Genomic DNA, 72,089 nt, shown 5'->3' with positions numbered 1-72,089 from the left:
GCTGCTCTGAAAGGTGGGCACTAAAACTGCAGCAGCATGGCCGACAGGCATGGAGGATGCTGCTGCTCCAGTCACTTTTCACAGGAGGTCCTGCCCAGCTCCGCAGGCAAGCACACCATGCCACTCTGGACCCTGACAGAAGGCAAGCACACCATGCTACTCTGGACCCTGACAGAAGGCAAGCACACCATGCTACTCTGGATGCTGACAGGCAAGCACACCATGCTACTCTGGACCCTGACAGAAGGCAAGCACACCATGCCACTCTGGACACTGACAGGCAAGCACACCATGCTACTCTGGACACTGACAGAAGGCAAGCACACCATGCTACTCTGGACCCTGACAGAAGGCAAGCACACCATGCTACTCTGGACCCTGACAGAAGGCAAGCACACCATGCTACTCTGGACCCTGACAGGCAAGCATACCATGCCACTCTGGACCCTGACAGAAGGCAAGCACGCCATGCCACTCTGGACCCTGACAGAAGGCAAGCACGCCATGCCACTCTGGACCCTGACAGGCAAGCACACCATGCCACTCTGGACCCTGACAGGCAAGCACACCATGCCACTCTGGACCCTGACAGGCAAGCACACCATGCTACTCTGGATGCTGACAAGCAAAGCACACCATGCTACTCTGGACCCTGACAGGCAAGCACACCATGCTACTCTGGATGCTGACAGGTAAGCACACCATGCCACTCTGGACCCTGACAGAAGGCAAGCACACCATGCCACTCTGGATGCTGACAGGCAAGCACACCATGCTACTCTGGACCCTGACAGAAGGCAAGCACACCATGCTACTCTGGACCCCGACAGAAGTGATGTTGTCAGGCAGAGAAGTGTTTTGGAACCAGACTCTCCCCAAGGGAAGGCAAATCAGCAGAGGAAAAAATTACACGAAAGGAAAACAAACCATAATAAAAGGCATAAAAGCCCACAAACATAGGATTGATCAGACAATTACAACCCATCTGGCTTGTTAAACTCAATCTGCTATCGCACATGAGCCGACAGTGTGGTTTCTGCGGTCGGTGGTATTGATGCACACACAGATGCAGAGGACTGTTCCCAGACCTGGTGAGAAATCAAGATTCAGTGGGAACAACCTGGAGTCAAAGTTCTAATCGAAACACAAACTGGGGCGTCTGGGTAATGTAGAGGTAAAAGCACTCACCTACCACCGCAGAGAGCTGGGTTCACTTCCCACCAGTGGTACTTCTGGTTTGGTCAGACGTTCCTACAGACACAATTGGCTGTGCCTGTGGGTGGGAAGCCAGTGGGGTCCTGGTCGCTGCACTAGCGCCTCCTCTGGTCGGTCGGGGGTGCCTGTTCGGGTGCGCACGCGATCTGGTAATTGTCACCCCATTCAATCGTCGTTATCAGCGTCTTATCACCCCATTCATATCGGCCAGTAGGCAGCCTACTGACCTGCTAGTAGGTGCAGAAGGTCGTTATCAGCGATTCGTTATCAGGAGAGGTTTCCGTTTTCGTATTTTAACGCGTTTTGTTGCTTAATTCTAACGCTAAACCTAACCCTAACCCTCACCCTAACCCTAACCCTCACCCTAACCCTAAGTTGTTTTATTTGCCTAAATATAAAGTTGTTTGATAACGGCCATTGAAACCTACTGAAACCTACTAGCAGGTTTATCAGCGATAGGAATGGGGCTGATGACGAACCTACTGAATCTATGGGTGACAGACAACAGTCAGATCGGGTGCTGTTCGGGGAAGGGCAACTGGGGGGAATAGCGTGATCCTCCCACGTGCAACGTCCTGCCGGGGGAAACCCCTCGCTGTCAGGTGAAAATAAGCGGCTGGCGACTGCACATGTATCGGAGGAAGCATGTGCTAGTCGACAACTCTCCCCAGATCGGCAGAGGGGGTGGAGCAACGAATTGTCATGGCAGGCCTATACCATGAGACAACAACAAGTACCACGTTTAGATCTTCAATTCGTTCAGTTCTGTCCTGTAGGCTCACTGCACGACCATCCTCAGCTCCACTTGTTGTGATGACTGAAACTGATAACAGGACCGACACAGTCTGAGGCGTTACTATAGATGAGCACACATCAAAAAACACACAACACTGCACTCAAAACACACACACACCACACGCACACGCACACACACACACACACACACACACACACACACACACACACACACACACACACACACACACACCCCAAAAAAGGCAGATGCTACAGGGTTTGACAACTTCTAGCGAGCGACAAAATGTTGCCTGACAAGCTTTCAAGGGATGGCTGAGCTCTGGCAGATTACAGAGGTCTTTATCTTTTCATAAAACGGAGTGCAGCATTTAAGTGCCAATGACTGATAATACAATTCTGAATTGTAAAGTGTGTCACAGCCATTACATGGAGATGTAGGGCCAGTAATGGTGAGAGTAATTGTGTGATGACAGTTTCACTGCACAGTGACGTTCTCCAGGGTATTGTCATCATCGCTGACAGGTGATAGGGGTCCACTGGGAACGGGTATGTCTTACAGTAGGAGTTTCTTCTTCATAAACACCCACCCACCCATACTTAAGCTTTGTCAAATCCTACAACTGCCAATAGTTTTTCAATATAGCTGCAGGTCTGCGTGACAAGGTAATTAAGTGTGCTCTGGCGGGGAGTTTATGTGAAATAACGGAATGGCGGAGGGTTGTTACACAGAGAGAAATACAGACCGTAGTGTGATCTTCAGAGGGTTGTTACATAGAGAGGAATACAGACTGTAGTGTGATCTTCAGAGGGTTGTTACATAGAGAGGAATACAGACTGTAGTGTGATCTTCAGAGGGTTGTTACATAGAGAGGAATACAGACCGTAGTGTGATCTTCAGAGGGTTGTTACATAGAGAGGAATACAGACCGTAGTGTGATCTTCAGAGGGTTGTTACATAGAGAGGAATACAGACCGTAGCGTGATCTTCATACAGACCGTAGTGTGATCTTCAGAGGGTTGTTACATAGAGAGGAATACAGACCGTAGTGTGATCTTCAGAGGGTTGTTACATAGAGAGGAATACAGACCGTAGTGTGATCTTCAGAGGGTTGTTACATAGAGAGGAATACAGACCGTAGTGTGATCTTCAGAGGGTTGTTACATAGAGAGGAATACAGACCGTAGTGTGATCTTCATACAGACCGTAGTGTGATCTTCATACAGACCGTAGCGTGATCTTCATACAGACCGTAGCGTGATCTTCAGAGGGTTGTTACATAGAGAGGAATACAGACCGTAGTGTGATCTTCAGAGGGTTGTTACATAGAGAGGAATACAGACCGTAGTGTGATCTTCAGAGGGTTGTTACATAGAGAGGAATACAGACTGTAGTGTGATCTTCAGAGGGTTGTTACATAGAGAGGAATACAGACCGTAGTGTGATCTTCAGAGGGTTGTTACATAGAGAGGAATACAGACCGTAGCGTGATCTTCGAGTGAAAAGTACAATTGCTTAAAAATCAAAACATGCTGTCAGAGGCTCACCTAAGCAGCAGAAAAATGCCCCGACTTTGGAATACATTACAAAGGTAATTGCTCTGACAAAATTACCTTGTCTAAGATGAGCTCGGCCAGACATCCGAGACATGCATGTCGATTGCGTCAATTTCATGATCGTTTGGAGGCTGAAATCAAGGCCTTTATATGGGAGAGAAAATCAACAGGGAAATTGAAACATCTGACTGGAGATATTATAGTGGGTGGCAGGCAGAGCCAGTGTCTTACACTGCATGCTTATGATTCTACTTACCTTTCTTCAGATGAACACTGATGTGCAGAATTTGGCCATGTTATATACAGCAAGACAGCAATCCTGGAGAGAAAAACGAAAAGATGTTTGTGGATAAATTATTGATTTGAAATTTAAATAAGTCTGTGCTTGTTGCTTCCTCTTATGGAAAATTCCTCCCTTTTGGAAATGTGGTGAAATGTGTTTTGATATTATGTTTATTTTGTACAGCTAAAGCCCAGTTCCTGGGCTTTTTGTCATGAATATCAGAATAGCGAGTTAAAATGTCTCCTGTGTCTGTGATCTGATGAGGATCACCTTCAAAGGCGATTTCCGAGCAAAATTGTTTCTCCGATCTCATGCTGCTTGAGTCGAAAGCACATTTTTCCAGCATGTTAACAAACATGTAATTTCCATAAACATGTCCAGTAATTGACAGCTTGATTTGGGCTCTGCCAGGAAGCTGACTGACAGCTCTTGGCTGTTTTAATGCAAACGGTACAAGCTTAGGGCCTCACCACGCCATAATGAGCTTCTTAGGGCTTTGTGTGGATTAGACCACCAAATGCAGACAAAATCTCATACAAATCCCATCTAACATTCTTTATCTTGTTAGATTAAAGCAACCCTATTAATCAGAATTATCTTGAAATAAGAAAAGTAAAAATAAAGTCAAATATCAGATTCATTATTGACAAAATTTCACATTTAAAGAGAAATTAAGTGGACTAAAACCAGGCCTGGATTAACACAGTGCGGTGCCCCTGGGTGACCGCAATTGAAGTGCCCCCCTCCTTCAACTTTACACGTAAAAATGCTAAATTTACTCATAATAAAGATCACAGATTTACATTAACTTACTGTATTGCTAAAGTACAGGCTCAACACACACACTACAGAAACATGTAAGACACAATGTAGATTCAAGATTCAAGATTTTTATTGTCACTCCGTGGTACACGTGTGAAATTCTTGTGCTGTAGACTCCGTTTACAACATAGTACAAATATAACAGGGCATATGAGTGCAAAAACAACAAGAGACACAACAAGCAATAAGGCAGTAGAGTGATAAGACAAGTCAGAGACAGTGGCATATCCACTGCACATAGGTGCACGTCATGTGCATACTTTAGACGTACTTAAACATTTTAAATTCGACGTATATGACGTACAGGTGCTAATAGCATATACCTAATTAAACATACAATTAAACATTAGACATACATAATGGTAGCAGCTACAGTACGGTACAGTACAGCTGCTACACTATTTGTGTATGTTAAGGAGTCTCGTGGCCTGCGGGAGAAAACTGTTCCTCAAGCGATTTGTGCGTGCTTTTGGGACCCTGTATCTCCTCCCTGAGGGTAACAGGGAGAACAGGCTGTTGTGGGGATGGTTTGTGTCTTTGATGATCTTCAGGGACCTCCTGAGGCACCGCTGGTTATACAGTTCCTGCAGTTCTGGCAGCTCACATCCTGTTACGTGCTGGGCCGCGCGTCTCACTCTTCGTAGCGCCCTGCGGTCCATGGTGGTACAGTTCCCATACCAGGTGGTGAAGCAGCCAGTCAGCAGGCTTTCAATGGTGCCTCTGTAGAAGTCCCTAAGGATTTCTGGCCTTAGCCCAAATTTCTTCAGGCGCCTGAGTCCGTGTAGTCGCTGTTGGGCCTTTTTGACAACAGTGGCGGGCGGTGTGACCGGCCCATGTCAGGTCCTGGTGGATGTTGACTCCCAGGTACTTGAAGCTGTCCACCCTTTCCACCACTGTGCCGTTGATGGTCCCCTCCAAGAAATGTACCAAGAAAATATGTAATTTTATACTGTGAGGTCAAGTTTTTTAAAAATTGTTTCGCTACAATGAAATGGCTACTATGGGGACTAACATCATCACACATGAATACAATTGGGCTGATTGAACCCACAAGAGTATCAGCTTTCCAGTCATACCCAATTTATGCAAATCCAAGACTGCATAGTTTATGGACCCCAGTATGCAGAACTATTCAAAACGAATAGTTGAAAATAACACATTTATACTGCATAACCTGCATCGTTTTGCAAAAAATTGCATGGGATAGCATAAAGCGGGCATGTCTAGAGGGGAGACCCATGGGTACCCAAAGAAAGAACCCATTCTCATTCAGATATCTTGAGGTGAGAGGTCAAGGGACCACTTTGAACATGGCTATGCCAGCAAGGCAATTGCTGTGTTCCCCTGGCCTGGGTACTCGTCCAAAGTCATAATATGCATAACCCAGGCCAGCCCAGACTAAACCGAAGATGGGGAGTCAAACTTTTAGATATAGAACCCATTGACTGTATATTTAAGCAATAGACCCTTTTCACAGGGGGCATTTTGTGTCGAAAAGGCAGAATAAACAAATGTGCAAGCACAACACTAATGAGGGTTTCCAAATTCCAATCATGGAAGTTTGAAACCCTCATTAGTGTTTTGCTTGCACCTGTGTTTACCCTGCCTTTTCGACACAAAATGGCCCCCGTGAGAAGGGCCTATAGATCATGACAGGCCGCCGTATATGCTGATTATACCACACATAAGGGTTGTGCTTATGGCGGAGGGCGAAAACACCCTTAGGTGTGGTATAATAAGCATAATATATCACTCCCTGAAGTGAGCTATTGCTTTTATAAAACAGTTACCAAGTAATGCAATATGAAAGGAATAAACAACTCGAATTTAAATGGCTGTTATTCAGAAATCATACTCTTCCGCGTAATAAAATAGTCTCTCGTGGATATTAGCATGGTATACGCTAAATATACCACAGCTGTGAGCCAATCAGATTGCTTGATTTGAGAGAGCCGTTTTATAATAACCCCTTATAATAGTTACTTGAACAAATAATTAAAGGAGACATGGCAACATTTTGGGAGATTCGCCTATTTGCCATCTTCCCGATAGTAAGACGAGAAGATAGATGACCTTCTCTTATCTGTGCGTGTTATAGACAAATGCCGATCGCTAGTTAGCTTAGCACAATGAATGGTAGTCAATGGTACTGACTAGCCAACCCCCATTAACATGCGCAAAAACATGTAAAAAAAAGGGGGGGGGGGGGAATGCTTCAATGTTTTTATAATAATAAGAAACGTGAAATGTCACACTGCTAGCAAGTTATGGCCACGCCAGAGCTGAATTTGACCATGGAATGCTACTTTAAGGAAGTTATTTGGGAGTTTCATCAAGTCAAAGAAATAATACAAAAATAAACAATACTAATAAACTACTGTATGGTGAAATTTGACTGCCTTCGTTGAGGACTATCACTGGAGTCTAAATCGCAGCCTGCAGCATCAGCAGGCCAGGCAGAGGTGGGTTCAGCAGCACATTCAGGCCCATTCTGTTTGCTGTGGTTAGAGAGCAGCACAGAGATGATGCTGCACACAAGAGGCAAAATAGAGTCTGATAAATCTGTATTGAACAGTGTGTGAAGGATGTTAATACATATTAATGGTGACAGGAGTATTTGCAAGTGAATACACTGGCAAAGGGGATTAAACATAACTCTCCATAGAAGGGGAGGTATCATCACTCCCATTCTGGCATGGGTCTCGGCCCTATCAGATTCATCCCCATGCACATTGCCAGCAAACACTGAGCCCTTATCTCTCCACTGGGCCTCTCCGGAGAGTTTACAATTTCTCGCTTCGTTGGAGCCTGAGCTGAGCTTGTTACCGGCACAAAGGCTAGGAGGTGGCCCGGTTGAGAGCACAAAGCCGCCCCTCACCTCTGGACGGACATATTTCCCTCAGATAACGGACGACTTGTTGGACAGCGGCACTAGTGTCCCCCCTACATTAGTACGACAGCCCTCCTCACACTGAGATTCACAACAAAGTGAAAGTTCCAAGAACACACGAACACACCCACACGACTTCAGTGAAGGATGCTTATGAATGCGTTTGGTGTGTCGGAGGTGGCGGAGGGGACATGAACTCAGCAGATGTGGCTCGGGTCCCTGGGAGACACTCCCCCCCCGCCCCGCCTGGAGCTCTATTCTCTCAGGGCACAAGGATATGAGACAACGCCACATTTACTACTCCGCTGATCCCATTGGTTCCCAAGGGCATTAATGGCAGGAATATAACCATTAAATTTAGGGTAAATGTGCCTTTTAACCACACCAAAATCTATATGATATATTCAGTCATATTTTTATAAGCTCAATTTGTGCTGAAACTTGAGGCTAATGTGGCATGCGCATACATTTTCTAAAATAATCTATCGCTCGCTCGCTCTCGCTCTCTCTCTTTTAGCTGTAATCTATTATGAGAATCTATGAAAATTTGGTAGGTTTACAACAATAAATTAAAAGATCTAAACAAGCAAAGGCGATTTTTTTGATGCTCCTCTTTTAGCCGTTTTGTCACTGTTGAAAAATGCCACTATGTTAAGGCCAATGGTTAATCATATATTCATAAACAACTAACTCATTGGCTTGAGATTAAAACACATTTACATATTGCCAAAATATTTTTTTAATAATTCAATTTGAAGATAATCAGGGTTGTGAGTTCCATCGGGAAATGATTCTAAAGGGATATATCGCTGAATTCTGGGATTGTGATTGGGAATGTGCCTCAAGTATATGGCAATGCCTCAACTCCTCAAGTATAGTTTGGATGACTGAAATATACATGTGCCCCATTGCCAGAAACAATGAAAGAAAATGATCATGCCAGTAAACAGGTCCTTTGAGAATTGGCCGTGTTTACATCAACTTCTTAATAGATGTAAAAATGGTGTATTAATTACAGGAGGAGTAGGAGACAGAGAAGATTTCCATTTCTGGAGGATAAAGGCCCATTTTCTGGTGTGTAACTGACTACACCGCTGTCGAATAAAACTCATTTAAGAGCAGACTTTCTGTCCACAAAATGAGCCTCCCATTCATTGCCTATGAAGCAGACCCAGACAGTATTATTGGTGACATCTGTGATTCTTGCCTTTGGGGGAGTTTGTCATGTTCACAGACACTGATTGCACCATCTTAGACCACGGGAAATAGCATAATGTCTTCAATCGAGAGCTATTCCTCTTTAATTGGTGTGCAGATACAGCAGAGCTCATAAAGACCCATCAAACACAACAGCAACTGAGGTGAGTAAGTCTGAAGTGCTTGGCTGTGTGTCCTGGCCAGTGTTGGGGGTAACGCATTAGAAAAGTAACATATTACAAGTAATATATTACTTTGAGCAGTAACTCAGTAATATAACTTATTACCAATAGGATAAAACATAACAGCAACTGAAGTGAGTAAACCTGAAATGCTTGGCTGTGTGTCCTGGCTATGCCCCCATGCAGAAAGGAGCACTCTTCCTTGGCTGAAAACACATCACATACTGGAGCCTAAACTGACACAAATTAGACCACGGACCCCCAATTTGATAAGATTTTGTCCCAGGGTCCCCATTCTGCTAAGATTTTTGCTTGTAGGTGTTTTATTATCATCTTTGACAGCAACCTCTCATTCCATCACCATGTCAAACACATCACCAGAAGTGCCTTTTTCCATCTAAAAGAACATAGCTCGTCTCCGCCCATCACTCTCCTTCCCTGCTGCCCAAATTCTAATCCATGCTTTCATCAATTCCAGAATTGGCTATAGCATTCTCCACGGTTCATCTTCCAAAGTCCTCAACAATTTACAGTACATGCAGAATTCTGCTGCACGCCTCCTCACCCACACCCGCTCCCGTGATCACATCACCCCCATCCACGGGGGCACGGTGGCTCAGTGGTAGAGCTGTCGCCTCACAGTCAGAAGGTCCTGAGTTCGATTCTCGCCTGGGACACTGTGAGCGCTGTGGTTGTGTTCCCCCCCATATCTTCAGTGCCTACTGCCCAGGTGGGGTATCTCGTCGTAAGGGCCTTTCTGTCTGTGTGGAGTTTGCATGTTCTCCCCGTGCTCCCCCAGGGGGTTCCTCCGTATATAACCCCCCCACTAAAAACATGCAGAAGATCAGATCGTCATCGTCATCCGACCAGTGACGACAACATCCGAAGTTGGTCCCCGGGCGCTGTACGAGAAAGCGACCACTGCTCCTGGCCTGCCCCCCGGAGGAAAGGACAAGCCTGGATGGGTTAAATGCAGAGGACACTTTTCACCGGCCACCGTCAGCATGAGTGTGTTGTGGCCGCATGCATGTGTTGTGGTGTTCGTGTGACAATAAAAAAGACGGGGCTTGTCCCGTTACGAGTTTTTTTTATCCTTCAGAACATCCACTGGCTCCCTGTCTGACAACAAATCCAGTTCAAACTCCTTCTCCTCACCCATAAAGCCCTCCACAACCAGGCCCCCTCCTACCTCACCGACCTGCTCCACCATCACACTCCTTCTCCTCACCCATAAAGCCCTCCACAACCAGGCCCCCTCCTACCTCACCGACCTGCTCCACCATCACACTCCTTCCCGCAGCCTCCGTTCTTCTGATGCTAACCTCCTATCCCCACCACTCAGGACCAAGCGCCGGACCTGGGGTGACATTGCTGCCCCCGCCCTCTAGAACTCACTCCCAAAACACATCCGTGACTGCACCAATCTGGCCCAGTTCAAATCCCTAGTCAAAACCCATCTATTCAAAACCGCTTTTAAGTTTGATTACTTGTGTTGTGATTTTATGCTGTGTAATTCTAGTTTGTTTTTAATATATTGTTCTCTTTGATATTTTAACCTATGTAATGTAAAGCGTCTGAGTTTTTAGAAAAGCGCTTAATAAATTAAATGTATTATTATTATTATTATTACTACAGAAAGTGTATGAAACCCATGACCAAAATAGACAGACATTCTGTCATTGTGTTACCTATGGATAGAATTCTAGTGAAAATAAATGATTCCCCTTTATGCTGGGAAAACACCTGGAAGCCCCCCTGGCTTTGACCACTGCTCTACTGCACCACAAGGCTCTCTTCATTAAACACTACAAACAGGTAACACAGAAGAGAAGTCAATATGGTTTCAATAGAGTACCAGAGGGATGTCGTATTTTTTAACCAGAAATCGCAGCCATGTTGGTTCTTAGGGGGAAACACATTTTAAACGTAAAAAACATCACACATTTATGCTTCAAAAGTCGTAAAAGTGGTCCACGTTTGTGAAGATTATCCTGCTGAACACACATTTCCACTCCCATAAATTATTGTTAACCACAGATCTTATTTCATGCCTTTAACTGAATCCCCATACTAAAAGCCCATTCACTTAAATTCCACTTATGTACCGAAGTGCTACTTCCGGACTCATTCCTGTGGTACTCCATAGGTTCAACTTGACAAGTAATATATTGGATTACTGGTTGGTCCAACTAAGTGTTCTTACTGTAGGTCTTGCAGTCACAGCTATGTCAGCAGACATGTTGCTGAGACAGCTCTCGCATTGTTTTCTGGGACAGTGTGAAATTCTATTTTCAGTTTTACTTGGTGCAGTAATTATCTGCATTGTTGGTGAGAATAAAGAAAATAGAGTGCATGAATATGTGCCGGTCAATTGGATTCTGTCAGTTCAAGCAGAATTGGGTACACAAGCGAGCAGCTTGCCAGCGTAATAACGATGGTGTTTTGTGTGGAACAATTTCCCCTCTAAACAGCTCATCAACAGCAGAGAGAGTCTGTCACCCAGGGTACGGAGTGACATGTCTTCGGCAGCTCCGTCTGTTATTAACATGTCTCTTACGACAAGCTCAATTATCTGACACTGCCCGTAATTTCCATTCCTTTTTCTGGCACAATGTAAAGTTCCTCTCCTTTATTTTCGAAGCTGGTCATTTGGGATCCAGAAAACACTGATATAAGACATGTGTGGGAGGAGGAAGTGAAAACTGAGGGAAGAACATCTGCAAGTCAGAATGAAGTTGCGACAGGCTCTGTTTGGTTTGGTTGGTGTTTGCTCAAAGGCCTTGATCATTTCACATACAGTATTCGTCCTTTAAAGCGGTTTCCTGTAGTAAAACATTTTTGTCTCCTATTGCAAAACCTGACATGAGGATGCTATGGTTGACTGAATGCTATTAGAGAACAACTGCTCAGCTATACAGAGCCAAGCAGCTTACATCATTACAATGAGGGCAAAGCAAAGCCAATGCAGAAAACCTTCTCTTTTCTTTTTTGAGGAAAACTTATGTGACAAGCTCTCCATTTGTTTGTACACAGCAAGGCTAATGATACCTTTCAAAAAGGTAGATTAACCAGATTTGAGTAGGTTGGGCAATCAGAGATCTGGAGGCTCAGTAGATGAATATTATCACAGGTTTGATTTGGTTTCATAAGGACTGTTTGCTATCCAGAACCAGATAAAAAAGAAAACAAAAAATGTACTTACAGGTGCTTGCTAACTCCACGTCTTAGAAGCTTGTTCCCTTTTCTATCCATTTTGATTAACTATTCAAACAGCATCTTTTACATTTTTACCTAATGATTATTTTCAGACTGGGTGATGACACTTTTTACAACCTTTCATCATCAAGATTTTGTATTTCTTTTGCAAGCACGGTCCTCAAACTGAAAAAGTTAAACTCAATCATACCCTCTAACTAGGGACCTTTTTGGAACCGTTATTTTTTGGTGCGCGCCCCAAATGCCTGTTAAAGGTTACCTCGCGGCTTCCAATCTTAGGCTAGACTCCCTCCGCTCCCGTACAGAGGGACGCGTGATAAAAAGTGAAAATGTTCTACCCAAATGAAATATGGCTGTAAGTGGGAGTGTCTGGGTTGCTGTGGGGAACGTTTGAGGAAGTGGTAATGATGACAGCTCTAACTCAGTGCAGGTGCAGTAAAGCATGGCAGGTTGGTCAATTGCCCAGAACCCATTACTTCTCCCCTGAGACCAACCTTCTAATGTGCTAGGTACCTTGTGCAAAGGACTGACCTATTGTCAACAGAGAAATCTCTTCAGTTTTATATAAAGACCAGCGGAACACGCAAGGTTACAAGGGCAGGTAAGTGCATGTTAAATCAATGGCTGTAGGTGCTGTTTATAAACATTACATAGGACACGAGAAAGGAATTAAAGGAATTAATTTGACTCCATTGTGCCAGCAGCACATAATGGAAAAGGTTTCTTTGCATGTAGAACAAAGCAGAAGCATTGTATCGACCTGTAATTTCAATTTTAACACGGTAACACGCCCCCAGCTCTCGGGCTGGGCCTGTTTGGCTGTGGGCAGGCTCACTATTGGCCTGTTGAGTTGAGGGGGATATTTGTCATTGTAAGCCCAGAACACAATGCGACTGAATGTAAAATTCATGACATTGTTTTTGCTCCCTCTCTCTGAGTGTCTTGAAGGCAGCAGCGAGCACGTGAGGACATACTGGAGAAGAGAATAGGATGACCTTGGGAGCCAGATACATGTGTCCCTGTGCCATCTTCAGGCAGCCGCTGTTTGACCACCATCAAACCAGATGCATTCCATGCGACACTTGGAACAAAAGTGTAAATGGGTAGGGAAATTGAGCTCACCTTAAAGGCGGACTTCAGTCCTCTCGAAGGCTGAAAGCTCCTGGATGAGCCTGGTGCCCAGCGGCACCTCGGGGTCCTTGTTTTGCTCCCTGAGACGTGTGTAATCAGAGAGAAAGTCCAGGACAGATTACAGTCTTCAATCAACCAGGGAGGAAAATGATATGTACATCAATGTCTCTGCCTGCCGCACATCCCGGGCTCTGTCAGCCTGCATGCATATTACCTGTGTCAAAGCTCCCAGGGACATGACGAGAGAACATGAGAGCCATCACACAGCCGCCACTCAGGGGGTGTGGGGGGCTCTACTCTGACCTCCGGGATGCGGTTGACACCATTTAATGTACATTTTCACATACAAAACGGTTCCTTTCATACCTGAAATTGTTTTCAATTGGCTGAATAACACTGAAGGCCAGCTATTGTCAGCAGGAGAAAATATTGGGCACATACTCACAGGCTTTTCCTGGTCTTTCTGTTTCACATCTGACCTTGAGGTGTACAATACAGACAGTTATTAGCTGCCTGCCAATACCATGCATGCTGTACAGTGGCACAACTATGTTACTGGTTTGATGAAGGAATGGATAAACAATTAGATATTTTGTCAAACATGAATATGAACATGATCATCTCATACAATTGTGTGAACTGAAAATGTACACATACGGAATACAAAGAATGAGATAATGTGGAAAATGATAGTTATGTCATTAAAAGCAATTCCATCTTTCATAGTCTGATCTGTAAGAAACATACCTAAATGCAAAAGCAGTAAGAGTGTGAAATATAATTTAATACGAAACAAAGATGGCAAAGATTGATATGATCTGAATTCCACTTCTGAAAGAGAACAGTTAGTCAAACCGGTAATTTCCCTGAAACAGAAAAGCACCTCATTTGACCCTGTGTGAACAGCATACATCTGCATGAAAACGATGGTGATTGCAGTTCACTTATTTAGCCCCCCAGCGCACATGCGCGCGCGAACACTCACACGCACGCACACGCACGCACACACACACACACACACACACTCACTCTTTCCTTTTTCAATTTGAACATCCACCCTAGCACCTAAAATAAATGCTGATGGCAAATAATATATATTTAAGTTTATTCATTTAGGAAAAAATATGACAGAAAATTCCTGAAAACGTAAATGTGAGTGTGTGCCACTGCTGGACGTTGCCGTCAGGTTTGCATAATAGCCCCCCTGTCCCACACCAGGACACCGTTCACCTTGAGAAGTCCAGACCGATGTCAACACAAGCACTTTCTAGCATGCCAATTCTGTTTGTCTCTTCTAGTCCTGCTGGGACTCTAGAGGGAGGTCACCAAATTGTCTCTGGAATTTAAAAAGAAACGGCGCTGACCTTCTGTTAAATTGGCCACATTCAGTAGACAGGGAATATCAGGTTATTGAGTCGATCCATGCTGTGTTTCCTTGCCTGGGGAAAATGATCTACTCCATTCTCTGCCTTTTGCAGTTGATCAAGGGCAAGAATGTGTCAGGAATGTAGAGGCACAACAAGAGACTTTGAAAGCATTTCAAATCTCCAAATGGTTTCAAAGGAAAAATTGCATTAGTACCGTGGACTGAACAAGACATTAAGCAGGATGCCCGGAACTTGTCAGTTTCTTGTCACAAAGAAACTTGCGGTTTATATCAAGAAGCAATGAAGTGAAGGCTTTATGCTTTATATTCTGTGGGATATTTGACAGAGAATAGATATTGTAAATGAATGCAGCTGCAAAACCTCAACAATTCCTTGCACTGTACTTTCAAGTTGTTGATTCCTTGAGAAAGGCAAATAATAGTCATTTTGCACAATTACAGGCCTATCCCTCAACAACTGGGGGAAATACTTAAAATTGGGCAAAGATGGGGATGAAACACCCCTCCTCAGACAGAATAATGAAATCAGTCATTTCTGCCAACGGTTCACACTACCTCCCCATGGTTAAGAAGCATAATCCCTATGCTATTTTGAATTCTATCACACATACAGTGGGAAATGGTATTACATTATTACAGTGTGTCGCTCTCACTCTGAATTGTTATTAATTGTATTTATGTATTTTGGACATGAATTGGAATGAGAAGTTGAGCGCCATGTACAATTACATAGCTATTCAAACTGAACACGAAAGCTATTTGGTGCAAATGCAATACAAAACCACAAACAACTTCAAGCATAAAAACTACTTGAAATGATACCTTTCCATCACAAAACACAATACTGACTGAGTCACCATAACTGAGAAGGCTTTCCTTTTACTAGAGAAGATTCTAGTTGCATTGAGTTTCTCTGCTCTTTCATAAAGATAATTCCACATAATATTCAAACGACATCAATAACAATGAGAAACAAACCAACTGTGCACAGTAAAGACCTGTGCAGCTTGAAGCTTCACCTGTCTTGTACCAGTGTCCGCATCAGTGGGGCTGTCTATTTTATTTGGAAGGGAAACTATATATACGAGAAATAATTCATAATGAAATAACTTCATAAGCGGCCTCACCATATTCACTAGCTGCGCTGAAAAGCCATTGTTAACTGTACAATTGGGTGATGTTTTCATATACATGTCAATATGAAAGTTGCACACAGGTGCCAGGGTGAACTGCCAGGATAGTGCGGCGCTGGGACAGAGTCACGCTCAGCAGCCACCTGATCTCTACTCCTCCTCTACCCCGCGGAGCTGCTGGGGAGGATCGCTCACTGATGGCAGCTTTTATCTGCCATGGCCAGAAGAATCATGCCTCTTCGTGTTACTGAAGCAAAGGCACTTTATCAAGCAAGACAAACTTCTGCCTCTAACAGTGGACAATCATCCCCAGTTTGTCAATGCAATTCCAAATGTGGGCATGTTTTGCATCATAATGGTTTCAGTCAGGCCGTACACAACCTCGAGTAAACAATATTCACAGACGGACCATAAATCCATTTAATTCCTGGGAGAGAAGCCTCCCTGAACCTGGGGGGGGGGGGGGGGCAGGGGGTCCAGAATTTTTCAAGGTAACCAAACATTTTTCAAAACTGCCATGCACCATGAGTGGAAAGAGCACGATTCTCTGAGCAGATTGTCCCAGAGGTCTGTGTATCATAGATTTTGTTCCTGCAGGGGAGCAAAGATTATTACAATATTCAGATTACCAAGCAGGGGAAATTAATTGGACTAATTAACATACAAGTAAATGATGATACCGTTAACACATTTCATTAACTCAAACTGTCATTCTATGTTCCTGGTGCACTTGGTATTGCATTACAATGAATTGAATTCATTAAATTATGCAAATGAAAGGTACGACAATGGTCCTTTTAACGTTATAGACCACATTTTCTCACTCGCTTTCAGCAAAGTGACTAAGACTCAAAAAGCATGTGCTTTTCACTCTGATTTACCAGATAAAGGCTTTCATACAGTGTCATTTTAATTATGTCCACAGGCGCTAAAACCAGGTAGGCTATAATGCATTTCTAACTCCTCGGCACAATTGTCTTGAGTGTGATATTAAAAGAGAAAACAATAAAATAAAATAAAAAAAATTGCTGCAGCAATAATAGCTCATTGGAAAGTGGGACTTTTTGGATAAAGAAAAGATAGTGCATGTGCTGGAGTGGGTTGGCATATGAGGAAACTGGTTTAATACGTAATGTCACCACAAAAAGAAATTACCGTATGTATTTTTCTTCGTAATCATTATGAATATAAACATTTTAGGAACTATGGGGAATGCGGAATATTAATGAGGCTTCCTTGGTATTTATTCATCAATAAATGACTCCAGGCCATAAAAGCTAAGAGCTATTATCCCCGGCAGTGCTGTATATCATGCTCAAAGTCATGGTGAGAGAATAGAGAATATGGTCATGACTTCCTGTGACATTAACTTGGTGGTTAATTGAGGGTTAGTCTCACGTTGACCCACCGTCCACGTCAGCGAGCTTCCAGCGACCATATCATCTACGGCTGCCTACTGCCACTCCTCCTGTTGGCCTCAATGGCTTCTGCCTTCATCTGAGCGACACCACGGGGGGAGAGGTCAGGGGGTCAAACATACCTCTGCTCCTGCTCCCTCGGCTGTAGTGACATCTACTGGACTACTAACTCAGAGCCGCTGGCTGGGGGAGAGCTGCACCACCAGGCTGCCAGACAAGTCTTTCGAAAGAGACAAAACAATTAAGGGTTTCAAAACTTTTAAGTAGAGATCAGGATAACTTGTTTAGTCAATTTAGTACAAAATATCAAGCTGCCCTCAAAAAGTGGACATTGTACAACCATTATACACCGTTATAAAAAATTTTTTTTAAATAAAGTCAAATTAAAGTAAATGCAAGTTACAGAAAGGTTTATATAGACATTATATTGACATACATTTATACAGATGATCAACTGAATTTTTGAGAGAATATAAGCTACGGTTACAGTAGGCTACTTCCTATATCTGCTGATGCTGTGAAATAAACAATGAGTATGTCCACAGCGTCTTACTATCTGCCGCTTAGGGCATCGTGGAATGTCCTGAAGAGGACCTTGTGTCAATAGTGGACACTGTGTGAGAAAACATCTCCCAAGAAATCTATTGTCACAAAAATCCAACATTTTACCAGTAAATTCACCATTCAGTGTATACTTTACTCATTCTTCAATTTAACATTTCTATATTTTGGAGGAGCGGAAAAACAAGCATAAAGCTCTAGTCTAGATCTAACAAGATATAATGACATGGAACAGGGAAACCTAAGGTACAATCCAATCAATAAAAAGAAACAGACAGAAACATTGTAGCCTAAATTTACTGACATTGAGAGTGAATGACAGTTTCTTGGAAAGTATACAAAACATTTCATACAAAAGAATTAACAAAATGAAAGTGATGAGAACAGTGCTATTAAAAGAGTACCGCGTTCAGCAATACATTGACATTATTTAAATTGCCGAATAGGGCTGATTGAGTGAGATAGTGATGAAGAATCCTACCAAGCGATTTCCTTAAGGTGATGGGGGTTGGCCTAAAAAAAAGTGGTCGGATTCAACAAGCATAGGTAACATGGTGACAGCTTAATTCACCTCCGCTTTTGGTCCATCAAATAACATTTCTTAACACCCCACAATGGCCCCAGGAGCTACAGGGGAGATTTACTCTAGTATGCACTATCACACAGTACTGCATGACCAAGTCACCCTGAGTTTGTAGTCAAATTTGGCAATTATCTCCCAAAGATGGCTTTTCTTTCTTCATATTACAATGCAAAGTTTTGTTTTCAATTACGCGAGAGAAAACTTTTTTTTTTACAAAAACACATTTGAATTACATATGAAAAAGCCATTTCACAGAATTTGGATTTTAATACCACAAATCCATTTTCTATGCAAAGCCTACTATAAATAGCTGTTCAGTCAAAACATTTGATATGCAAATAATGCATATCATAACAACTGCATAATGTTCAAGAGGAATTATAATACAAAAAACTTAATTACATGATTGTTTTTCATTTCCACCTGCAAAATTATAGGTGTGAGGAAATAAAACGGGGAGAAGGGCTTGCTAATTTGGTAGGCAAGGACAAAAATTACAGGAAAAAGGAGGACGCTATGAAAAACAAATCATAAAGGCATGATATAAAAATGTGAATAACGTGAATAAATTTACATGAAGACACATTTGGACGTAAGGAATAACATTACTTCTGTTGAATAAAATTAGCTCTGTTGTGAAATTTTGCATTGCTCAAAGGAATATGGTACAGACCTTGCTAACCAAGGACATCATCAGAATATACTACTAACGAAGGCATTACACTTGCAGGAGCAAACTCCTCAACTTACGTTCTTTTCATCCTTTTTTCTTTAAAAACACATTAACAAATAAGAAGCTTCAAAACTAAACAGCATCCAAAATTTCCAACTACACAATATTGTACAAAATAAGGCATTTCCTTGTGTGTATACTGCAACCACATCTTTTTCCACCTTTATCCTCTTTTTGCACCCCACCCTACCCCACCCTACCCCACCCCTACTCGGTAAAAAGACTGCCTGCCTATAATGGACATGGATTGACTATTTTCATGTTAAAATATATATAATTTTATTTTCTTCAAAACTGGAATAAAAATGCAGGTTGGAGTATATGAGAGGGGTTGTAGAAGTTCATAAGCAGAGTGTAGATCACTCCATGACTTCGCTGGCCGCCACGGTGGTGACGAGCTGGAGAGGGATCTCGGCGTTGGCCAGGATGTCCTGGGCAGTGCTGCAGCCCTGCTGGATGTTGGTGAGGATGAGGGTGGTACCTCCTGCTGTGGTGATGATACTGTCTGAGGAGCCCACAGCGCTCACACCAGAGTTCACGCCTTTTTTGTTCTGATGAGTTTTTATGTGCTTCGCCAGGTGGTCGCTCCGCATGAAGCGCTTGGAACACTCCGGGCAGACAAACTTCTTCTCTCCTGTCACAGAGAAAACACAGGTGGAAATAGAAAAGTGTTTGATCCTGTATACACTTGAAGAGGGTCAAATGGGCACCCTGTCATTTTACTGGGGGATCACACACGCAATGTGTGTGTGTGCGTGCGTGCGTGTATATATATATATTAGGGCTGTGCGATTTTGCCTAAAACTAAAATTGACGATTTTTTCTCTCAAAACTCGATTTTCGATTTCGATTTCGATTTATTATACTATTATACTTCTCTAAACATTTGTTGCCCTGCAGAGCTCTTTTCCCCCCTTTTTTCCATAATTGACAATTTACGCTTTTACTCTGAAGGTAGAACAACTCAACTTCCTGTTTTAGCTTGCCGCTGCTATGCTTAACTTCCTGGCTGTTGCTTGCTAACTTGACACTGGTGGATTTGCGTGTTCCTCCGTGAGATAATTATATTAGTGTCTAAGCGACCACCCGTGCTCGGAGTTATATCTGTACTAGAATAACACAAAGTCACAACAGGAATGCGTGGAACTGCGATAGCAGTTAGGGGGAAATTCAGACACACAGGGACAGGTGAGTCAGCTGAGGCAGCCATGAATACAGCCAATCTATCAGTACTCGGTGGCCTCACGTGTTGTTTTGTTATTATGTGAACTGGCAACGTTTCATCGTCCGGTGATAATGTCTGTGTTCGTGTGCGCGCGTGAGTGTGTTGTGGCAATCGTTATCTTGTAGGCTACAGCCTGCAGTGCAACAAGCTGCTTTTTGGTCGGAGGTGTTGAAATAAGTCCATTGTGCTGCTGTTTTTAGTAGCCAGTATCACAGCCTCTAGAGAGACTTTACACAAGTAGCAGCATGCGTACATGAGAGAGAGCCGCCCCGCGTAACGTACTTACCCTAGTTAAAGTGAAAATTAAATTAAAAAAAAAAAAAAAACGATTTTACGATTTTCATTTTTTTAACATCGTCCTAACTAATTAATTCGATTACGATTCAAAATCGATTAATCGCACAGCCCTAATATATATATATATATGCACACACACACACACACACACACACACACACATATATACAATATATATATGTTATAAGCTTAAAAAAGTGGCACAAGATTGAGGTTGTGATTCGTTTATAAAATTAATGAGAAATGAACAATCAACATGAAGAATAAATGCGTGATGCAGGTCTGATCGGGATTTTCACTGTAAACTCCAAATAAAGGCCTTTATACTTTATAAAGGAGCAACAAGGAATTCAGTTACTGTATTACAGTAACTTACTTCTTGCTCGTCGTTGACAAAAATGACAAATTGATGTGATTATTACTGTATACAATTCATTACCAATTAGAAAACCTAAATGAATGAATATCCACTTGCAGAGTTAACAGTGAGAGTGAATTGTGAATATCTGAGCCTGCAGTTAAGAGCGCAATGAAATGCTTCTATAACAGACAGATGTCTCACTCTCAGCCACTGATGCGGCCTAGCTCCATCAATTCAAACACTAATATCTCTATGTAATGCATCCGGATGGTCGTGTCCCGCTCCCAGTCACAAAGCCTAAAGTAGTTATACCATGTTTTGTTGCTATATTTGATTAGATATTTCTAGAGTCCTGCTCCTTGCATGAACAGGAACATATATTCTGATCGCCTGTGAATTTCACACTATGGTGAAAGATAATGGGAACTGTTCTTCTTTCAAGGGAATATATTAGCAGGAAGATAATAACAGATCAGAGAAACAGATCAGTTTAACAGATACAAGAGTATCTGCAACAAGAGTGTAAAAGATTAAAGGAGCATCATGGGGGATTAAAAAAATCTTTGGCAGGTGCAGCATGCTACTGGCGGCAGTTACAAACATTTTTGTTCCTTTAGATAATGATGCAAATCATGTTGCGGGCTGCGGCAGAAACAAACTGATCGACCCCCCCCCCCCCCCCCCCCCCTTCCCTTCCCGAATGGAACATTACCAAGTCTGTGAATTTTGGCTGTTTTTTTATTGACTTTGATCCTAACCTGAAACAGGCAAACCCAATTGCACTTCCGCTACGAAGAGGGGGCAAACACTGTTATTTCTTGTATGACTCACACTTTGCAGGGCACAAAATGAATATATTTTACTCACATAGCAAGCCATTATACATCACAGCCAATTGCACCTTTTCCTAAAGTGCAAACACTGAGGGAGCAAAGAGGGCACCTGTGTGTGTTCTCCTGTGTCTCTGCAGCTCGTCGCTGCGTGTGAACCTCTTCCCACAGAACATCCAGCTGCAGACAAAGGGCCGCTCGCCCGAGTGCCAGCGCAGGTGCGCTCGCAGGTGGGACGTCTTTCCATACACTTTCCCACAGCCTACGATGTGGCAGATGTGCACCTTCTTCTTCCCCGTGCCCGATCCTCTGAGAGACACAGGTATGAGCACGTAGGATTAGGGATCGAGCAATATGGTTTTTCAGAGCCGATACGATACGATTATTAGTAATCAGGGACCGATAACAGATATTTGGAGCAGATATACATTTGCAGCAAAAATTAAAATCTTGGTGTCAAATTTTAGAATAATACAAATTCCAAAACAACACTTTGTGTGCTTAATTATTCATACTATGCTTCATTCAGGGTTCGCACAGATTGTCATGGCTAAAATTTTAAAACTTAAAAAATGCAAGAAGCACTAAAATCTAAATATTACAGATACCCATCATCGTAAAAAGGCTGAATATCGGCGTCGTTAATCTGGCTATTATCCCTAGTTAGGATCGCTGCATGTCTATTTCACGTATAGAGGCGAAAAGCTACACACACACACACGCGCGCGCGCGTGAACGATCGTTCAGAGTTAAGAGCACCAGTAAGGCTAACTCACCTCCCGCTTGACTCTTTACAGTTGGGGCAAGTGCACGCCACTCTGCGCAGCCTCTTGCCCTCCTGGCCGAACTGGTCATCCTCGTCCACCAGCTGCACGCGGAGGTGGGACAGATCGCTGGTGTTCAGGGTGGAGTCGCCCCCTAGAGACCAGTCCTCCGAGTCTGGCTCTTCCTTGATCCGGATAGCTAGGTAGCAAGAGCAGAGGAATCAATTCATACATCAATAGCAATACAAGCTCAGATAATGGCATAGCTTGCAAAAAGCCTACAGTGAAAAGTGCTTTATTATTGCATGTGACAATAATCCTGGCAGCATGGCACGGAATTTCACAAATAAAACTCCATCCATACAAGAATATTACTGTATAACCTGAAAAAAAGAATATTGACAGTTCCACAAAGAGATGGAAACATGGTATTTATCATTATAACTACCGGTAGCTTAGTAGCTATAATACAATTCTAAGCTACAAATGATAGGGGGGGAAAGCATCATTCAGGATAGCAGGCAAATGTTATGCCATAAGAAGTATGAGCCAGTTTGTGGCAGTCAGCAGAGTGTTATAGTAGCGTATATATGTAGTCCATCTGGCATCGACAGTTCAGTCAGTCATTTAGCATGTTGTGTACTGTTTTGAATTTCACAGCCTATGAGACTAGTTTAATATATCAATTGGGCAGAGCCTATTTCCACCACAATGACAAACTTTTCATGTCCTACTGTACCAATGGCAACAGTAGAGTCAGCACCTCAGTCATCAAGCACACACAAGCATGTAATTACCATGTTGGGATCAAATCAAAATTATTTACACATGGATAAGTCAGCTATGTCATGCAGCCATAAGACCAATCTGGAAAACAACATAGTTAGTGCTATATTTTTATTTTAGGCCATAATTTATGCTAGCTGTGCACTTATAAGATGATACAAGATGTTCCGTTGTTAGCAGAAAGTCGGCAAAACGTAATCATCATAAAACCTGATCAGTGCATCTCTAGTGTAGTCCTCATTCTTTTCACAATGTAAATGACAAGTTTATGATATATAACCTGTATAGTCATACAGGTTATAGGCTGAAACTGTAGGAAAAATGTTATTATCCATTATGGATTATTTTCTTTTGAGATTTTAAGTGCATCCTACATGCATTTAAATTCTTAGAAGATAGGCTTAAAAGTTAGACTATATCAAGTTTCAAGTTAACTGCTGGTAACACCAGAGGCAATGCACGGAGAGAGCATCTTGTGTGTGCTTGTTTGCAGAATGTGGAGTTTGCAGAGTGCACTAGTGTGTAGTAGGGATGGGCATCGAATTTCGAATTTTCGAATAATCGTTGTTATTATCAAGGTCGACTTTTATTATTGAAATTCGAAATTCGATTTTTTTTTTTTTTGAGTGAAATGTTGCATTGTCTCCCCTGATTCTAAGTATAGTCAAATCGCTTGGTTTGAGCAAGTAAAACAATTTTTATAAGCATTTTAAGCAAGGTTTATGGAAAAATGGCGGATGAAATCCCATGAAGAGGGAGAGGGGGTGACTTTGGCACCCCTTTGGCACTCAGACCTGAGCCTACTAAATATTTAATGAACCACTCATGATTGTCAAAACTGTTTTTTATTTTCGAAAATGTCAATGTCATGTAACATGTTCTTTACTTCAGTGGTGCAATGCTTGTTTGAGCTAAAAATCCACAGCAGAAGCTTTTTATATTAATTAATAAAGCCGTAGACTTAGAATCAGGGGAGACAATGCAACATTTCACTCACAAAAAAAAAAAAAAAAAAAAAAAAAATACATTTTTAATTTTTTTTACATTTTTATTTTTATTTTCGAATTTCGAATTAAATTCGAATTTGGCCAGCGAATTTCGAATAGTGTTTTTGCTAGAAATGCCCATCCCTAGTGTGTAGTGGGGATAGGGCTGGGTATCGTTATTTTTTTTTCAATATTTATACGATACCTTGACTTCGATACCGGTTCCTGAACGATACTTTTTTCGATACCAATTTTAGAAAAATTCATTTTAACACAAATAAAATTGCATTACACATTGAAATTACGATACAAATATTTTATCATTTATTTCAAATATCTTTTGAAAGCAGTTTTACAGCATAAAAAAATAAAACCTACTTTATTTAACACAACTTGAAGTTGTCTAAACTTATTGCCGCCCCTACAAGTAGTACTACAAAGGAAAGAAAAGTAAAACAAATAAATCAGTGCAAATTGTTACAATCCATTTTCCTATTTCAAACCAAATAGGAGAGGCCCTTTCCATTTTTGGTTTAAAAGGGAAAACCCTCGCCCAGTCTATTTTGCACTGGTTTTTGAACGTTTTTAATACTGAATTTTGGTGAAATTATTAACCTGTTGGTGCACAATTGAAAAGATAGAGAAATACATATTGTAATAGTTGAGCACATCAATAAACTACTGTGTCATATGTATTTAGGTAGAAAATGAATTTTTGATGGCACAGGGGTTTTCTGGTCTATATATCCCCCCCCCCCCCCCAGTCTAAACAGGTTTAAAACTGCTGCGCTTAATATTGTTTAACCCGCGATTCCTTATATTTTTGTGTATGTGGCCCACAACCAAAAGATTTTGGCCACCCTTGCAGCAATGGCAACATGCACCCACAGATTTAAACTGGTGGAAACTTCTTAAAAACTGACCATTTGCATCCTGTCTCCTACATATCTTTTGACAATGAGAGAGAGATTGGCTTTACCTCCAGGACTGTCCATGTTCCCCTCAGGCTGGCCCAGTGAGTTGATGGTCACCGTCTGCAGGTTGGGGATGTGTCCCGAGCTGGAGCCCAGCGACAGGGTCTGGATGGGAGCCAGGGTTATCTGTTGGGGCGGTGTGGTGGGCAGCTGGAGGTTCTGCAGGTTCTGCACACCCTGCACCTGGAAGGTCTGCCACTGGATCTGGCCTGACGGCGTCACTGTCTGGGCTTGGATGATGAAGGTCCCTGGGTTTATCAGCTGCACATTCTGCAGGCCCTGCCCACCCGCTGCCTGCACTACCTGGCCGTTGCTGGTCTGGACAGGCACCTGCTGCAGCTGGATGATGGGCTGAGCGGAGGATGTCTGGATGTTCTGGACCTGATTCTGCTGGATGAAGCCTTCCTGAAGACCAGAACTGGAGTCTCCTTGCTCTATAGCCATCGATGACAATGAAGTGCCTTGCTGAGCCGAAGACGTTGGCACATATATCTCTGTATTTGCATGAGAGTCATTTAACGATAGCGTGTGTGCAAGGTGATCGCCAGTCTTCTCTAGACTCTCGGAGCCATCCATGTGCTGACTGGACATAATTAGCTGGCCATCAGCAGTGACTCCTGTAGCTATAGTCTGAGCACCGGACAGACCGAGGGATTCCAAGTCCACGCTGTTGATAGGAACAAAAGTAATGTTCCCGGGCAAACCCACAGGCACATTGTTGAAGGTGGAGCTGCCAATAGAAACTCCCTGGACCTGCTGGACATGACCAGTCTGTGATATGAGGTTCTGGTTGTTATTAAGGATGTGTGCAGTTGATGTCACACTTAGACTCTGGCTACCATCAGGCAAGATCTGAATCTGCCCTGTGGCGTCGTGACTCAGACTAGCTCCATCCACAGAGGTGGAGAAGCTCAGGTGTCCTTCAGCATCCGTCTGAATCTGAGGAATCACTTGGTACTGAATGTTAGGCACTGAATTGGCAGAGCAGGTGTCCGTCCCTGACGTCACAAAGATTTGTTGACTCTGAAAGTTCTGGAGAGGAACATACTGTCCATTTGACGTTAATATCCCTTGACCCTGGATATGTATCATTCCACCTTCATCCTTCCCTGCTGTTGTGGGGGTTATCACACAATACTATAAGAAAAAAAAGGTTAATGTAAGTACTTTCAGAAAATATACATACATGTTTAAGGAATATACCCTACAATCTAATACAGAGCATGTGAGCGGAGCGGTGATAATTACCGCTCCTCGCTCCCGGAGCGGTCCTTTCCACCCGCTCCACTCCAGACCGCTCCCCGCTCGATACAGATTTCACCCGCTCGCACTCACTGCTCCGCTCCGCTCAAAAGAATAAAAGAGATAAAAAGGACAGGGTGTTTTAATTTGCGTTTAAACTAGGGATGCACGATAATTATCGGACCGATAAATTATCGGCTGATATGGCCATTTTGCGTTATTATTTATTATTCCGATAATGGCCTTTTTCCGATAAATTATCCGATAATAATCCTGTTTATTTTTTTGCCTCGGAAGCAGAGCTTTTTGTTGTCGCACATTCGTGACACCACAGCTGCGACGCAAACATGGCTGCTGCCAGTGTGTAGTGTGTTGCTGTTTTTCAGTTTCAGAATGATCAGAAAGCTACTGAAATTTGCAATCCATGTCCCACACAGGTTCCGAGAGGAGAGGAAACATCTAAGCTGGCATTACGTTAAACCAAAGCTGGCGATGATGCAGCGGATATGTTTGTTGTTTTTGTTAGCAAGTTTTGTTAGCATTAGCTCATAGCACGGCCTACTCTGCACTGCAGGCTCGTCCACTTGGCAGACAAACTGCTTGTGACATTTACAGTCTGTGGCTTGTGATCAAACAGCCCCACAAAAGCACTTAATACACAGAGCTTGCGTAAACTTATAGAAACTAATGGAAACCCCTTTACCCGAAATGAAACATCCAGGGATTGTGTATTTAACTCCAGAAAACCACTCGCTAACTTTAAGCTAACCGTGCTAGTTAGCATTAGCTGCGGGACAGAGCCAATAATGAGAACAAAGGCGCAGTCGCGCACATTAGGCTACATAAAAAGCATCAGTCAGTCAACATTACATAGTGTCTTTTCTTTAATCTGGTGGCAGCATTTTTCTGTAAAAAGTGAAACGACACAGATGGTTTATAGTGCTTGCCCCATTCATTGGGCCCAGGCTACAATTCACTGAGAATTGGAACCAATGCAAAATTTGATCAAACAGATCAGTATGACAATAAGAGTCTAAATTACTATGCCTTTTGTCATTGTGTTTTATCTGCAGACTAAGCAGCTTGGCTTTCTGTTCTATAAAAGCCTTTTTACACTTTATTCATTTTACACTGTCAGGGACCTGAGTAGCGTGTGGAAGATCCATACGCAGCCACAACAGCTTGGCACCTCCTCCTCATGCTGGTCACCATATCAGGTGCCAGTCACACACCTGTGACTGGCACACACACACCTGCCAGCACTTGAAGCTATAATACCGGTATTATTAAAGAGGAGAAATAATCGATCGAAATAACGTTTCCGAACTTTTTTTGATGAGTTTATATCTAAGTAGGATATATTTTGGCTGTTTTTATTTACATGTTATTTAGCAATCTCAATATCTTATCTTTCTTCAGGAACTCAAGTCTTTTACTACTACTACTACTGTACTACTTTACTCCTATCTGATTAGCGCCAGTTCGGGGGTTTCCTGCTGGAGCTATATCCTCTATCCAACTCTGACGATGGTGAGCCAACCTGAATGTTGCAGGGAGCTGCTAGCAGTAGCCTCAATGCGAGACTCATCAGTCATCTTCCTTCTGAGTCTCGGATGCGCGGCCCCTATATCCACTGCAACGTCGATACACGTTATCAATCAATAAAACTGTACCCACCTCCTAGACAATGTTGTTATCCAAGATGTAGGTGCCCTGGCACTTCCAAATAGTGCATACTTTCCAATACAGAGCACTTGTTCACATGGCAGAGCCAATGCTCAAAATTGTAAACTGCACTACACCCTCCCAACCACTGAGCACCGAACCGATACATCCGGCGCTGTGGAGCACCTAAAAACTTCGGCACTGGCATGTGAAAAAGGGCTGAGTATTGCAAAGTACATACTATTTGGGAGTGCCAGGGCACCCACATCTTGGATAACAACATTGTCTCAGAGGTGGGTACAGTTTTATTTGATTGATAACATGTATATCGCGTGCAGCCATTTAACCGACGTTGCAGTGGATATAGGGGCCGCGCATCCGAGACTCAGAAGGAACCAACCGCCATAAAACTCCAAAAAAGAAGAAGAAGACGACTCAGAAGGAAGAATGACTGATGAGTCTTGCGTTGAGGTAGCAGGTGGAGCGGTGACGGCTGAATGTCCTACCCACAATGGGCGGGTTTCAAAGGAAGAAGTGGGTGGCCGTTAGTCCGGGCCACATAGGAAGTTTGACTTATGGCTGGCTACTGTGGCTAGCAAAGTTTGAAACGTGTGAACTTCACTATGCACCACTCTATTACTAAAAACGCAGCAACGATGCATAGCTAGATACGGAAAGTTACCTGATCTCTCCCATTGTCTTGGTGCAGAAAGTCGCTTTGACTGCTGTCCACGTCCAAGGCAGCCATTTCCTCTTGTTTCGCTGGCTGGTCTGGTGCTAACGTTAAAGGCACAACAGTGGGGAAAAGGCAGGGCTAACGTTAGCTAAACAAACCCGATACTCACAACATTTTAGCGTTACATGATTAGGCTAACTATGACCGTAACCATCACTATAAATGACACCGCCGTCCCTCCTTAAAACAGACTGCTAACGCTATAGCGACACTTTGCTACTCTGCTAGCTGCTAACGTTAGTTGATGTATTCCCAAACAAGCTATAGTTTACTAAGCTAACAGGCTAGCTGCTACTGCTAACTAAGCTAGCGATGATTAGCTCTAAGAAGAGGCATGAAAGCTAGCGAGCTATCTTAGCCAAATGATGCCTGCGCTATCGTTAGCATATTAGCTTCCGTGGTTTGAGAATGAGATAGATACCTACATACCAGTCATTGCGCGACTTGCTCTAAATCGGAGAATCTGGATAGTCACACACCACCAAACATGATCAGCAAATTACAGATTGTAGGAGCACAGGAATCGATGATACTGTCAGGATTTTTTCTATTTTGATTGACGGGCGGTAAGAAGCACAAAGGGTGGGGCCTCAAATGTTGACTGAGAATGTTTGCGTCACGTACAGGAAATCCCGCCCATTCTTCCCAAAAGTGATTGGTTAACAGTTTTATATACCGTGTTATTATTTGTCAGTCTGGATGTCAGTCATCTTCTGTACGATTAATTTCCTGTTTGTGATGCTACCTTTTCAGTTTTGGACTAGTGTTGGGTGATGATGAGGATGCAGTCAGCTTGTACATATAGCTCTATATTTTGATGCCCTTACATTTGATTTAGAGAAGCTTATCTGACCTCAAGTGTCAGTTAATAACACTCACTGAAAAGTATGCTTGCCTTAAAGCAGTAACTAGTTCTGAAAGTGGGGTCAGGGGACCCCCAGGGGTCCTTGAGGGGGTTCCAGGGGGTCCCCAGCATTTTCATAAAATTCCAACCATAGGTAACACAATGACAGAATGTATGACTATTTTGGGCATGGGTTTCATACAACACTTTCTGTAATACAGGTAAAACATCTAAAAGTGTGACGACCCTCTAGATCAGGGGTGGACAATTATTTTTGCCGGGGGCAAAAAAAAAGTTGTCATGCTGTAACCTCTCATTTGATCACTAATACATTATAGAAAACATACTGTGCACTTGTTCTTCGGCACTTATTATATTGAAAATCACTAAAAACAGCCAATTTAGGTAATCTCTCTTTTCTTTTTCTTTTTTGCTTCATACGTAAAATGGTGTGGTTTGTCTTAGACCTCCCGGGCCAGGCAGAACCATCATGAGGGCCGGTTGTGGCCCCGGGGCCATATAATGCCCAGGTCTGCTGCGTGCTTTAACACTCATGTAGGACAGTTAGTGGGCCATGCCCATGACAATGGTTGTTATCCTCACCGCCCCGCTAAATGGGAGAACATGTCACGCTCAGCTATCACAAGAAGTCTCTTGCCAAGCCATCCCACTTCTGATAATACCATGGCACCCAGCAAGCATGGAACTTGAACCCATTACCTTTATTATGCATCCCAAGCATTTACTACTTCATTCACTTCATGACTAACGTTACCACACCAAACATATATAGCAATTTCCAGATGTCTGGGGGGGGGGGTTTATCGGCCACAATGCTGGAGTGTTCCCTTGATGACTTGACCCTGTCTACAGCTGTCATAAAGTACCTCATCTGGTCTCCATTGCTTTCAGTTCATTGGGAGGTATTGCCATATTGCCTTCTGTGGCATCCCTGAGACACAAAAACAAATGCATATTCCAAGCAGATGAGTTATTTTAGCTTTGTTTTTGCTGTAAGATTTTGGTAAATTAATTTTGATGTAAACATAGTCTATTTGACACACAAAACAGATTTGCTTTTCTAAAGACACTGTCACCAACCAAACTTTGACATTTCTGCCTTGACTAAAAAGTCTGTTAATTCTGCCATCCATCCAGGCATGTGTGCTCATGTGTTTATGCAAATAGTGGCATTTTCTTCCTCAAGACATAATAAAACGACCAGCAATTCAGTCTTAAGGTATCTTTTGTGTTGATCGTTTTGAATCAATGATCAACACAACAATTGAGTTTGTATTTGTCTGGATCCCCCTCCGCTCCCTCCTCATCTGATTGTGCACATTATAGCTTTGTGAAACTGCATTGAAATGAGCGCCTGTATGTTATTGTACCTGCTCTGTGCCTGTGATGCTATCAGGGCCTTACTTCTGAGTATTATTTGTGGTGTGTGTCAGTTCCTCACAGTGTGACTGGAGTGAGGCTATTTCTCTCAACCTTCAATTCAAACTTGGCCCATTACAGCCAGACTACAAAAGCACTTTCCTTGCACTCAGGAGCTCACGGTGGTGAATGGTGGATATTTCCAATCACTCTGCTGTCAATCCAAGTGTCAGGTAAACACAGGCCAATGGAAACAGCAGAAAAACCTGGTGGTGGGGATGCCCGGTGTCATTGAAATTAAGAAGACCATAGACATCTCTCTCTCTCTCTCTCTCCTCTTTTGTTCTGTTTGTTTGTTTAATGTAGTTTGGGTTGTCTAGTTACTTTCTCTTGTTGTTCAAATTGATTTATTTAGGAAAAACCCCTTGAGATGAATCATCTCGTTTTCGAGGGGGTCCTAAGATACAAAAGAACAAGTCGGGTTACAATTCAAGGGAAACAAGACAGACAAAAAAATGTCAACAAAATGATAAAACAACAGGACAGGACACTACACTACAACAAATATAGCAGAATGATTAATACTTAATATAATTATATAATATTTATATATTTATAATATTATATATAATAATTAATACCATTAATATAGTATAAATATATATATAATAAATATAATACACAAGCAGTATATTTTATGAAGTGAACTATGTAGAACATGCACAGAAGCATATATCATATAACCATAAACATACATTTAAACTCTTCATTTTAGTTAATAAATTCATGTTTTAAGTTTAACTATGGTGTTTGACTCCCCTCATGTGTTACTTCCTTGAGCCGGGTTGTAACATATGAGGGGAGTCATACACCAAAGTAAAAGTTAAAACAATAATTTATTAACTAAAACTAGGGGGAGATATAGAAGTTGAGCAATTGTGCGCTGAGTGATGTCATCAGTGATGGTCACTCGAGCAATTGTGATGTCATCAGTGAGTGATCTCATCAGTGATGCGAAGTTGAGCAAATGTGCGCTGCGCATGCCAATAGAGCAGGCAAGGCCATGCAGCAGCCGAGCTGCGAGCTGCGGGTGAGGCCGCGCAGCAGGCGAGCCTATCGAGCGAGCGTAGTGCGTGAAATTCTAGTTGAACAAATGAACAGAACAAAAGATGCACTGGTGAGGAAGTTGGAGAGACATCTTCTTAAGCCCAATGAGTGCAGCGGGCCCAGGTGCATCCAATCAGCCTAATGACCCCAACACCAGGCTCCTGCAAGACAGGGCCAGGAATGGGAAGGTCATCACACTTTTCGACGTTTTATTACAGAAAGTGTATGAAACCAATTACTAAAATAGTCATACTTCTGTCATTATGTTAATGGTTGGAATTCCAATGAAAACGTTTTTGCTGGAGACCCCATTTTGAGAACCAATTACCCAGTGGAAGTTTCAATACACATGAGGATACAGTACAATACGTATGGCAGAGGCACATGATGACACTTTAACTGCATGTACACAACTAACAGCCCTCTAGCTTTACATTTTATTTTAGTGGAGAAACATGACATCTCACTTGACTTGCAGTACAGTACACTTGGTATTGACAATAAACTTGATTCTGCAGCATGATGTGGACAATGCAATTAACATGATTGTGTGTGTGTGTGTGTGTGTGTGTGTGTGTGTGTGTGTGTGTGTGTTTTTTTACAAAGGTGCACAATCAATATGAGCTGATGAGGAATAGTAATCAATGCATTATTATTCAATGCAAATGCTTCTTCTCAGTATCTGCAGTGTGGCATTGCTGTGGCATACGAGGGATTAGAGGAGTGTCCACAATGGCGCAGACTGTGTGTATTAGCATATTGACAGTTGTTTTCATGAAGGCCAGTCCAAGAGAGAGTGACCCCATGGAGATAAACTGCCCTGCTGGGTGGAGGCACCTTGTGGGACACTGTAAATGGGACTTCAGAGAGAGAAAATTGAAACTGGTGCAGCAGGGAGAACTGTGGATGGATGGAATACCAAATGTGTTGCAACACAACTTTGAAGAAGCACCAGTGAAGATGGTGAAGACCATCACATGTTTTTCTCTGATGTGACTGTAGGGTTGAGGTCAAAGCCAATCACACGGCGGGCTTTTATAGTGATTTTTAGTCAAAGTTAGAGATCTTAACACATGTGGGTCCATTATCGTCCATATTTCAATCATATTTTCTGCTATACTATCAACAAAGCGGTAAAATATACAAACCTGTTGTGTACCATATCATCTTGTGTTTCAGAGCTTTACTGTAACAACAACAGTAGATGCAAATGAGGCACTACATTTGTCAACCTCTGGTTTGGAATTAAACGCTCCTCTCTGAGACACTCCTCTCAGCCATTGATGGCATTCTTTTCACTCAACATGGCACTGGCAGTGTTTGTTCACCCTGAGGGAGAGAACAATAAATCAAATATTATGCTTGTACAACAGGAATCTGTGGAAAGCTGTTGCATAAGCCCTCATCGATGAGCAGAAATCAATTGTTATTCATGTCAAATTATTGCACTACTATTTCAGGTCTGTTAAAGTTGAAGGTATCTGCAACTCGGACAGAGTATTCACACAATCGCAATAATTATAACACAGACTGGTAACAGTTTTATTGTAATCCAAAATAGGGATAATTTCACCGTAATGATATGATACAATACATTCATAATAGCCATGGAATTTCCCAACTCAAATCCCTTGTGCGCAGTTACTGCTCTGAAAAAACACCACAGTTATTTCTATGTTTATTTGTCATAACTCGTAAATTCTTTTTTTAATTCTCCAAGTTCTTTGGTGTGTATGTGATTTACAATAGCAGGCCGTATAGTCTTTTATGTGTGTACTTTTAAGGCAGGCTTTCCATTCTTTGCCCTTCTTGGTCTGGTGCCACTGTGGTTTGCCTCGGGGCAGAATGGCACCGCTTGATTGATGGTGCTGACAGAAGATTTGTACCAACAGAGAATCTCTCTGATTTCTCGAGTCTGAGTAAGTTCATGAAAAAAGAAGCTAGCCTGTTTTTAAAATCCACCTACTTCACCTGAGGATGTATTTTAACATTTCTAACATGACTATTCTAATGTAAACATTAGGCCTTGTATCTGCCTGTGGAAAATATGTTCCAACCATGATAGGAAAGAGAGATCTGATAGAAAAAGGATATCAAATGAGTACGTAATTGATTGATTCTGGTCCCTCCTATGATAGCAAGGTTGTTGGTATCAAACCCTGAAACAGCATACTAAAGTCACGATTAAAGATTAGAGTAACAGACAGGCTTTTGTGGGGTTTTGTTCCTATGGGACATCTGCATGAATCTAAATAGCTTTATTACTGTTCCCGAAAAGATTTATTGTCGCTTTATGAAAAACAAAATACTCCGACCCAGACCACTGGGAACAACTTGTCAATCCCTGCCCGGGCCTCAAAACTGAGGCGGATGAATAATCTTCTATGTGGGATATTCTAGGTTGGCCAACACCACCACCACCCCCAGAAGAATGCAAAAACACTTTTGTCTCAAGCCCCCATTGTGATCTCAGGAGGATTTGTATGGTTTCACTTAGAAAACAGCCAACCGAAAACACCCAGTTGTTGTATGGAACACAGTATATGATAACTGTACATATTGGACGCATGTGCTTTTCTGTCAAGTGTTCCTGGGTCTACTACATGAAATATGTGTGTGAATGATTGAAATCAAAGGTTAATGTTAAAGCTACTAAACAAGGACAGATTAATGCTGTTTGATGCAGGTGTCATCATCTGTCCATCAAACCACAAGAAACACTAGCCTACATTTTGCTTTGGATCTCAAACCTTGAAGAAGACTATAATCCACCTTATTTCCATGAGAAACATATGTTTGTAGTGCTAGCACAGGCATCGCTCCATAAACACATCCTTTCTAAAACTTGTATGCAATAGAATCCCTGTAAAATGACCATTGTTATCCAATCTCCCCCCTGTCAAAAGGCCAGTTTGTTGTAAGATATTCAGCTAAGGGACTGCTGATCTACAGCTGTGTTCTGACTCCCATGGAGAATACAATCTAACTTTGGAGCACCACAGCCGCAGCCATACAAAGCCATCAGCATAAACGCTTCACAAACACTTACGCACAAAGTATAGGGGCGAGAAAAAGACTAGCTTCAGACCACATGACTCGTTTTCTGCTTGTGCTCACAGATTGCGTCAACTTCGATTTTCTTACTATACAGATTATAATGAAATGAAGACTTCTGAAAATATGGTTCGTTCAATTGAATATTTCTTTCTTTTTGTTTGTGTTGTTTGGGAGTAAGAAGGCTGTAAACACAACAGAGATGTCCTTTCTGTCTACATTTGGTGATTGCAGAGCTACAGTACGGTAGGTATAGGCACAGAACAATGCATTATATTCATCAATCATAAATGAAAGCAAAATTGGAGATGAAAGGCTATAATGATTTCGACAGACCATTTCTTTTCCCTGAAACAATCGGTCTCAAATTTACCCTTCTAAAACACACACACACACACACGTCTACAGATTCAATTACAGGTATCCCCTCTCTGCTACAGCCAATGTCAGCTGTGTCTTTTAATTCTCTAATCAGTGGCGGGCAGGACCGCTATCAGCGTTCCCATGCAGCATCCCACTCAATACAGACATCCCAAAACACACATGGACTGGTTTTGTCAAATGTTTTATTGAGTGTGTAGACATCTGGGCTACTGTAAAACATGCATTATCTGTAGCAGGCGGAGAGGAGCAGGTGGCATTGTCCCCGCTGTCAGCTGTGTCAGTGCTGGCACCAGTGATGGAGATTAATGAAGTATCTGGAGAGTAATACGCTTCTTCAAATGCTGCTACAATTTGGAGTAGGGGGCCGATCCTGATCTTAAATAGCAAAGCTGTCGGGGTTTAGTGAACCTGTGCTTTGGCAAAGAGGCTGATTCGATGCTACAGGCCAGAAATCAAACAGTGGCAGTGGCTATATGAGGCTTTAGGGGCCTGGCAGGCAGCAATATGAGAAAAAGAAAATCGTAACAGTACAGTTTGTTATGTTAGCCGCGGGATTATTCTTCAGTCACTTTTTCTTTGGTGCGTTTGGTGCGTTAAATTTGAAAAAGATGATGTCTCCGTCTTCAACAGTGTAGTTTCTTCCCTGTTGTCTGTATTTCCCTGCAGCCTGTAAGATGGCAAATAAAATAAAATTACTGAAGGTTCATAAACAAACAAAATATGTATATGGAAAATTACATAGGCCTACAGATTTCCATATATAACTGAATGGATAAAATAATGAACAAAAAAGAATAGTATGGGTAATATGCATCATCTACTGTAAACAACTTGAGTCTCACTGCAAAACACACATGATCTCTCTCGCGTGTGTGTGCACACACACCATTGATAGTATATACACACACACGCACGCACACACGCACACACACTTGTCTTGCACCCATGTTTTTTCGAGGGGTGTCTAAATTCCCATTGGGTGAATAATCCTCTCCTCTCCCCAGTTCAGTTTTATATGCACAAGTACAAAATGTTAATAACTCTTTGATTACAGCATCAAGAAACCAAAATAAGTTCTAACATTTCTTTAGTATACAATAAGTGTTTGTTCTCCTTCGTAGCAAACTCAAAATAATTGACTTGAAGTGCTAATACGGACAGGTTTATGCATTCTGGTTCTGCGCAGCACACAATTAATTAGAAGAATCAATGTCCCTTTAAAGGCTCAGGAGACCATTTAATCCAAGCTCAATACCACCAGAAACACTGGTTGGAGAGGGAGGCAGGGGGAAAAAATCAATGGCTATTTGTGATTCCCGAGTATGTATTAAAGCAGAGACGTCTAACTGGTTCATTTGCACTTGAAAGCAGCCATCTGGAGCAGCAAGCTTGGCTTAAGCAGATATGATTACTAATAATGTGCTATCCCCATACACTGGCCCTATTCAGACAGCCTATTCCCACAACTGGCATTAAATAGCGTGGACCTTAATGCCACAGTCAGAAACGCTCCGTGTTCTTATGAGGCCCAGAAAAGGGATTAGTCGGAGAGCATGCAGGAAGGACCTGACACTGAGATCTCAACCTCCCATAACAATGGTGAAAACCCCCAGGGAGCCACACATTTCACCCTCTGCTTGCAGCTTATGAAGGGCGGGGACAATACACTGCAGATGAATTAAATATTAAATATATTTAAAAAGGGCTTGAATAGGAAAATGGTGAAAATGTTTTGATAATACATGCATTCCACGCCGGTCCTTTCACTAACATATTCATATTGTATATCCCTGTGTGTCACCGTCAGCGGATTGGCTGAGGCTGTAAGTGGGCAGAGGGAGGTGATGGGGGTGATAATAGGATGTTCGTACAACAGCGTCTCAGGCTGTGCTCTGCCACTGCTGATCACAGATGACACCCATAGCAAGGTTACAGTCACTTCCCATTTCACTCAATTGATTAAGGATTCAATTTTCAGTTCTGCCCATTCAGAAACTGAAATTGAATTATCAAAAAAAGGGGCACCCCTGACATGAAAAGCATCCATTCAAATAATTATGAAATAAAGAATTAAAAATTATTATTAGCTCTCCATCCTTCAATTACTAAGCAACAATTTGTTGATTTGAAACTGAAATTTTAGCACTTTGTACTAGTGGGGGAAGAGAGAAAAAACACCAAAACATTTTAAGCATTTTGCAATATTACCTACTGTATTTAGTGCTCAGTTATTGTCTTCACAAATTCACCGTGAAATCAGTTATTATATGGGACAGGCGCATGCACATGTAAAAGCCCACAGCCCAGTAAAAAGGTCAAAACAAACACTGGCAGTTATAAAAAGAAGATATGCAAGTCACATTTCTGTGCCGTTCATCCATGAAACAGTCCTTATAAGAATTTCACACTTTATTTAACGTGCCTCTTTATATCACTGTCACATGCCTATGGTGGCTTGCTCTAAGCTAACAGCGCACTGTATAGATCTGTTAAACGCCCTGGTGAGGTGAAGAAGCACTGCCTCCGAGAGAGTGGACTGAGCTATGAGCGAGACCCACTGTACCATCAGCCAGTTAAGACACATTGTGATAAAGATATGCACAGCTGGAGCAGAATGGCAATGTTTAGAGCCAGAATGAGTTGGCTTGTCAGGCGTGGTGCTGGAGTGTGTGCAGTAATTTCTTCCCCTGAGTAAAGGTGAAGAGTGCTTGGCAGTAGAAGCTGTGTGGTGACTGTCAGCTCCACTGATCACAGGAGACTTCCACTCATCTCGGCTGGCACTCGCACGGCTCACCTTGACAGCATTCTCACTGCCTTCCTCTTTAAAATCCTGGAATTTCATGACTTCCGCCATAATGAAGCCCTTCTCAAAGTCCGTATGGATCTTCCCAGCAGCCTGTGGAGCCTTGGTTCCTTTCTGTCACGAGGAAGGGAAAAGAGAGGACACATAAGGCAAATGAATTGTTTTGGAGAAGATGGATTACAGCACGGGAATGACATGGTGTTTGATAGGGCGATAGCGGCGTGAGCATCACTAGGCGGTGTGTTCGGTCGGGGGTATTCTTGCCTCAGGCCTGATTTCTGGATAGCTCTCCACTCGGCTGTGCCCTGCCAGGGCAGCCTGGAGGCCGATAAGGAGCCGGCTATCCGCTATCAATGCCTTGTGATTCCCATTCCGCGCTGGTATTGATTTGTGTCCAAGCAATCTTGCCTCATTGTGGGTTGCTGCTCTGGTCTCTGGTCATAACATCAAGACCTGCTGTTGCAGTGATCGGCCAGCACTGTATATCTACCTCACTGTATCCTGCCTATGTTGAAATAGCAACGCTTGGTCATTCTAGTATGTTTTAATATTTGATTGTAGTCGGTACTGAGTGCATTAAGTGCCGGAGAATCTGAAGCTGTTTTAAACTTTTTTTTAAATGGGCTTGGAACAGACAATAGTGATTTTTTCCTTCCAAACATACATTTAAATACGCCCCTTAGACGCCAAAATATAAAATCATTTCAGATGCCAATTCAAAGAGGACAAAATAACATTTTAACAGATTCGGAAATTCTTTGTACAGCGAATCCCCTCCAGCAGCCAAAGTCACAACTGGTGACTGATAAAATGTGCAATTTATATGCATTGGAATAAATGCTGGGTGGAAATGACAAATGAGCCAAATAAGTGACGTGGCTGCTCTGTATCATTGTGAGTCCTGCCTGTCGACCCTCTCTCTCTCTGCTCTGCAGCACTGTGCTCAGGAACTGTTGAGCAGTTGTAATTATGTATATAATCAGGTTGGGGTCAACATATTTCATGCCAAAAGAATGATGCGTATTTAATGACTCCAATACATTACCATCCCTATGCAATCTCATTGACGGAGTGCTTGTGAGTTTAACTACCATTAATCAGCATCAAGGTTTGTCTATCTGGAGAAAAATAGATTAGGGGAGGGATTTTTTTCATATGGTGCATTACAAGAGATCCACATTGTGGTAGTTAAGAGCTATGCAGAGCACGCTGATAGATAATGGTCACCTCGAGGCTGCCTAATAAAGCATGCTAAAGGACTTAGGAACACGACATTACTGAGTGTAGTTTTTACAATGCAAGATGTATTGGCTTAATATAGTTACTCACTGATGCCTACCTGACTAAATGCCCCTCACACACAATCAAGGCTAGCTGTAATCAGTTATGTCAAGGAGGACAACCAATGTTTTTTTTTTAGGATGCCTTTGAAGTGTTCCAGGACTTTGCAAATAGTGAGGACGACATCACTCACGCTGGGACGAGTGTGCACCCAAACACGATGATGTCACCTGAATAAAAAGTAATGTTTCCTGTAAAGAAAACAAATAGTGATCTCACCTCCTCCTCTGGCTAGTATAGTCTGTTAAACTGAGAGGCCGTAAAATATCCCCCCCTTCACCCCCACCCCCAAAAGTTCCTGTATACAAACTTGTGTAGGCACAGGTCAGCACAGCTGTAGTAGGTGATTCTACAGCGATACATTTTATATCAATATAAAATAATCAATTTTTAGGTGAGTCTATTTCAAGGTGTCTGTTTTTTTCATTACAGTGTCCAGAATTTTGTTGACATATGCCTTACTCACAATAACTATGTGAAGTTTAACGCCAGACTGTTGATATCTTTTTCCAAAAATGCTTTCTTTTAGTGAGGAATCCACGTATGGATCTATTGTATAGTCCAGACCCTGAGCTAATGAACCAGCCAATATTCCCCCCTCCCCTCCACCACAGATGGGATTATCCAGGGTCACTTCAGCACTGGGGTTCCTTCAGACCTAGATTTTCCTCCATCTCCATAGGAAAATATGAGGAAATGGCTCAGTATAACGTTAGGTTGGATGGTGAAATATAAACTGTGTGATAAACAGTTTTTTGTCTTGTACAAAAGGTCAGAGACTGGACTCAGACTCACTCCTCAGACCGGAAAATTGGCCAAGTACAATTGGGGAGAAAATGGGGTAAAATCAGAAAAAAAGAGAGAAAAAGACTCACTCCTAAGGCCATTTATTCCACTCTGTACTAAATTACAGCAAGGAAGCTAACATCTCGTGCATTTTGGCAAATTAATGTAAACAATGCAACAAAATCTTCAAAGAAAAAAATCTGATATGCAACCAACTTTACTGTGAGTAATTTAGTAATTTTAGTAACTAAAAAAGTATCAGTTTCCTGTCAAGGACATATCATAGCACATATTGCTGCTGCAGATAATATGTAAATAATTGGTCATGTCATGTCATTGTGAGTCCATTAGTGATGACACATTTAGAGAGGATTAAAACTTTTAAACACTAAAACAAAGAGAAAACCATGCAAATTGGATATGCACAAGATCTATGGTCTCAATAATGACAGAAAATGTCATAGACGGTGTCAATAACACTATCACAGTCACTGTGCATTCACAATTTGCATGGTTTTCTCTTTGTTTTCCATAAGAATGTGCATTACCACCACTAACTGGAATGGAGTTTGCAAGCTAGGAGCACTGATTCGCCAAACCTGCTTGCTTGCAGGCTACCAAATTTCTTCTGATTTGATAACGAGTAACGAAGATGCTTAGCGGAAATGTAATAGAGTTTTATTTAGGAAATGTAGTGGAATAAAAGTGAAAGTTGACAGAAATATAAATACTCAAGTAAAGTACAGATACTCCCCAAAAATACTTAAGTACTGTAACAAAGTATTATTACTTCGTTACATTAACCCACTGCCCTACTTGAAGCGCATGTAGCTCTTGACAAGTCACATACCTCATCATAACTGCACTCAATCCTTTCATTTGCCCCAAAACAAAATAAAAAAGGAGGAGACAAAACTTGGACACAATAGCAGCGTGCCAAGCCAACATCTGTATTGATGTAAATGCAGCGGTCCCGTTGCACAAAGCTCATGGCGGGTCGGGCTCAGTAAACTGAGACACACAGGGGGGAGGAGCCCCCAGCAAGGCCCACAAACAGGCGAATGAAAAGCCACATCAATTTCGGCACAGACAGCCCCCGTCACACAGATTAGGCAGGCACAATGCACCGGCCCCTTATCTCTAGCGGCAGGAGGAGGGCAGGCAGATCTGCACAGGATGGAAACATTCTCATGGACGTAATGGGCAAAATCAATTGTTGCCCTCCTCAATCAATGTAGCCCCCACTTTCACTGTTCAGCAGCTCACCAGTAATTGAAGTTATCCTTGGCCTGTAATGACTAGCTAACGCACAACCATGACAAAGTTGGAAGTGTGCGATATCAGTGAGGGTGCCAGCAGGGTGGAACGTGGAACGCGGTGTGTGTGTGTGTGTGTGTGTGTGTGTGTGTGTGTGTGTGTGTGTCCCTCACACTCATTGGTGCGCACAACTGGCAGCAGCAGGCTCTTACCCGAACGGTCCATGCACGGACCTCATCTGGTCCGGCAGTGAAGAAGTACTCGAGCTGCAGGGTTGAGTAGCCTGTCTTGATGATCTTGGTCAGGATACTGGTGGAATTACACAGAGACAGGCAGAGACAATTCCGTTTGAATGGAGTCACCTGTTTATTGGCACTGGTTACTACTAGTCAAAGTTCACTTTGGTGGCAAGGCCTCGTTTCATTCAAATACAAGCTCATTAAAGTAATAAGATGGGTCACTTCGTTTCACACGGGACATTCAACTCTCCAATGGTTGCTTTGATTAATTGGAAAGCTTGTAGAGTCATTTAGCATTTTTACAAATTCAACCCAACACCTCGTTCTGTGCCCAGAGAGAGAGAGAGAGAGAGGGGGGGAAAAAAAATCTGCTGTCACAATTTCTTTCTCTCCATAGAGGTTTTCACATGAGAACAATACACCCAAAATGCCCAAGTTATAATTATACCTACAGATGACAGATGACAGTTAAAAACTTAATTTAGAGGAAAACCCTTTGACTGAGTTGTTCGGTAAAGAGAGCGATCCTTCGCTTTATAATGGTAATTACTCTGCCATTTATTATTCTATCAGCACATGCAATTAAAGGAGTGCACGGAGGACACAGTTGATAATAAAGTGTGGGGAGACTGAATGCTAATTAACCTCTGCGTCTTGTGCTCCGTGCAGTACGTCTGCCTCTCCTCCTCGCTCAGCTCCTGCAGCTGGCTCTCCAGACCTCCGCTGAAGGGGATGACCATGGCACCCGGGTCATGACTGTCCACCCACTCCTTGATTTTCACCAGCCTGTTAAAATAGCAGTTAGTTTCAGGTAGTTTAACTAGTTGCAGGGCTTGACTGACATGTCAAGCATTTTGTTATCTGGTTGCATGCATATTCATGAGAGCGGCTCGACGCACGAGTGTTTACCGTACCGTTGCGGGGGAGATTGCGCTCCCACGGTAGCACTTCATGTCAGAGAGAGTTTCACTTTCTTTCTTTCGGTGAAACTTTCCAACTAGGAATTTATAATGAACCGGCATGTGCTCCTATGATATAATACAGATTCATAGAGATTTTAAAAGGAATGTCCCATTTTCTATTAGAATGGACAAATAGAATTATTTCGACCAGTTAGTGTCCAACCAAACAATTACCGTAAGGCCAGGGGGAAGTGGAAGCAAAACTACCCACTAAGTGTAGTTTCCCCCACTTATAAATGTCTTTGTTGCTCCCCTAACTGTTTGAGAGTTTTTTTTTGCCTTCCAATTCAGCAGGGCACCTGACATTGCAGGACAAAGATATCCTCACAGTTAATGGTAACTCTCAGTCAGAACAATATAAGGGGGTTTAGGGCAATTATGAGATTAGCTCCACATGCTTTCAGGCTGGGATTGGACAGGTCTCAAAGAACAGCACCACACAAATCCATTTTCACACGGTGGGCCTGACAGAGCTCCTAGGCTGGATTGATTCGAAGGGTCCCTGTCATTATCTGTAATCCTAGTTTCCTGTTTAAAGCCTATAAGAAATCAAAGAGTGGGAGGGGCCGCGACACCTCAATACCACATCTATTCCAATGTCACTGCTTTATCACCGACAGTACCGTATCACCGCTCCTACCAAATGATTATCAATACACAGCATCGGACAGGCCACGGCTGTCCAGTGAAACCACCGTTTTGTTTTTATCTAATGCCTTTCCCAACAAGCATGAATAACACTACGGGCTATATTTGAAATGCCTCATACGCCAGTGTGTCTGTCTGCTCAGGCACACATCTATTAAGAACCATAACCTAATATTTCCCTTTCTGTTAGCACTATGTATGTAGTTGAGGTTTGACAGCCAGCCATCGCAATAAGGTGGTGACCATGTCTCATAAAGGAGGGGGGAAGGGGGTATCACTTTTAGTCCAAACTGAAAACTTGCAAACATAGGCGATGTCTCCAATCTGAGATAATAACAGCTGTAGTTTGTCACTTTTAGGAGCGCAGCTGTCTATTTGGTGGCACGTTATTTGCATTCCTCAGGTATGGCGTTCTCTACAGGCGGCTGAATAATGATTCACAAATCACTCTCCCCACACCAGTCAAGGGCTGTGATCCTGTGAATAGACCATTGTGTCGCAGACTGTAATTGGTGAAGACTTGACAGAGCCGAGCCGAGCCAGCCGAGTCACAAAGCGGCTCATGGTGGAAAGGCTGAGGGATGATTTTCATAATGTGAAGGCGAGAAGAGGGAACGGGAGCTGCAAATGAGCACGGGGGTCTCGGGGTCTTTGCACTGAGTGACACGGGAGCAGACAAACACCTTGCCACAGGAACATGGGACACCCCCTTCCCTCAACTCCAGAAACAAAGCAGTGTCAATTAAGAGCTTTGATGCTCCGTCAACATGACTTCCAAAACCAATTGTGTCAACTTCCACCGCTGTCTAGTCACGCCACTTTGCAATTTGTATTTATGTCCTTTCCAATTATTGGTAAGAAATGTTGTGTGGATGTATAAATTGGGCAAAATGTTAATGTAGAACAACATGCCTTTGTTCATATCAAAAGATGGCAAAAGGGTCTCTCAGTCACGCATGAAATTCAAAATAATAACGTAAAAAGGATTCATGTTACTATATATCATGTATTCTATACATGAAGGCTTCACACCTCTTGGTATTTAGAGGTTCTGTTCCATGTCATTCTATGAAACAAGAAATATGCTTGTTTTTTTTTATTCTTCAAGGGATGTTTAATTGGACAAATCTCTCATTTGGTGATCATTCACCACTTAAAAGATTTTTGCAATTATCATGCACAGATTTGAAGAAAGAAATGTGGGTATAGGTGTTCATAGCATAAGGTTTTACAAGTATGACTTACAAAAAGAATCTAACAAGAGCTTGTGTGTGCGTGGGTATATGTGTGTGTGTGTGTGTGTGTGTGTGTGTGTGTGTGTGTGTGTGTGTGCGCATGGGCGTGTGTGTGTGTGTGTGTGTGTGTGTGTGTGTGTGTGTGTCTTGTCAGTCTTCCATTATGTCCTAGCATTGACTGCCATCTCTCAGTGCTCAGTCCGTTAATAGAAAGATTCAGCACTTTCCGGTCTTGATATCCTTCTCTGAACAAATGATGCCTGAAATTTTTATTCTTTTTATAATGGAATTCCAATGGCCTTTGCTGCAAATCTAGTGGAAATTTTTGCATATCAAGTGGGAAAAATTAAATGTTAACCACGTTTTAATGTGATTAAGGGTGACAGGGACATTATTTCTGCTAATCATTCAGCAGCTTAAAAGGCTCAAACAAGACTGAGGAACAAGCCATGTTTGTGCTGCCTTTCCTGCTGCTCTCAATTCAAGGAGAAAAAACATTTCAAAAGTATAAGTAGCTTTTTCGTATGTGCTTTGCTTTCACCATCAGGTTGACAAGTCTAAAACACAACATGCAGTTATTTTCTCAGTTTAGGTTAATTGGTATTGTAAGATAAGTTGAATGGTAAACCAGCACTATGAAAATTGCTCCTTTATCTGGTCGTTTTACAACAAGAAAAACAGCTTTCACATGCTATTCATTGTAAGCTTTAGATTTGATGCCTGCAGCACTTACTATACGTGCGATTAAAAACACAGTATGTAGTGAAATAATGAAAAAACAAAAGGCGCTTCCACAACAGGCCGGGTCTGAATGGAGACGTCCCATAGGGGGCCTCCCTCTGGGGCCAGTCTATTTGTCTTTTGGTGTGGGAATCCTGAAGGGGAAATAATTCCTGTGTTTCCGCATGCCTGGGGCTTCCCTGGGCTTTGTCAGAGCTTTGATCTGCTTAAACGACTCAGGAGGGGGAAACAATGGGAGCCGCTAAAGTACAGGTGCAGCTACCTGAGACAATGACCTGGCCCTGTGTCTGACATGCATTCATACAGGCTGGCTTTATTATCAACGCTTAGCCAGGTAAGCCTGTGAAAGGTGGGCCATCACCTCCGCTCCGAGTGCCTCCTTTCACATGCAATTGAATGCTGACAGACACGAGGAGTAATCCACAATCTCCCTCACCCGCTTCTGCAACTTCATCACTGAGGGGTGAGTTTCCGTTGGTCATATTGAGGCCAATGCGGAAGTACCAAAAACTGCAGTTCTTCGAATGGCCACTTGAGGCAAAGGGAGTCAATCTCCATTGACTCTTATGATTCCCTCCCAGATTTTACAGCAGAAAAAAAAACATTTTTACAGCCCAGTTCAAAAAACGGTTTAGTCTGACGGAACAGAAGCAGACTGCGCGGGTATAAGCTCTGCTATTGGCTCTGACCATTTCAGTCAGAGCAAAGGGAAATCCCTTTCCACTCCCTGCCGCTGTGAAACAATGCTAGCTAGCAAGGTAGCAACCTACACGCTAAAAATGGCAAGTTTTGTCAAACATTTGGATTGCGCAATAACGCAGGTCTGCTTGGTACATTTGGTGGATGGTTGTAAAGATAAGCATTTCTTTTGCACTATAAATGAGAGCGAGTTGAGCCACATTCTCTCCTTTGCTGGTACAGCGTGAAACGAAGTGTGGAGATAGTCTGACAAGTGGGTCTGTATAGCTAATTTCACTTTTCATGACAACTGTACGGAGGGGTGAATTTTTATATAACTCGTCCGTTTAGAGCAGGGGGCACAACGTTTTTACACTTCAGATCGACTTTAACATTTTTCAACAGCACAAGATCTACCTGAATGCGAGACACTGACACGACACATTATCCAAATATGATTTTGGGATCTACCAGTAAGCACCCTGAGATCTACCAGTAGATCGCGATCTACTGGTTGCGCAACACTGGTTTAGAGTAAAATAGACCAAAAAAAAGACTACGTTTTGGGCATGATTGACAGGTTGCCTGTCCAGTGATCACATAGCTCGCCGATCACAGACCAATAGTAGGCGGCTCTGTGGGAAACCCCTGGTGTTGCGTCATCTCGCGTGAGAACCAAGGTGGCAGCGGCCTAAATGCCAAACTGGAGGCTTCAAAACGGGAGTCCCCAGATGGGTGACGTCACACTCACTCTGTCCATCTCTTTTATATTGACCCACCCAGACAGCCCAGCAGACTGGCTCAGGAGCACCTCAACCTGCTTACAGCCCAGCAAGACTGGCTCAGGAGCACCTCAACCTGCTTACAGCCTTACAGCTTATCAGCCTTGTGCTATTCAGCCATTTCACATTTCTTGGCAGCTGCCGGCTTGCATGCTAGGCACCAACTCATCAAGTAATAAACCCGAGGGTCCCCTTCTGTTTTGCTAGTCTCCGGCTGCAGAAGGCACTGTGGCACACTAGCATCCTAAGCCCCTCCCTCTTCCCGTCCCCGATGATGACGGGACAGAGAAATGAGAGGTATGAGCTCATGGTGGCTTTTGAGGCTGGGAAGTCGGGGGCTCTGTGGGATGCTTTTCATCCTCCCAGTGGTGAGCTCCTGAGAGACATGAGTGTAGACCCTCTCTGCTCCCTGTGGCCATGGCCGGAAGGAGAGGCATTACACAGACGCACGCACGCGCGCACGCACACACACACACACACACACACACACACACACACACACACACACACACACACACACACACACACACACACACACACACACACACACACACACACACACACACACACACACACACACACACACACACACACACACACACACACACACCAATACTGTCAACTTCTTTCAACTTCTTTCACTCTTTAAAGCAATCAGGGGCTGGAGGAAACGGAACCCAGTGCAGCCACAAGGGGAGCAGCTTCCATTAAGAGCATCATTTCACATCCAGTCTCAAACAAACCTCGACCTAGCAAGAGGCTAGTAACAGGCTTTGTGCAAGTTAACAGGCCTTTTTGGAACAACTTTCTTTTGTTTGATAACTACATCCATTACATTTTCAAAGACAAATGCTTGACTTTAAATATTTACGCCAAAGGCGTAACCCCAACAAACACTCGCTCTCGGTTCCGTCCTTATATGATGACAGTCGAGAATGCATTATCATGGCCGTGGCGTGGCCCTGTTTAAGGCTCTCCGCCAGGAGGGGGAAAAAAAGACAAACATCAGAATTTCAAACAGTAACCCTCAGGAGTATATAGCACATCACCCAAAATAATTCTCTATGGGGTATCCATGCTGTCATTCACTGCAGATGACTGGGAGAGAGAAAGGAATGGGGGTTGGGGAAGATTGGGGGAGTCATCAAGATGTGACAATTGTGACAAGAGCAGGCAAAGTGTAGTGCAGCAGAATGCCGCACGGATGTCTCCATCTCTCCTTTTTTCTCCCAGGATGACAGCTTAATGTCTTCCACATGCAATATTTATTCTCATCGTGTGTCAGACTGTCTAGCTGTCCTACGGAGTACAAAGACTGTCACTTATTAGAATAAAAGCAGAAAGAAGGTAATCAAGGACACATGTAACATCAGCCAATCATGCCCCTTACCAATCCTGCAGCCTTTCCCCCATTCATAACAATCCAACAATGTCCCTGATATAACAAGCATCAAGAACTGTATGTGGCAATGCTACATTCATTCATTTCTCTCATTAGAGCTGGCCAGGCTGCGGGCCGCTTGCTGTGACATGTGTATTCAGTTACAACCTTATCACAAATATAATCAACAGCACAGCTCAACAAAGCCACAGCTATTCAAATGTGTCATTAGCCAGACTTGAAACTCACAGAGGAGAACTTTACAGGGGGGAAATGCGCAGGGCCTCCTTTGCTTTTCTCCTGTATGAAGCTACCTCGGTGCAAGGCAGCCACATTGTGGTCCTACAGAGATGTAGGAATCATTATTAACCTTGATGTTTTTTTTCCCTTCTAATTCTAGTTTTTGACATCAAATAATCACTCAGTTAGGATCTAGCAGCTTATTATTATTAGTGATAACAGCAGCACTCTCTCTTTGCCATCAAAAAACAACAGAGTCAGCATCACCATGTTGAGGTACAAATCCAAGATGGCCGCAGCAGGGTGATGTGTGACAGGTCAACAGTGTCCTTTCATTACCTGGACTAACGGGACAGTCAATAACCAGGCTAACTGAAGCAACAGCTCTTTATTAGCCCCATCTGGTTCAGTTTGACACTACAGCCTCTCTCCTGTTTTCTCTCGCTAGCAAAAGGCTTCCATTAGGACTGACTGTGGGCAGCAGGGCACATTTCTTAGCATGGGAAAGTGTTTGTCAGGATCCCACACTACACGAGGAGAGAGCGGACGACTGCACACAAAATAAAAGGAGCAAGTGATCATACATCTCCCACATGGCTTTGAAAAGCGAAGAGTGCCTCCCTAGGCAGTAGTTCCTAAAAAATCTTGGCTGGAGCCAGTGGTTTTGCACTCAATAAAGTTTCAGTTGTGTTTATGGGAATTATGGTTTGGAGTAGCCGAAGTGGGCTGCAGCAACCGCTTTCATGAAACTCTTCTCAGTGAATCATAATTGCCTCCGCCCCCCCCCCCCTCCCTCCCCCCGGTTTTTCTTCTGTCTCCAAATCTCGAGGGACACTCAGAAATGGCTGTCTAACTGCTCATCAAAATGATGAGAAAAAGAAAGAAAAGAAAACATATGCCTTATTACTGCACTTCTTCAAAAGCAAAAATGGACGAAGTAGAATCCAAGTCAACACTGTAGTTAGACAAATGAAGAATCTATTCAACATGTGGATAATTACACAAGCTATCTTCTGCGGGCAAAGGCTCTCGGGTCCAAAACTGACTCCACTTTAATTGTCAAAGCTCCTCCTACAGGCCAACTAGAGTATGAAACTCAGCAAACAGAATCTGCTGTCACTTTCCTCGTCCTTTAACCACAGTTGGAGGATTTGTTTGAACTTAAAACTCGTTGTTACATTATGATTATATTTACATGACATTCCATATGTGAGTAGGAAGGGCTTTAGTGTCTTGCTCAAGGACACCTCAACAGGACACTGCTGGGATTGAACCTGTGACTTTTCAGTTACCGGACGCTCTCCTGAACCACTAAGCTGCACTGCCTTGCTTCCCAGACATGTCATTATTGTCAGTCTTTTCAAGATCAACACTTCTCTGAAAAGGTGGACAAGAATAAGCATGGCACGAGATGTTCCCAAATCACAGCCTCCCAGACAGGTTTGAGGGGATTCATTGTGGATGAACGTTGTCTGCTTTAGTGCCAGAAAAAATGATAATTAAAAAGGTTGGCTGGAAGAGAAGCTGTGGTACTTAATTGTTTCAGGAAATCTTGCTGCTTTCCAGCCTAAAGCACAAGGCAAGATATCATACAGGTACATAATGTAGGCCTAATACAGGTTGAGAAGCAGGTAACCTTTACAGAGTGAAAGTCATAAATAAGTTAACAATTCAGTTAGGTTGGTCGAGACAGAGCAGCATGCATGCACATGCCTCTACATGCTTGCATACAGACAGACAGACAGGCAGGCAGACATGTAGACAGACAGACAGACAGACATGCAGACAGACAGACAGACAGACAGACAGACAGACAGACAGACAGACAGACAGACATGCAGACAGACAGACAGACAGACAGACAGACAGAAATGCAGACATGTAGACAGGCATGCAGACAGACAGACAGACATGTAGACAGGCATGCAGACAGACAGACAGACAGACAGACATGCAGACATGTAGACAGACAGACAGACAGACATGCAGACATGTAGACAGGCATGCAGACAGACAGACAGACAGACAGACATGCAGATATGTAGACAGGCATGCAGACAGGCATGCAGACAGACAGACATGCAGACATCTAGGCAGGCATGCAGACAGACAGACAGACAGACAGACATACATGCAGACATGTAGACAGGCATGCAGACAGACAGACAGACAGACAGACAGACAGACATGTAGACAGGCATGCAGACAGACAGACAGACAGACATGCAGACATCTAGACAGGCATGCAGACAGACAGACAGACAGACAGACATGCAGACAGACAGACATACATGCAGACAGGCATGCAGACAGACAGACAGACAGACAGACATGTAGACAGGCATGCAGACAGACAGACAGACAGACAGACAGACAGACAGACATACATGTAGACAGGCATGCAGACAGACAGACATGCAGACAGACAGACATGCAGACATGTAGACAGGCATGCAGACAGACAGACAGACATGTAGACAGGCATGCAGACAGACAGACAGACAGACAGACATGTAGACAGGCATGCAGACAGGCATGCAGACAGACACACATGCAGACAGACAGACATGCAGACATGTAGACAGATATACATACATGCACACACACACACACACACACACACACACACACACACACACACACACACACACACACACACACACACACACACACACACACACACACACAGAGTTCATAAAAAGAGCTATGGTACCCGCAGTTCTTACACTCAGAAGAACGCACACGACAGAGGCACTCACAGACAGGCCACGCTTACCGGTTTCGTTAAAGGTCAACACACCTACTTAAGAGGCGCCAATTACTTTAATGGACATTATCAAAAGAAAAGGGGGGAAAACAACATGACAGCAAATCCAGAGTATTCTCAATTGTGTCTTTTTGCCTTTACAAAAATGCAACTGCTCAGTTTTCTGATGAGGACCAGGATGAAATACCTGCTATCAAACCTAATACAAGTATTAAAAAGATGGCGAGACCACGAGCTTGCAAAATCATCAATTCCGCCCTTGACAAGTGAAAACACGCTAATGCTAGGCAGGCTGCAGCCACCACATCATCAACAGCGCCGTAATGACCCTCTCTAACACACAAACTATGTGGCACAGACTAAAGTCTTGCAGGCAGCCTCCTGACGCCGAGGGAAGCGGAGAAAGCCTCTTGATAGACTCTCGTAGATGCCATTCTCTATCACGCAATGCCTCTCAGTCATAAACACATGACAAATGCGGCCTTCATCATTTTTTACGAGCGGGGATGTGCAGGGGGCAGTGCGTGGCTGGAGGGGAGAGAGGAGAGCGGTGAGCAGCGGGCGGCCCCCTCTGCACAGAGGAGAGGGGCCGTGTGGTAAAGTCTCCTCTGGAACATCACTGGGCCCAGCGCGCCTTTGATCTGCACACCGCAATTACGCCAGCGTCCAAATGAGCATGGAGTCGCCTCTGAAACAGACTTCAAACATGCACATGTACGCATTCTCATACACGTACACATGCACTGTGTACTGTATAGGATTGGAGCCATGTGCTCCTCTCGACAGTAAATGATGTACCGTCTCCAGCAGTGAACCTGGGGATGAAAGGAGGCCCCTGCTCCTCCTCTGATCCCGCCATTAATGATGGCTTGCTAATACTGTGTATTCTAAAACGCTGAAAAGGCTGGGGTGCTCAGTGTGTCGAATATCAACGTTTGTATACAAGGTGCTCTTGGTAGGGGGGTGGGGGTGGTGAAGGCCGCATGTCTGAAACGCATCGCAGAAAACTTTCTTCTTTCACTAACTTTCTCCCTCCTAAACAAGTGTGCTTTGGACCTGCCCAAGAGACCACGCAACCACCAGTAGGCTAAGTGGCCTCTGGCGTTTTACTGTGTATTCTTGTCTAAACAAGGGCAGCGTGTGTGTATGTAGTTCCCATACTCCAAACAGAATGATCCTGTCTAACTATGGATCTTTTTTTGGAACCTCGATAAGTCAGATAAGACTACTGCTATCTCCTACTTCTGATAAGGCTACTGTAATATACTAGGCATCTCGTGCGCTCGATTCCTAGGCTCGGTCACTGTGCGGCCTCGCCCGCCCTGCAGCTCGCTTACGCAGCTCCGCCACTGCGCGGCCTCGCCCACAGCTCGGCTGCTGCATGGCCTCGCCTGCTCTATTGGCATGTGCAGTGCACAATTGCCCAACTTCGCATCACTGATGACATCACTCACTGAAGACAATTGCTTGAGTGACCAGACATTGTGAAGTGTAAACAAAAACCACAATTGTTTGAGTGACATCACTGATGATGTCATAGACAATGATGTCACTGATGTCACAATGTCTATTGACATCATAATTGCTCGAGTTTAACCAAAAATGTATCCAAAATCGCAGAACCCACTTACTCCCTTTTATATAAAGGATGATGGTGTTGTTCAGTGATAATCTTTCCACAACACACAGTTGAGTGTCCTTAATAATCACTATCACTTTTCTTTCAGGTTGTATAAATGTATGGAACCTCAACCTGCATGTTATTCAACCTAAAAAAAAGAAGTATGGTGGGATGTGATTGCGACAAAATCAATAGCATCAACTCCGAGGCTGAAAGACCAAATGCAATGAACAAAACATTGCAAGGATATAACTGCACTTCAGCAAGGGGAGCCTGCAAAGTGGCCTGAGTGGGTGTCCTGAGCGACACAGATGAAATTGCCTTATTTGCCTCATTCTAGGATTCTCCTTCTTCCCTCCACACCTTAAAGCTGAGATTGCAATTTGTCTTGCTGTTTGCTTTGAATAGTCCTTAAGCGTATCATCATCTCAACCTCGCTGGTGGAAAAACAAGAGCATGGCGACAGCCAAATGGCAGTCTGGCGTCTCTGCTGCAGACTAGCTGCCATTAGGGCTGAGAGCAGCATTTATTGTACAATTAGGGGCAGCCAGATCTACCTGTAATCATCTCCATACAGGTGTGAGCTGCTCTCTGGACAAGGGAAGTGACTCATCACTTGTCAAACATCAACACTTTGATGTTGGCATTGTTCAGCGCCGAGCCCTCAGGACATGTGAGCACTACCGCTTGCCTGTTTAAAACACTAAGATTTATTGCTTTTAACAGAGTAAAAGAAAAAACACACACGCAACGTGAAAAACCCTCTTCCTGCCGATGACTGATGTTCCACATGTCATGAATCACTTGATTTATGTGTTCTCTTGCAATGTTCCTCCTCCCTCTGTCTGACAGTCATACTTTCGTGTCAAGAACATATTAACAAATAGGTAAACAACTTCCCTTTTTAATATACGGTAATGCTGCCAAATAAAGGACTGAAGAACAAATGCTGTTAGAACTGTTTGACACCAAAAGCCTAGTGGGCAATTGGAAAAGGGACGATAACAATCCACAAGATGTTGTTATTGACAAAATGGCTGTAGTGTGTGGATAAGTATCCCTTTCAGATATAATGGATGTCTCACACCGATCTTCTAGATCTGCTCTCACTGTGCCCGGATCATAACATTACTATCAAAAGTATGTTTGACAGAACAGAAGATCACAGGTCTGGAAGAGAGGTTTATATTAGTGCATGCAAAGACATTCTCAACCAGTGTGGTGATTACGAATAAGGGTGCGCCTGAAAAGTAAATACACATCCCTGTACACTAAATGACACAGTAGATACAAGCCCATTCCCATTCCTCAGTGTAAAGAAATACACAAATGCCCCTGTGATCTATGGGAATTTCTCGTCTGTAAAGTACAGCTCGTAAGGCATGCTACTAATATTCCCTGTATTGAGCAACAACATCTGAAGACAGTGGGCTCCTCAGACAAAACCAAATATTTGGAGCAAAACAATTTTAGACATCACAATATTTAAAGAGTGTTATCCTTATGATTTATTGGCCTTGTCCAGATGATATTAATTACTCTTTTGGCTTTGAATCTGTGTATATATATTTTTTTGTCATGTAAAGCCTGCACCCTCTTTCATATCGTATGGAAATTAGACATTTTTTGATGGAAAATGGAGACCATATGTTAGTAAGTGTTTAATGAAGTGCAGAGTCTGGGGGCTGGCTGGGGTTTCCAGAACTGGATGTTGTGTTAGAGCATACTTAGTGCCACCTCCAGGCAGATCCTCTCACAAAAATATACTGTAACCGTTTTTGCCAGCAGGAGACGAGAGTCAGTAGACCAGTGTGGGTAAATTCTCACACACACAACACACACGCAAAAAGTATTACGGAAATGTTCTGTGAAAGTTCATTGAAATCGATGTGACTGAATACATAAACAGAAGGCAGGCTCTTTGGTGATGATCCATAGAGAGTGCAAAATGTCTGGTCCCACCCGACTTCTAAGCACTTACCATTTGTTCTTTCTCCTGATGTAGTCCTTCTCAGAGAGGTTAACGAGGTAAATCATTGGTTTGGATGTCAAAAACAAGTATTTGTTCAACACTTCGATCTGTGACAAACAAAGAGAAGGCAACTACTAATAAGAATCCAAACTTTCCAAAGCAGCCTTTGAAGATCATGCAGGGATAAGTGAAGCCAAATCAAATTAGGCTCTGGTCTAGGCTCTGTGGGGAGCATCTATAAAGCCTCGAGATCGAGATCAGCACAGACAGATGTCATTAACTTGTAGAAAAAGTAATGTCAAAATACCAGCAGAAAAAGACAAGCGCGCATATTAACTTGTGATTAGCATAGAAGACCATCTGCACAAAAAACATAGCAGTTGGGCTTTCAGGCCAGATGAAATGATTACCAAGATAAATCACGTTAATAAATGTGAGTGTAACATCAAAGACTTACCTCCTTGTCGTTCCAATCGTGATAGTAGCGGACATGTTTCTTTTCATCCACTAGCCAGCTCTTCAGTTTGCACATTACGTCCTGTTTGGAATTAAAAGAGAATGAAGAAGAAGCCATTAACGGAGATGAAAAAGAATATAAACCCAGCAGGGAATGGGGTCATTATTTCCTAAATGCATGGCATCCTGATGCCAAAATGAACAATGGCTGTGCTCGTATGGCTCGTATGGCTTTAACAGGGACGCAACGCACAAGGACCCCTTACCGCCTTTAAATCACGACAAAATGCCTTCTGGGGGGGCACAGTTATGTACACTGATATTCCATAGGGACTGTTGGATGAAAATGATAGGGTGAGGATGAAATTGGAAAGAGCAGGGACCTAATTGCAAGTTGGTTAGTTATGTGTAAATTATTAGTTCTTCCTCAGGCACTCTGCAGCATGTAGTCATATTGAATATGCACTGGTGAGGTACAGCACTAATTATTCAAAAAAAAATCTGAAGAAAATATTGAGTATTTCCAGCTTCTTCTTCTTCTTCTTTTGTGCCATTGCCACATTCATTATTGAGGTACTTGTGGGTTGGGACCACAGGCAAGATTGGGTCTTCTTGACAGGATCTGGAAGCGGAAAAGGGTGGGAAAATGGGAGGGAGGCGGTTATCAAATTTGTAATAAAGAAATTGAGCCTATTATTGTTGATTCAGCCCCGCAGAAATTAGCGGAATCCATTCTTTTTGTTCCTGTCAACTTAACCTCCTCCTTCATATAAAAACTCCCCCACCCCCTGCAACACTCCCCCTACCTCCCTCTTTCCTCCCCAAACCCTTGCAGCACTTCACAATCATACTCCCTTTTGAAAGAACTGAGGGGGAAAAAGCCAGCCAGAGCCTCAATTACACAATGGCAGAAAAAGCTCCACACACTGACCCCCAGCCAGCTGCATTCAGTCTCTGCACATCTCTCTCCACAGGAATTCTAAAGGCCTTTTAGTCAGGCAGCCAGAGTGCAGCCAGCGGGAGAGAGTGCAGGAAGAGCGCCGCACACTCCGCCCGCCAAGGCCCAAGTCTTCACAGAGAGCTTAATCATGTGTGAAATGGAAACAGCAAACGGCCAGTGACACAGGCTCAACCCGCTCCAGGTTTCCCTCATCAGCTCGCAGCCTCCGTGCAGCGCGCCTCTAACAGGCAGGTGTTAATAAAAGGCATATAGGTCCCACAGGGGTCAAACACATACGCCTGCCACCATGAAACGCCGCTGGTGGGCCGGCTTCTTCTTATTGTTTGGTGAGGAAAGGGAATTTGGCGCATCAAATGGACAAAAGCAATGAAACATTGCTATTGTACGTATACAGCACTTGCAAAATGGATTCAAGTCTTTCTAACAATGCATACTGTAATACGCTCTGGGCTGGTGGCATGTACATGAATTAAGCATAAGACTCGGTCGCATTGGTTTGCTTTGGATGGATAGGAATCCTATCCATCCAGATCCAGATCCACATGCATCCTATGATAGGATCTGCATCTAGACAACCTGTCTGCTTGTGCTTTAACACTAGGTTGCAAACCACACATAAGCACATTTGTATTTCTGGGAGTGCATTATGTTGAACTTGGAATCCATCGGAGCGATATTGGAATTCTCACCCACAATGATTTTTTTTCTACATCTTGCACAGTAAGCAATGCATGGTAACTTTCCTATGCATTTGTCTGCTATAAACAACTTTGAAAGTCTACTGTCTCATCCATCTGGAACGGCCCTATTTTTTTTTTAACATTTGTCACTTTAAAGGTTCAAGAAAGTGATATGAATTTTTTGGTGCAATATAATATTTGAAGAGTGATTCTGAGATAGGTCATATTAACGAACCTAATGTCTGACTAAAGTCTATAATATGTTTCCATTTGTCAATAATGAATGTCCAATTGGATTTTTTGGCTCATATTTTACCACCCACATTTAATTTTGGACACTCCTGCTCTAGACTTGGACGAACTAAACTCTCTGATTTAAACGAGTCTGGACTTGAATAATTTGTTTCCCCACAAATTAATTACATTCACTCCAGGCTAAACCTCAACCTCCAAGAAGGCAGAAGGCTTGAGTTCAGTTTTATATCGGTTGGTTGATGACAGTGTAGGAGAACAGACTGTGGCAGTGATAACCACTTAGCACCAACAGAAGCAAAACATGCAAATGCAAATTATTCCAGGATTCTCAATTACAATTAGCCAGATAGAGCACAGTATGTGTATTTTCACAAGACACTCTCAAAATCCAAATTTTCCAGTTTGGTGCACACATTTTCAATATGAGTTTTAATACTGTCTGTGATTGTTTGGTTTGATCACAACCTATTTCCACTAAAGGAACAGAAAAAAACATGTACGTTCAAGTCAAATCCAGGATTTATTTGGAAACCACTGTACCTTGACCTTCATGAAAGCTGCCTAAATATAGTCTTTACAGATGTAGGCCTAAACACGGCTTTATGTATGCTTTTTATGGCACATCAGATTGCATCATATTAGATTGACTATCATGTGATAATCAGCTAACTGGATGATAACTGATTTGTCAGGCTGCCCTCTCCTCCAAAAACCATTAAAATATTTAAATTGACCACAGAGCGGATAAAAGCACTTCTTCTTCATGAGATTTCAGACCATCTCAGTAAGGAACAGACACTGGGGAGCTGTGGGAAAATGAGGTGCTGCTACGGAAATTAGAAATTAATTCAAAGTTCTTGCAAATTGCTAAATCTCAGGATGTGTAATTACCATGTAAATACTTACATGGTATTTACCTTGTTATTTCATGGGATGTTGTGGCTATAAAATAAACTACAAGTACCTATCTTTTTTTGTGTGTGTAAATGTATAGTGGTTGGGGCGATGCACGCATTCTGCATACCAATGTCGACATAAAGGTGTACTCAGGCGTGCGTGCACTGCAGGCAGCTCCACATGTCACACGGCAGACTCAGCCTGTGAGACAAGCACGCAAGCCCGCCCATCTGAAGCTTGGTGCAGTCTTGATAGGCACCATTCTTCACCATCTAACGAGGTATTCTATAGATTTCACTTGCCCACGTGTGTGCAACCTTTGACAAGTAATGTAGATCATTTTTATTCATTGCCTAAAATTGTTAGCAATTATGTGCGTAAGCGGCCACCTGCCTGGCCTGAATGGCTTCTGTCTGTGGAGCTGCTGGGGTGTGTGTGGGTGTGTGTGTGTGTGTGTGTGTGTGTGTGTGTGTGTGTGTGGGGAGGGGGGGGGGGGGGGGTGTTAGGGGGGTGGGGGGTGATTGTTACTCAGAGGGAAAGCAGCCAGGCACAGGGCCTCTGCAGCAGGTGAAATGGCCCCCCTCGTTAGTGTAATGAGTGGTCAGAGCCTTGGTGTGTCGGGGCCTGAAATTGGGCATGTCGCCTCCAAGTAAAAGGCCAGATTACCTCGCGTGCTGGCCCATTCTGCATTGGGGTCACCCTCTCTGTGTCCTGAACACTGATATTGCATGTCACAATGTCCCATCATTGGCGTCTGCTACATCCCAACCCTGCTCCGGTGACGGAACGGCAACGTGACACAGTTGCAACCAAATCATCGCCAACGTTGCCTGCTCAGCCTCATTACCTTAACAATACGACCATGTGAATGTGTTTTGCATCCAATAACATTTTGATACGATATTCACCTTATGTAGAAGAGACAGTCTGGCTTGAGAAACCTAGTCTGACTCATATGTGAGTCAAACTAGGTTTGACCAGGTGAGTCAGACTAGTTTGAGCAGGTAAAACACCCGGCATTTTGAACAGGAATTCGTGGCACAATGGGTCAAGTGGGTGGGGCTGGTTGTGGATGTTTTTTTTTAAAAATCTTGCCATGTATTTTGCCCTGTGCCTCACTGAATATAACCCATGAACGCTCTGTCAAAGAATATCCAAACATTTACTGTAGTCATAGCAAGATATAGGCACGTGTGTCACCTATTGTATGGCCCTGCACAATTTCCCCAGCTGCTGGGTGTATAGGCACGAGCGAGAGCTGTGCTGTGATTTGAGTATTACTTTAGATGAAAAGAGCCGTGCGGAAACACTTTCATTAGCCCAGAGCTGTGACCCAGGGTTAGTCGCTGAATAAGTAACTCTATTAATGATTTCTACAGCAGAAAACCTCTGACCCCTGATCACTTTCAATCTCAGAAGAGAAAAAAACATGGGGCAGGGGGAGGGGGGCGAGACCTATTGGAGGGAGATAAAAATATATATATATATATATATATATATTTCTCCTTGGCCATGTGTGTGGGAGGGTTATTATTTGTGCCTTGCTGTGAGGGGGGTGACCGACGGGAATGCTGAGGCAATGACTCACATAGTCAGGTTTGAGTTTCTTGTCACCGCCTCTAATGGCCATCTTCTCCAGCTTGTCGATAATGGGTCCGATCATCTCCTCATCCTTCAGCCTCAGCTCCTCGTGGATGATCTCCATATCCCTCACCGGGTCCACCGTCCCCTCCACATGGATGATATCTTCATCCTCAAAGGCACCTGCAGCAACAGCACGCACAAACACAGCCAAAACACCCACAGCGTCAAGACAATAATGTCCTAAGTAGTATTTTTTCAGGAACACAACACACCCTTTCATATTCGGTGCATGCACATGTGTACGTACACACACCGCAAAAATAATCAATGACCATTGACTTTTTTTAGATCAAATGTAGAACAGTGATTAGAGGTAGCCAACAATAATGACTTTTTACAGAGAATATTGGAAAAATAAACACATCCACTTGAAAAAGCACAGCGGGAGACACTGGAAAGTCATAACAAATACAATAAACATACAGTATTCATGAATCTATTTGATCTTTCTATTCAACATGCAAGTGGAAGAAACAAAGCTTAAATTCCTCTAACCAATGTGGATATTAGTCCTTTAAATGGAAAAGCGCACTTCCTTGTCCATTTTTGCATGGCTCAAGGCATTTTTGCTCCATTATTATTCATTATTCACATATTTCCCCAACTCTGTCTAAAATAATTTAGCCGTTCATCAACACTAAAGTTACAAACATGGAAATAAAATCAAAAACACTATAAGTGTGAAGTAACAAAAAAGATGGAAATATAAGAGAATAAGGACAATCTTCTCCTAATCAATTGCTTCATTGCAATGGCTGTGCTGTGATTAGATAATGAGGCACTAAAGCAGACCATTTAGCTAGCAGCAGCTCTTTGCCTCCTTCTGATTCTCCGGCAGGGCTCAGAGTTGGGGGTGGGGGCGGGGGTGGGGGTGGGTTTGGGGCGGCGTGCATCTGTCACATAAGAGTGACAGCCTTTAACATTACCAGTGGCAATTGCAGTGGACCACTCTAGATCTAGAATGTTATTCCAATATGTCCTTCAGCCCATTTGCAATTTGTTTGCAGGTTTGATATTAACAATATTCTGGCAAAGGTGGGATCAAAACACTACATTCACTGTATGATTATCTATCTATCTATCTATCTATCTATCTATCTATCTATCTATCTATCTATCTATCTATCTATCTATCTCTATAAAAGGGAGCAAGTGGGCAATCTCTGTCTGTTGTCTGTTTAAATTTTTGTCCCACTGATGATGTCATAGGCATTGTGACACCACTGATGATGTCATAGGCATTGTAACATCCCTGATGATGTCATGGGCATTGTGAACCCATCAGTGATTCATAAGAGCAATTGTGATGTCATCAGTGATGCGAAGTTGTGACATCATCAGTGCTGTCATAAGAGCAAGTGAGACCGCACAGCAGGCGAGCCTATAGGAATTTTATATAAAAGGGAGCAATTGACCAAAATCATCTTATGAAATGACTGAAGATGTCATAGGCACTGATGATGTCAGAGGCATTGTGACATCATCAGTGATGTCACTCAAGCATTGTAGTTTTTGGTTACACTTGTGCAATTGTGATATCACTGATGATGTCATATACATTGTGACATCATTGTGATGTCATCAGTGAGTGATGACATCATGATGCAAAGTTGAACAATTGCGCATTGCTGCGCATGCCAATAGAGCAGGCAAGGCCACGCAGCAGCCAAGCTGTTATGCGAGCTGTAGGAATCGAGCATGCATAGCGCGCGACATGCCTAACAGTAGATTTGGAATACTTGTATATAAAAGCACACCTCACTCCTCTCATACGTTATGCTGTTCTTTTTTTCACGCGTTTCACAAAAAGGAAGTGGATGTCAGGTGAATGACAAGTGGGCTTTAAATATTGCTGTGTTGATGAATGCTGTTTGGCATCTGGATGTTGGAGCCACTAAATGTTATCAACAATCCATGTTCAAGTGTTGACACCACTGTGGAAAGGATCTGTTGACAGGTGAGGAGCCCTGTGAGAAAATAACGTCATCGCACCGATCCATACCAACTTATCACGGAGCTGTCACGCTCTCTCAACAAGTTCTAACTGTGATTCATGCTAAAAATATTGATGATTCATGAGACTGTGTGCACTTGTCACGATGCGTAACAGCACACCTGAGATTCACGGAAGTCTTTTGCGGATCTGCATCCTATACAGAGCTGTCATTCTGTCTGAGGAGAATTTGGAAGGATTTTGCATGGTCTGAGCAGCAAAGCCACCCACCAGTAATCAGATCAACATCCTGGTTGTCTATACAGTATATCATTGCCAGATATTTCCCGTAATAAGAAACAGTTCTGCTGCTGGGATAAACACTTCCAGGATTTCTAAATTGTTAGGGACAATAAATTGGTAGCTAAGAACCAGTTTAAATCACTAATGATCTCCCACATGCACATACCATCATATAATGGATGTTGTACTGGATTAAGAAGGGATACTGTAAGCACCCGTGTTTCCAAAGTAAATGCAGTTCAATCAAATGGAACTACACGCCTTGCCTATAATCTTGCATAACTCATCAATTCACATCTAAATATGAGAGCTAAACATCGGCAACAAATTGACAGACACCCGAAATCAAACTTTACAATACTTCCCCATGACTCATGCAAGGCAACAGCAGCTGTACACTTCTGTGCAAGCTGTCCTCCTGTGAGTTGTCCACAAGGTGCAATGAACTTATCCAATTACTCTTTGCTTAATCAGGCTGTTTTGGTTCCTCTCCTCTTCCAGAGGTACTCCACAGTATAAACAGTTCACTCACGCCACACAGAAAGCGGCTAATCAGTGGAATTATTGTTTTGCTGCTCCAATTTACCAGCTCCCTGTTCACACTGATTGGAATGAAAATTTGCTATTGTGTCTGCCTGAACTCAGAAAATATAATACAATGTAAATCATTCTGTTATAGCTGCAAGAATATACATATTAAAAATGGTTATGATGTACAGTTTTGCACTATATATATATATATGTGTCTATATATATTTCAATCATGAGAGACCAGAGGGTAGAGTTAACAAGCAAGCTTTATTCAAGTATGGCATGGCGATAAGATCTATGGCATGAAACGGCATGGCAACTAATTCTGATGGCATGTAAATTATGTCATATATATACAGATATACCGTATGTATATATATGTATAAATATATGTATGTGTGTGTGTATGTGTGTATGTATGTATGTATGTATGTATGTATGTATGTATGTATGTATGCATGCATGTATGTATGTATGTATGTATGTATGTATGTATGTATATATATATAATTATATAATTATTATTATTTTTTACTGCAAGTAAGTAATCAACAGTATCTCTTCTATATTCCCAATAAATGCTGATACAACAAGAGCTGGAGCAGCTGATCTCCAGCCATTTAGTCATCTACTGACACTCTCCTCTGACTACTATATATTCCAAAGTAATTTGGTTTAATTAATTTCGCCTAATTTAACATTCACATCTACTTCACCACAGCCCCATTCACGCTTTAGAGGTGGGGTACAAATGCACGGGGAGAAAAAAAGAGGGGGGAAATCTGAGGGGGGAATCTCCTCAATTAGTCCTTTAACGACTTGGTCTGGGCATGGCTCTGTGAAGACAGCATGGCTCTGTGAAGACAGCTCTTATGAGACTGCGGCGCCACACAAAGCCGCATGCAAGACAGTAAAAAAAGAGAAAAGAGGCTGGAAAGCTCTAGTTTCAGGAGTCAAGTCTATCTCACAATTAAAATTTTACTACTTCATTTCAAATACTGTATGTTTGGACGAGACCGTTAACAGGTGTGCCTTTACTGACAGAACAAAAGGCTGAGTGGCTTTCAATGGCCTGAGCAGAGGTCAGGCTAAGCTGTCTCAACAGCCTGCAGCTCCCCGTCCCCTCTGAAAATATAACTCGCTGGATCCACCACTTATGAATGAAAAACATGTTGATAAACAATAAAATTTTAAATGAAATATATTTTGACCTTGTTAATATTTTCTCTGTATTCTTTTTTTATCAACATCCCCCCCAGATTTTTCTCCCATTTTCTCTCCAATTGTACTGGCCAATTCTCCCTGCTGTCCCGGTCGTTGCTCCACCCCCTCTGCCGATCTGGGAAGAACCGTATACTAGCACATGCCGCCTCTGGTACATGTTACAATCACCTGACAGCGAGGAGTTTCACCAGCAGGACGTAGCGTGTGGGAGGATCACGCTATTCCCCCAGTTCCCCTCCCTCCAAACAGGCGCCCCGACCGACCAGAGGAGGCACTAGTGCAGCGATCAGGACTCATACCCCACTGGCTCTACACTACCCAGACACCCCAGTTCTTCTTTATTCTACTGTAAATCCCTCACCATGCTCATAATTACACTGCAACACAGATAAGAGCATTTAACAAAACATACTAACACACTACTTTTTCCACTGGCTAAATTCAGCTGGCTCAGGTGGGCTTATATCATTATCATATCATATATCATCAGGTACACAGACAAGAGAGTCATCTGAGGCAAGTCGAGATCAATACTGATCAAGCTGCTTCCTCAGATGTTGCTACCTAGAACGATGTGGTCAACATAATTCAGTTAAATTACAGTATTCATTGGCTGCCAACTTCCTGTGCATGTTTTCACATGCAAGATGGGTAAGAGCACATCTGAAGGACTTGCATTCCTCTCGCTGCTTTTAAAATGTTCATGCAAACTTAGTACCGCAATTCTCCTGGTATTCAGAGCAGTAAAAGCTATTTTATGAGTCTGTCAGGAAAAGCACATTATGGACGTCTTCCCGGCATAACAACACTGGCAACGCTGACAAGAGTATTTATGTTTATGCAGGAAATATCTTCTTGACATTCATTTTAGGATATGTGAAATTGACAGCAGTTTGCAGTAGGCTGCCTCTCCGTTAACAGTTTGTAGCACATTCAGTGTTGTTTCTCTTCTCTCCGTATTTCAATTATAGCAAATACATTGGCTGCTAAAAAGCAGTTTGACATGTGAAAAGGATACTCATGTTTTCTGCATGATCCCATCTTTCAAAATAGATTATAATAATTAAGAATCTATTTTTCAAGAGGGACCTGGCCAAGAAAGCAGCACAAAGAGACCGTAGAACATTTCACTCAGACAAAAATAATAAATAATTATATATATATATATATATATATATATATATATATATAAAGGTCCTTTATGATGACCCCACCTGGGCCGTAGGCACTGAGGACATGGGAATGGTGACACAGCCTCAGCACCCACAGTGTCCCAGGCAGGAATCGAACCCAGGAACTACCAGACTAGCCTGATCTATATGCAGCTGAAAAATGAAGGTACTGTGGAGGCTCCGGTTTTCTCCAGCTCTGACAGAAAACAACAGTGTTGCTTCCGTTATCATTAGCTTAACCTCACTCGTTTCATTTATTTTGTCAGACCGGTGCGGATGAGAGTGGCTTGATTGAAAGGAATCGTCATATGCACACCACTGTTGTCCCACATCTTTCAGAGAACAAACCTTTTTAGATCCTTAACTACTATCGTGCTGCTGATTGCACAGGCACCAGCAATTTCCTAACCAGCCGCCACCTGAACAATGATGTGTTCAGCTTTCAGGCCCTCCAGCCTTTCAAAGGTGAATCATTTCACAGTTTGGAACGAGATCTCCATAGCAACTCCTCTTTGAGGGGTTTAGAATCACCATCCAATAATTCTATGATCATCGGGCCTAGCCATTCCCAATGGTTCTTTTCACAGCGGACAGGGAAGGGGGGCACGAGGAGGAAGCAGAAAGATTCAACTGTCTATTTCAAGCAATTCATCTTGCAGCCCCATTAGAATTCAAAATATTTCGACCTTCAATCACCGAGCATGGTATCTGGAGCTGTGGCGATCTCCAGTCAAGATGGGTAGACATTTTACTCTAATCACCCACAATGAGTGGAGGCTGACAAAAACTCTTCATTCTGGCTGGGTCAAAACGGTCATTTAAATGCTCTGACAGGACCTGGACATAGCCCACAAACATACAAGGAGCGGATTCAGCCTCCTACAGCAAAGCAACATGATCTGGATTTGTGCTGCATCTCAAGAACAGTGCATTAGTGGTTATAACAACAGCTATAAATGTAGAAGCACAGAGTACAGTAGACAGTATATAGCTCAAATGTATTGCCTTATGCCACATTGCCTTTTATCTTGTTGTCTGTGCTTGTGTCTTGTTGTTTATTTTAAATGCTGCCATTTTGGCTAAGTCTTGCTCGAAAAAGTGATCATTGATCTCAACTGACTACCTGGTAAAATAAAGGTAAAAGAACTACTGGTTGCCTTACATAGTAATTTAACTATTCAAATCAACAATAAAATGCATATTGTGTTGTAATTTCCTATAAAAACATGCACAATTTCACAACTGGGACAATATATTGTATAAATATTATTTTGATATAAAAATATACATTTGTGAAAGTAGTCCCAGATTTTATGAATGTAATGTATGTGAGATGTTTTGTTATCGTATGACAAAATGTTCTGTGAAGACATTGGTTTGAGCTAGTAATGTTTGGAGTATACGTGCTGTTCATCATTGGTGAGATGCGGCCCCAATCTAACTTCTGCTATTCGTTTCTGTGGTTTTTGGTTATTGATTGGTTATAGATCCCGTTTCACACAGTGATAAGGAGACAAATGTGTGACAGGAATGAGAAATGTGTGCTTTACATGTTGGATTAAACTCAAACGTGTTTCTCTGTTGTTGTTTTTTTTAACAATGAGGGTCTTGTAACTATAGCTTTCAAGCATTTTCGGCAAAATAGAATTTCCATTTTCAATATGTACTTTGTCGGAAATGATGAACCCAATTGATTCAGCAACTGAACTTCTAAGTCATTCACTCATTTCACTGTCACTGAATTGTTTAGACAGTCACACACATGGAAGTCACGTGGCAGGTTGAAGGACTTAGAATGTTAGACAGGTTTGAGGATTTGTGAGTTATAGTGAGTGACAAGGACCAACTCCTGGAGAGCAGCTATTGGCATCAGAAGTGAGTAAGTATGAGCAGAATGACAGAATGACCAAATACAATGCAATGTGCTTCCTGATTCAGCAACATGATAGCCAACTCATTGCCTCATTGGTTTAGTGAGTGATGATTCACATGGAAGTCACCCAGCATACTGGAGTTCTTCAGGTATTGAAATGTTTGAGAGGTGAGTGTGAATAAGAACAAGTCCTGCAGAGGCACATGCGTTCTTGTCTAATGTTGTTGTCATTGATTTAAATTTTGCCCACATCAGTGACCTTATAGAGTCCTTCAAAAAGAGTGACTTGAAAAGGAGTTGCACATCACCATTCAACAGCTAGATGTGACATCATGGAAACACCTCAGCAGAACATAAAAACATGAGCAAATCTGAGGAAAACAGAACAGACTGCATAAGACAGCACAGAGCACAGACAGCTTAAAACCACTAAATGTAAATCAGAAATGATTGATATACCATAATACTGCTTTTACAATACCGTACTCCTTTTCTTTCTTTTCAGTCTACTGTTATTTGCTTTTTGATTGGGAATGTATGTCTCATTATTACTTTGGTTTCTATTGTTAGTGTGCTATCCTCTTGTTGTGTGTTTGTTGTTGTTGTTGTTGTTGTTGTTGTTGTTGTTGTTGTTGTGTTGTATCTTTTTGTTAAATAAAACAAATGTTGATCACAAAAAAGATAATAGTGTTGAGAATGTCTGTCCATGTTTACATTCAGTGAGTTATTCCTGAAAGAGCCGAAACACAGAAAAAGATATGAGGACAGGACAGTGAGGCGTTCTCTTGTACAGATATTGCCTTGAAACAAACCATTGCCAGGAGAAAGGTATATAACCAGAAATCCCCAAACCTCCACACACTTTCTCACTTTATGAATGGATGAATTAATTCTGGGTATTCATGACATCTGAGCAAGCACTTCATAACAACTACTTTGCATTTATGAATACTGATTCAGCTTTCATACGGTGTTCATGTAATATTTATTTGTATTTATTCATGTGTGATGTACAACAGTCTGACAATTTATTCGGCAAATACTTTCAAATTCCCATTTCTAACTGAAAATCTCGTCTTGGAGTTAGCCATTAGTACTAGTGCTGACCATACAGGGTCGACAGAAGGCACTAGAGAGGCAGATACGTATTATACAGGATGCTAACACAAACACCTACTATTACTGTGTGGTTGTCCCATGATGTCACTCAATGCGCAACATAAGACAAACGATGCACATACAGGATATAGCAATGTAACATCTCCACTGCAACAAATTTCTTCAAAGCTACCACAGACTACATGACCGTTATTTCTGGACATAGGAATATATTCTCATTTTCACTGCAGGCATTAGAAGAGGTGTGAGAAGAGACTTACTTAACACATGGCCAGGAATGCAGGTGCTGAAGGCATCAAAACCAGAGCGAGAGAAGAGTGTACGCCAAGAATAACAGCTACTTTCCAGTCGGCTGACCACAGGCACAGCCAGTCCCTTAAGATTAAACGTGCTATACCACAGTATCTTAAGGCTGGATTCTTACAGTGTCCCGCAACCGTAAATAAGTCTTCCCTAGAAATGAACCAGAGGTTTCCTATGGTGATCGGGGACACTCCGTGAGCATTCATACATCTAATTGCTGGAAAGCAAGCGTCTGGGAATAGGGCCAGGTGAGCTGGCAGGGCTGCTCGCGGGGAACAGAAGAGTAGATGAAGTAGAACATGTCTGTGTCTTGTCTCAGGCAGTGAGGATCCAGCCGTGTTCCAGTGACTGGAGAAGCACTGCGAATGCTTAGCCCACAAACCATTCCCTTATGAGATCAGGCAACAGCAGGCATTCAATAGAATCAGCTTTCAGGAGGTCCATAATGCGCCGTAATAGTTTTTGGAAGGTTTTGTTGAAAGCAAATCTACTGTTTACACAGGCTTCTCAAAGCCATTAGGGGTTGAAAAGTATTCATACCATGCACACTGCTGGGGGAATTTAGCCACGAAGTCTGCTAGGCATGAAAGTCCACACATCAAGAAGAAAATCCAGTTAGACCACTGCCTACCATCAATACATACTGTAGGGAAAAAAGTTGAATCTTCTTTTAGAAATATCAACATTAGACACTTTGTGGGAACATTATTCCACCTGCATGGCTGCGTACAAGACCCCCCCTGGCCCCGAGCCCCCAACCCTCGGATTTGACTACTCCTAAACAAAGGGCTGTAACTCTTTATAGGGACTCAAACAATACGGAGTATTTTGCTTGAGTTCCAGCTCAATTGTGAATTAATCATTTTAGTTTAGGGGAGAAATTTGGGGATATAAGGTTTCACAAGCCTTCCACACACTCCCCCCCCCCAAAGACATTTAATCAGAATTAGGTCAACCACTCACCTGCTCAGTTTGTCAAAGACCCAAACACTAAGAATCACAAAACCGCATTGAGCTAGGCCACATTAGGCAGCCCTCTGTACGTTTTCAAACCCAGACACAAACATACTGCACCACTCCAGACACAAAAAAGTGTGATCCCCACAACCATATAATCAAGCAATAAAAGTAGTGCCTTGAACATTGCCGTTTGCCTGACACTAATTACAAAACCAAACCAGCTATGTTTAATGGTTAACTTGTGAAACATACCACATGGTCTCCAAGGGCTCCTCCAGAGGGAAAACAATGGAATGTCAAAACAGATAGTTGTAAACTTGCAAAAGAAGCTTTCCATCATCTTGTTTCCGATGGATGTGGATGTTTGTCTTTTTTGTACGAGCAGAGAACAAAAGAGTTGGTTTTGGGTGAGGATCTGGCATATATACATTTGGTCCATATAAAAAGAAGAAGTGGGTGTTGTATGCACAACATATTTTGAGGCAAAAATGCCCCAAGTCACTAGTGATGTTAACTGTCATTGACACATAAACTTTCATAGTAATTAATTGGGTTGGACGAAATTAACCTTTTTGGACTATAAACTTTCATTTTAAAAGTAAAAAAAATAATAGTGACAACAAAAGTGTCACTCCTTAAAGCTACCAACGAACCAATGCGTCTCATCTGACGTGTTGTCTCCTCTGTAAATTATTACTAGTCTGTCTTACAGTGGGTGGTCCAACAGTTGATCACAAACTACACAGAGCCCCCCAGGCAGTGCCACTAGCAGTCTGTTGAAAGGCTATTGGAAAATTTCATTGGAACAGAAATAATACACGTATACTGTCCACCAAAGCAATCCCTAGCAGAGACAACTTGGCAACAACATGGGAAAATGGTCTGTATTTTAACCCTTTCTATTTGGCCGCTCTTAGCCTGCCGCAAACGACTCACTAATCAGTGTTTCACACAATGGAGAAGTCAATAACAGCATACAATCCGTAAACAAATTGTGCTATTTTTAAAAGTGTCTCTGCCTCCATTTCACTAGCTGCAATTTAAATTATTCTACCGTGTAACACTTTAATTGTGCGAGACAAAGACAATGTCAGACGCACAAAAGAACTTGAGGCAGAGAGAGAACTACAAGTAATTTGAAGGCTGCCTTACTGAGTGAGAGGTACTTTGCTGAGCTAATCACATCTATATTCACAGAGTAACAAAGGGCAGTCTTTCTACAAGATAAACACTCTGTTTTATAGATATCTTATAAATGCACTGGGCATGACACTGAATTTATCCTTTCTAAACTGATTAGCAACCAAAACTTAAAAATCTGCCAGAAAAGGAGAGATTCTTCCTTAGAATGTGTCTATTAATAACCTACTTACCTCCATTGTGCCAAAACTTAATCAAACGTGACACTTGGAATCAAATTACAATAATATGTGGTGTCGCTTCTCAACAGACTAGTTATATTTCCAAACCTCAGAATATGCCACTGATTGTGTGAAGCCCAAACCAGGCGCAGACCCGTTCAGTCCCAATACAGGGAGCCTCCCATTAGGAATGTGAGGTTTGGTCTGCTTCATTATTCCTGACTGTTATGTTGATCTTGGCATCCCACCACACAAGAAGCCCTGCTAGGAAAACCATAGCACAACTAAGGCCTCTGCTTTCAAAAAGGCTGGCACGGGGTTATTGAGTAAGACCGACTGTTGACGATGCAATTGCTTTCGGTAGAATACAGAATATTAGATAAACCTGCAAATAAACTTTTTTTTTGATGGTTTGATATCCCTATGAGGGGAAGCAATCCCAAGCTGACCCGGATTCGAATCCGACCTGTGGTCCTTTGCCGCATGTCATCTGCTCTCTCTCTCCCCACCTTTCCTGTCTGCCTACTGTTCTATGTAATAAAGGCAAAATGCACCCCCCAAAAAAGACTGACTGTTGACGATGCAATTACTTTCGGTAGAATACAGAATATTAGATAAAACTGCCAATACTTTTTTTTTTTTTTTTGACGGTTTGATATCCCTATGAGGGGAAGCAATCCCAAAGCTGTTGGAGTGACTCACGTGTCATGTGGAAGATGCCGTCACATGCGCTGATATGGGACAGGAAGGCGTTTCCCAAGCCTTGGCCAGCATGAGCGCCTTTCACCAGGCCAGCAATGTCCACCACATTAAGGAATGCTGGGACTTTGCTGCAAAGCAGATAGTAGGAGGAGACCAGGGTCAGCCAGACATGACCAGTTCACAGATGTATCATGTTGATTCTATTTATTTATCAACAGAAAGGGAAACAATAACTCTCTGGAATGTTGAATACATTTCACTGTAATATATATATAAGCTGTAAGCTATATGCTGTATGGTTATACAGTATGACCTTACACTATATATAGTATATAAGGGCTGCATAATTGAGTGTTAGTGCGTTTTATCATGCTCTTTGAAAAGTGTGAGCTGAGTCCTTATGGGCCCCATTTCATATAGTGAAATGTCCTGTGCCATGTCTATACATGTCAATCCAAGAGGGACATCTCACGAGGGATTTACCAGCATAGCAGAGAAAGTCTGAATTGAACCGGCTTTAACTGCTTCCATAAAGATGCATGATAGGCAGGTATTGAGCGTTCCAA

At 42.6% G+C, this 72,089-nt stretch overlaps 2 protein-coding genes across 2 annotated transcripts; both read right to left on the bottom strand.

Annotated features, from left to right (window-relative positions):
* Window positions 1-17,552: 17,552 nt before the first annotated feature.
* sp3a (sp3a transcription factor) lies at window positions 17,553-29,493 on the bottom strand. Its single transcript, XM_083639089.1, has 6 exons — window positions 29,357-29,493; window positions 28,874-28,968; window positions 25,290-26,421; window positions 22,551-22,737; window positions 21,887-22,083; window positions 17,553-19,695 (listed from the first exon to the last, which is right to left on the bottom strand). Exons 1-6 carry the CDS (start codon window positions 29,361-29,363, stop codon window positions 19,421-19,423), a joined length of 1,893 nt encoding a protein of 630 aa, XP_083495215.1. The 5' UTR covers window positions 29,364-29,493; the 3' UTR covers window positions 17,553-19,420.
* A 6,518-nt stretch (window positions 29,494-36,011) lies between these two features.
* Window positions 36,012-71,622, bottom strand: LOC310778618 (obg-like ATPase 1). Its single transcript, XM_083639102.1, has 8 exons — window positions 71,524-71,622; window positions 59,987-60,162; window positions 55,607-55,687; window positions 55,159-55,256; window positions 42,768-42,908; window positions 42,096-42,192; window positions 38,491-38,613; window positions 36,012-36,363 (listed from the first exon to the last, which is right to left on the bottom strand). The coding sequence occupies exons 1-8, from the start codon at window positions 71,528-71,530 to the stop codon at window positions 36,262-36,264; spliced, it is 825 nt and encodes a 274-aa protein (XP_083495228.1). The 5' UTR covers window positions 71,531-71,622; the 3' UTR covers window positions 36,012-36,261.
* Window positions 71,623-72,089: the final 467 nt, after the last annotated feature.

The sequence above is a fragment of the Poromitra crassiceps genome (assembly GCF_964638095.1).
Source record: "Poromitra crassiceps genome assembly, chromosome: 6".
NCBI classification, from domain to species: Eukaryota; Metazoa; Chordata; class Actinopteri; order Beryciformes; family Melamphaidae; genus Poromitra; species Poromitra crassiceps.
This window is presented reverse-complemented; position numbering and strand designations above follow the sequence as displayed.

What these genes read in the sequence shown, in the direction of transcription:
- LOC310778618 (XM_083639102.1), bottom strand. An exon ending in ACGGAGCACAAGACGCAGAG is followed by an intron (nt 42,193 to 42,767) that starts GTTAATTAGCAT and finishes TAATTCCACCAG; the next exon opens with TATCCTGACCAAGATCATCA. An exon ending in GCAGTGAGAATGCTGTCAAG is followed by an intron (nt 36,364 to 38,490) that starts GTGAGCCGTGCG and finishes GCCATCTTACAG; the next exon opens with GCTGCAGGGAAATACAGACA.
- sp3a (XM_083639089.1), bottom strand. An exon ending in AAGACAATGGGAGAGATCAG is followed by an intron (nt 26,422 to 28,873) that starts GTAACTTTCCGT and finishes TTTTTCTTATAG; the next exon opens with TATTGTGTGATAACCCCCAC. An exon ending in GAACATGGACAGTCCTGGAG is followed by an intron (nt 22,738 to 25,289) that starts GTAAAGCCAATC and finishes CTTGCTACCTAG; the next exon opens with CTATCCGGATCAAGGAAGAG.